Here is a 60,948-nt window from a genome sequence, read left to right on the forward strand (position 1 = left end):
ATTGTCAAAAAAACAAATAAATAAATAAGTCACAGAAAAGAAACCATGAAACAACTGAATAATTTTGACATTGGCAAGTGCCTTAACTTGGCTGGGAACATTCTCATTTTTGGTTTCCTGTGGATGGCCCAGTGTTCCCCTTTGATTCCAGCCCCATGTAAATAACTAAATCATCACAAGCATCAAGCAAACAAGCACACTATCAAACACAGTATAGACATATCATCAAATACAGTAAAACCAAGATAAAGGAGTTCAAAATTAGAACCTTTCCTTCATCACATATAGCAAGGGAGTTACGGCTGCCGGCCACTACAGAGCAAACGTTGCTAGAACTCAGAGCAGAAATGGCACAAACCCATTCTTTCTCCTCACTGTTTCCAATTCCCAACTGCCCATCTTCTCCAGAACCCCTAAAAAAACCATTGAAACCTAGATAAGAGTGAAAATTGAGAAAGAGCATGTAGGGTAGACTGTAGTTTGATGAGGTAATGGGGGAGACCATGCAATAACAACAGTTTTGGAGGCCATAATTAGTGGGATGCCACTGCACCGGCGGGCTTCTACGACAAGTTCTCAAAGAACGTGTCTTTCGATGGAGGCTGTGGCTGCGCAGCCACAAATTTTGGGTAGGTTTCAACAGTGATTTCAAGTTGAATTGAAGCGCGTATCTGACTCGGAAACCATCTTTCCATGGAATGGATGATACTTCCAGAAACAAATTCCCAATATATTTTAGAAGTTTCTATCAATTTTATTATTATAACAAATGTAATTCATACAAAAAATATTTGTGACACCTTGACCCAATTTTAAATAAAATACAGCGGAAATTTTAAACTTTTCTTTGTAGGGAGGAACGGCTAACATTTTATAACATAAAATGCATTTACAAATATTTTCCAACAAAAGCAAATACATGATCATTCAAATGATACAACAAAACACAAAATATCATTCCTATGATCATGTCAGAATAGCCTTCACATCCCTCTTCTATGCATATGACTCCAGTCCCAATCAACTTCCCGGCTGGTCCCTCTTATCTGCATCACATGAAAATAACTGGAATGAGTTATAAAACTCAGCAAGTGGAACTCTTACATAACAATAACATAATCTGTAAAACATGACTTTGAAATCATAAATACCATCAAACTCTGATACATAACATATCATTTCATTTCATATCATAATAAAACTATAGCGATGGTATTTCTCTTTGCTCTGGGGATTGATATCAATAGTATCTATAACTGTGGGTGCAAATATCCCATCGATATAAACCGATAACTGTGAGGGATATAAGCCTATAGGCGATGATCATCTAATTGCATGCAATGCTCTGACTATGTATCTATCAATCCGGAAACATTTGAACTCTCTATGGCATTTAAACATCACTTTGTAACTCTTTCTTTTCTTTTGTATTCCCTTTTCTATAGTTGAGACATAAATGCCCCCAATATATATATAAAGTCTATCAATACATAACAATGAAGTCATTGAAGGGAATAACACATTGAAATCTTTTAAACACAATACATATAACATTCATGTGAGCAAAGGAATGAGATTTCCACTTACAACCAATAGCAACTTCCAAACTAAACCTTGATACACCACCTACAACAATATTCCATAAATATCACCAATATCAACTCAATATCCAAGAATCCATAACATAAAATCCATAAATCAACTCAAATCATCAACCCAAATCATCTCTTCACCAAAACAAAACATAAACAACAATAAAAGCTTACCTTAGCTTCCTAGAGCGACAAGGAACCTCAATCTCAACTCGAAAATACAACTAAACGCTTGAATCAAAGATTAGAAAAGAAAGGAAATGGAGAAAACCCTTGCTTCCATGGGAAATCTCGAAATGGAGAGGAAAAGAAAGGAAGGAAATGAACCAACCACTCCAAAAGTACACTTAAAGTCTCGACCATGCCTCTACTGTGCATGACCGCGGGTGCGCTCCAACAAGCACCGCGGGTGCGCTCACACGGCAGAACACTAAAACAGTACCCTGAAACTACGACCGCGGGTGCGGTCCTGCAATTACCGCGGGTGCGGTCTCACACCGCAGGTGTGGTGCCAACTTCTACCGCGGGTGCGGTCTATGGGCAGAACTACCAATTCCAATCGATATGACCGCGGGTGCGGTCCTTGCAAGAGTGCGGGTGCGGTGCTGTCACGGCGAAGACAAAATCCAAGGCAACTAAAAATCAAACCGCAACAACTCAACAACAACCACACAACAACTATAAGCAACTATACCTCAAAACAATAATAATCAACAACACTATAACCCATAAACACAAATATAACATCTAACCAATTAACCCAATAAACAATAAAGACTTAAACTGTAGAACCCGTAAATCAGACTACGTAGAAGCCATGCATAATTCTAGTATTTAAATTAAAATGATTTTTATTGCATGAGTATTTAAATTCTTTTCTTTAAATTTATTTATTTTACACAGTAGTTTAATTGTTATCTTTTTAGTTAAATAAGTGAGGCCGGACTGGAGATGGAGTATTGAGATAAGTTAATAAAGATTTATTTAAGAAGTGGTAATTTAGCATGTTTACTTCATTAATTTATGTTAATTATTTTTATGCATCTTAGGCATAATTCATGCATGATAGGATTTGTTTCCTGAAATTTTAAAAGTTCGGGCATTAAGATTTTTAAGTTGCATCTCACGTTCGAACGAGGATCGGAGACCGGGGAATTTTCAGAAAAATTATTTTAATTACACGATTAATTTTTATAAATTAATTTAGAACATTTTAAGTGTATTTTTCTAAAATAGGATTTTATTAAAGTATTTTTACCTGCGAGAGTTTATTTTTAACGGTACGTAAATTTTATCGAATCGGGGGACTTTTTATTGGTTCGGCTAATATTTTCAAATTCTTTCCAACTCAAAATATTTTCCGGGAGTGCGTTTGGATTTAATGGGCCTACTTTTAAGCTTGTTGGGCTTAAAACTCTTTTAAACTTTTAATTATTTAATTAGAGCCCATTAAGTATTATTTTTCTATTTAATTAACACCTTAATCCCACTTAACCTAAACTTAAACACCCCATCAGCCGACACCCCAATCCCAGCTGCCGTCTCTCTCAAATTCAGTGCTACTCTCCTAGGAAAAAAAAACCTTCGGTGGTCGTTTGTCCTTGCTAGGGAAGCTCTCCTCCTCTCGTTTTTCTTTATCATCAACACCGCAAGGCACGTTTTTACTCTTTTTCTGCATCATTCACGTTACACTACTGATGTACATGTATTTATGCATTTAAACTCTCGATCCAAGCATGGGAGAGAGGATTAGTATATTTTCATGGGTTTATTGCATTCTTTCATTTGCTGCTCTCTTCTCACGTTTTTGTTGATGATTGTGCAACGGGGCTGCTGTGATATGTTGTTAAGAGGATGATATTGGTGACATGATGATGTTTCAAGGATTAGCAAGCGGGTTGGGGTTGTAAGTTGAAGGGCCGAAGAGTTTGTTTGCTGCGTCAAGGTTGGTTGTTGTAGGTCGAGCGAATGGGAGTCGCAGCGGTGCATGGTTCGTCCTTGGCCTTGGAGCTGACCCACATGGGTCCGTGACAGGTCCTGGAGTTAGCCGTAGTTGCTGGTGCTGTGGTGGATCGGTGGTAGTGAGTGGCCGTGGGATTTTGGTGCGCAGCGTGGGTTTTGGGTTGTGCAGTGGTTTTGTTTGAGCTTGGCCTAGTTTAGAGGGGTTATTAAGGGCCTAATGGTGAGTCTTAAGGGCTTTATAGGTGGGAGTATAAGAGAGGACCGTGGGAGTGAAGGTAGGACATGTGTTTGGTTATTAAAAATCAAGGGAGTGGCCAAGAAATTTTTTCTTAGGAAATTTAGGAGTGGACCGAGAGTTTTGGCAAAACTTTGAGTTCCAGCCGTGCGTTTTGTGTTGGAAATTCTAGTTTAGGATCTAGTTAGTGTTTTTTTTTTAAGATATGGTAAAAGTTGTAGAAGATTTGGGTAAATTTTTGAATTATTCGGATTAAAACCGGAATCCCGATCCGAGTTTTAAAACGAATTAGATAAGTTCTGATTTTGACTCGAGTGTGTGTCTAGGAACGCTTTTAAAAAAAATGTTTTGGGATATTTTAGGGATCTTGGTAAGCTTCGGGTCAATTTTAGAAGTCCAGGGTTGAAACGATAATTTTTGGGTTTTCAGGGGCAAAATGGTCATTTTCCACCCGGGGTGAAATTTTGGTCATGGCAGCGTCCTAAGCACAAATCATGATATTTTTAAATGTTCATGCATCACGTTTACGATTTTTACGCTATTATAATAATTATGGTGCATGCTTAGTTTAAAGGAATTAAGGAAGAGCACTCCGTCTCCGCCGCGCCGCGTCGTTATTTCGTTTGTTTTCTGTCAAAACAAACCAAGGCATGTTTATATCTTCTTTCACTCTTCAATCAAGCCATATAGATATTTTTAAATATCGCAAGTACATGATTTTAATGCAAGAAGATCGAGATTGTTCATATTTAATTATGTTGGTTAATTATATTACGTGCATAAAAATATAAAATATTCATTTTGAGATTTATGGGATATTGCTTGTGGTCACTTTACTATCATGATTAAATCCGGTCGCCAGTTACCGGTCCGGTCGTCAGTTACCGGTTATGAGAGCATTACTAAGTCCTGTCGCCAGTTACAGGCCCGGTCGCCAGTTACCGGTCAGTTCAGTTGTTTCACCCAGTACTGTGGCAGTGGTCTGATCAGACGTACATTACTAAGTCCTGTCGCCAGTTACAGGCCCGGTCGCCAGTTACCGGTCATTTCAGTGCAGGGGCCACTTGCGTAGACCATAATCTCAACAGAAAATTATTACATGTTATTTCAGTACAGGGCTCCAAGGAGCAAACATTTTCACTATGATTTTCAGTTCAGTTATGCATGTATTATAATTGCTCGTGACAAGTTATTTTCACTTTATGCCTCATGACATGATATTTTTATCCCATGCAAATTTTACTATATTATTTACTCGTTATTTACGATATATGCATGCTGAGTCTTTAGGCTCACTAGACTTGATTGTTGTAGGTACTGATGAGGTCGGGGCCGAGGGCGGGGACCCGTGAGCTGGCTTGGGTCGGCAGTAGTGGAACCCGAGGACCTCATTTTAAGCACTTACGATTTTTTTTTTCATGCTCAAACATTTTATCTCTTGTTGAATTATTTTAAATTGTTACTTTGCAAACATTAAATTCTTCCGCTGCTATTTTTAAACATTAAACATTATTTAACAGTTTATTTTATGAATTTGATTCTCCGTTTACTTTAAAAGAAAATTTTTAATTTTTCCGCAAATTTTCAACCACGAATTTTCGGGCCTTTACAGTTGGTATCAGAGCCTATGTTCTTGTAAAGGGTTACACTACTACTGACCACGAGAAGCTCACGAAGCCACGTCTTCGGTCTGTAAGTTTTACATTTACGCATTTTATTTAAAGCATGAATTATTTTAAACAGCATGTTTCCATGAAATATTTTACGTTCATATTTTAATTGTTCAGCGTTTATTTAAATTTAAAAATAAATTATGGAATTATGCATGTTGGTCACGTATGGGTTATGTATGGAACAATACGCCTCCTAGACGCCTTGTTTAGCGCGCGAGGGATGATGAGCGCTGTCATGAGGACGGTGAGCATCAGAGGTAGGAGGGAAATGCACCTCCACCCCCACCGGACATAAATAAGAATTTTTCTATTGTGCATTAGGAGATGTCGTAAATTATTTGACTATATTAATTTTTGGGTTAGTAGTACCGATGTTCTACTTATGGGCCATAAGTTAAACTTAAAAATTATGAATGCTTTTGAGACTTGTAGAATTTCTAAGAAATTATTAATGGTTCTTGGTTGCTAGTCGAGTAAATTTTTGAGGATTTCATATAAGCAATAGCGATCCGAAGACTACGACAATCTTTAGGATTATAAATGTACAATTTGAGGATTTTAAGTATATATGGAAATGTAAGATTAATTATGAGAATTTATTTAGGATGCATGCTCTACATAGTTGGATTTAAGGATTGAATTGCAGGAATTGAGAATTTTAAGGACCTAATTGTAATAACCAATGATTTGAGGACCTAGGTTCAAAAACAAATTCTAAGGGACTATTTTTGAATTTACCAAATTTTGGGATTTAATTTTGAGTTCGAGAATTTAAAAGTTTAATGAGGGAAAGATGGAAAATTTTATGGGGACAATGATGCAAATTTCGAAGAGTTGTAGGGCCAAAATGTAAATTTGGAGAACTGTAAGAGTCAGATTGCAATTTCAAAATTTTAAGGATTGAATGCGAATTTTGAGGAATTGGAATTTTAAGTATTTATAGGAATGTAAGACGTGTTATGGGAATTAATTTTGGGTTTAATAAACTTAAGGCTATTGAACCTTATGATGCGAGAAATCTATAAAAATGAAATTGGGAATACTGAGAACCAATGGGTAATTGTGGAATTTCGAGATTTAGGAAAAAAAAAAATTGGATGATATTCGAGGAAAGTAAGAATTAATTCTACAATTTTAAGAAACTTGAGAACTTATTTAGTAGTAAGTGAGAATTGAACGGTTTAAATGGTAGGAATTTTCAGTTATTTAGGCTCGAAGGAAATATAGAATATTTAGATATTTGGGTTATAAGGTATAATGAATAGTAACCAAGGACATTGTATCTTAGGCGTGAAAGTTTAAGCGTTAGTGAAATAATTTTGTGGCAAATGAAGAATTTAAAGTGATGACGATTTAAGGTAAATTTGATCGGTTAGTTAAGTTATAAGGATAAACATTGAGTTAGTAAATTTTTGGGAACATAAGTTTGATGTGTCACAAGTTTTAGTCACGATCTTAACAGTTAAGATTATACCTTGTGAGAATTTAAAATTTTTGAAAGTTGGGTACAATGAGGGTTAGTTTAATCGAGAGACCAACGCAAGAGGTGAGGTAGACACCTGGTCTTGAGAAGTGTTGGAAGTCATTAACAAACTTGGGACTAAACGGATATGTGTATTGGGATTATTTTATTCAAAGCTATTTGGATTAGGTAAGTTTGAATTTCAAATTTATGGGATATTTGTTCATACGGAAATTTTGGGTGAAATAAAAACAAAAGTGAATTTGTTGTGTTCAATATAAGTTATCAATGGATGAATATTAAGATTTTTATCAAGTAAAAAAAATCTAAAAGCTTGATATGGGGATTCTAGAATTTTATGGGTTATAAGTGAAGTTGATTTATTAGAGTTAGTCCAACATTAATGTGGGATGATTTAGTAAGTTTTATACGCTAGTACTAATTAAGAATTAAGGATACGTAAGAATGCGACATTTATTTCAAGGAGAAAGGTCCAAGGGTCTTAGGTCTCAACTTTAATGTAAGATAATAGTTTAAGCATGTAATTGATACTAGAAGGATTTTATTATTTTATTATTAAGGTAGAAGAGCGATATTGTATAATTGGGTTTTATGAATTAACGTTACTCGAGGTTTAAGAATGTGCAACAATTTTACATTCGGGAGGTACTCGTAAATAATTAAGTTATGTGAGTTTGGTGCTGTAAGATAAAGATTCGATTCAAGAATCTTAGCATATTATTATTATGAGGTTGAGATAAGGTTTAACAGTTACGTATATTATCGAGTATAAGAATCGATTAGTAAATTCCGATGCTAAGGTTTCTTAGGGTGAACCGCATAAATACAAATGTAAGAGATCAATGAACATTACGGGTACAGTGTAAGAAAAGTAAGACGCAATAAAATTCGGAGTGCCATTTTTTTTTTATATTGAGAATTTTGAGAAAAGTCAGAATTCGAGGCCTGATCCGGATAGAACTAAGTCACCATAAGTTGTTTTAAGTTGCGATTCACAAACGAGGACTTTGGTAGATAAATTTATTTAGGATTGAGGAGACGTAAGGACAACTTAATATTTATCTTATCAGAGTAGCGCATCGGAAGCGTGGATTATTAGGATTCTAGAATTAAGAGTATAAACTTTTTGTTTATCAAGGATAAGCGAATTTCGAGGACGAAATTTCTTTTAAGGGGGGAAGGGTTGTAGAACCCGTAAATCAGACTACGTAGAAGCCATGCATAATTCTAGTATTTAAATTAAAATGATTTTTATTGCATGAGTATTTAAATTCTTTTCTTTAAATTTATTTATTTTACACAGTAGTTTAATTGTTATCTTTTTAGTTAAATAAGTGAGGCCGGACTGGAGATGGAGTATTGAGATAAGTTAATAAAGATTTATTTAAGAAGTGGTAATTTAGCATGTTTACTTCATTAATTTATGTTAATTATTTTTATGCATCTTAGGCATAATTCATGCATGATAGGATTTGTTTCCTGAAATTTTAAAAGTTCGGGCATTAAGATTTTTAAGTTGCATCTCACGTTCGAACGAGGATCGGAGACCGGGGAATTTTCAGAAAAATTATTTTAATTACACGATTAATTTTTATAAATTAATTTAGAACATTTTAAGTGTATTTTTCTAAAATAGGATTTTATTAAAGTATTTTTACCTGCGAGAGTTTATTTTTAACGGTACGTAAATTTTATCGAATCGGGGGACTTTTTATTGGTTCGGCTAATATTTTCAAATTCTTTCCAACTCAAAATATTTTCCGGGAGTGCGTTTGGATTTAATGGGCCTACTTTTAAGCTTGTTGGGCTTAAAACTCTTTTAAACTTTTAATTATTTAATTAGAGCCCATTAAGTATTATTTTTCTATTTAATTAACACCTTAATCCCACTTAACCTAAACTTAAACACCCCATCAGCCGACACCCCAATCCCAGCTGCCGTCTCTCTCAAATTCAGTGCTACTCTCCTAGGAAAAAAAAACCTTCGGTGGTCGTTTGTCCTTGCTAGGGAAGCTCTCCTCCTCTCGTTTTTCTTTATCATCAACACCGCAAGGCACGTTTTTACTCTTTTTCTGCATCATTCACGTTACACTACTGATGTACATGTATTTATGCATTTAAACTCTCGATCCAAGCATGGGAGAGAGGATTAGTATATTTTCATGGGTTTATTGCATTCTTTCATTTGCTGCTCTCTTCTCACGTTTTTGTTGATGATTGTGCAACGGGGCTGCTGTGATATGTTGTTAAGAGGATGATATTGGTGACATGATGATGTTTCAAGGATTAGCAAGCGGGTTGGGGTTGTAAGTTGAAGGGCCGAAGAGTTTGTTTGCTGCGTCAAGGTTGGTTGTTGTAGGTCGAGCGAATGGGAGTCGCAGCGGTGCATGGTTCGTCCTTGGCCTTGGAGCTGACCCACATGGGTCCGTGACAGGTCCTGGAGTTAGCCGTAGTTGCTGGTGCTGTGGTGGATCGGTGGTAGTGAGTGGCCGTGGGATTTTGGTGCGCAGCGTGGGTTTTGGGTTGTGCAGTGGTTTTGTTTGAGCTTGGCCTAGTTTAGAGGGGTTATTAAGGGCCTAATGGTGAGTCTTAAGGGCTTTATAGGTGGGAGTATAAGAGAGGACCGTGGGAGTGAAGGTAGGACATGTGTTTGGTTATTAAAAATCAAGGGAGTGGCCAAGAAATTTTTTCTTAGGAAATTTAGGAGTGGACCGAGAGTTTTGGCAAAACTTTGAGTTCCAGCCGTGCGTTTTGTGTTGGAAATTCTAGTTTAGGATCTAGTTAGTGTTTTTTTTTTAAGATATGGTAAAAGTTGTAGAAGATTTGGGTAAATTTTTGAATTATTCGGATTAAAACCGGAATCCCGATCCGAGTTTTAAAACGAATTAGATAAGTTCTGATTTTGACTCGAGTGTGTGTCTAGGAACGCTTTTAAAAAAAATGTTTTGGGATATTTTAGGGATCTTGGTAAGCTTCGGGTCAATTTTAGAAGTCCAGGGTTGAAACGATAATTTTTGGGTTTTCAGGGGCAAAATGGTCATTTTCCACCCGGGGTGAAATTTTGGTCATGGCAGCGTCCTAAGCACAAATCATGATATTTTTAAATGTTCATGCATCACGTTTACGATTTTTACGCTATTATAATAATTATGGTGCATGCTTAGTTTAAAGGAATTAAGGAAGAGCACTCCGTCTCCGCCGCGCCGCGTCGTTATTTCGTTTGTTTTCTGTCAAAACAAACCAAGGCATGTTTATATCTTCTTTCACTCTTCAATCAAGCCATATAGATATTTTTAAATATCGCAAGTACATGATTTTAATGCAAGAAGATCGAGATTGTTCATATTTAATTATGTTGGTTAATTATATTACGTGCATAAAAATATAAAATATTCATTTTGAGATTTATGGGATATTGCTTGTGGTCACTTTACTATCATGATTAAATCCGGTCGCCAGTTACCGGTCCGGTCGTCAGTTACCGGTTATGAGAGCATTACTAAGTCCTGTCGCCAGTTACAGGCCCGGTCGCCAGTTACCGGTCAGTTCAGTTGTTTCACCCAGTACTGTGGCAGTGGTCTGATCAGACGTACATTACTAAGTCCTGTCGCCAGTTACAGGCCCGGTCGCCAGTTACCGGTCATTTCAGTGCAGGGGCCACTTGCGTAGACCATAATCTCAACAGAAAATTATTACATGTTATTTCAGTACAGGGCTCCAAGGAGCAAACATTTTCACTATGATTTTCAGTTCAGTTATGCACGTATTATAATTGCTCATGACAAGTTATTTTCACTTTATGCCTCATGACATGATATTTTTATCCCATGCAAATTTTACTATATTATTTACTCGTTATTTACGATATATGCATGCTGAGTCTTTAGGCTCACTAGACTTGATTGTTGTAGGTACTGATGAGGTCGGGGCCGAGGGCGGGGACCCGTGAGCTGGCTTGGGTCGGCAGTAGTGGAACCCGAGGACCTCATTTTAAGCACTTACGATTTTTTTTTTCATGCTCAAACATTTTATCTCTTGTTGAATTATTTTAAATTGTTACTTTGCAAACATTAAATTTTTCCGCTGCTATTTTTAAACATTAAACATTATTTAACAGTTTATTTTATGAATTTGATTCTCCGTTTACTTTAAAAGAAAATTTTTAATTTTTCCGCAAATTTTCACCCACGAATTTTCGGGCCTTTACATAAACCGTACCGTTCACCGAGCTAGGCTATTACAATATTTAATTTAAAATTTTAAACCTAATAACTTTATTTAAAAAATCTTAAATTTTTAGGGAAAAAAACATATCAAGTTAATATATTTATATTATGATTTATGCGTATGAAATATAATATAGAGATATATGTTCGTATACATAATTGAATCACGAATCTTTATTCATTGATACAAACATAAAAATTTAAAAGTATTTTTAAAAAACACAAAAAGTGAGTTATAGCTTTTATATAATAATAAACCTAATAAATTATGTTGAAAATATAATATTAAAATGTGTATGTTGAATGTTGAATGTTGAATGTTGAAAATTAGGTGTTGAATATTGAAAATTAGTGTGTGATGATGCATGTAATGATGAATTTATTTTTAGATTATGTGTAATGAAACTCTATAAATAGATCTCTCATTTGTGAAGAAAATAACAATTGAGTAGAGAGAAAAATATTATAAAGTGTGTAGTTTGGTAAATTTTGAGAGTTTAATATTTTTACTTTTTATCATAAATTTTTACTTTTTCACAACACGTTATCAGCACGAAGCTCTAAAAGTCCTACATACTTTTCCAAGCTCCAAACAGAAGAAAAAGGTAACAAAATTAATTATATTTATTTTACTATTATTTATTTATTGTGTATTTATTTAATATACAATATAATGTTATTATTAGAAATAATAAAATAAATTTTTCATAAACTTGTTATAAATCCTAGGAGGATGTTAAGACGATATCCCACACTCCCGGTAATGGATACGACAAGTATAAAAGCCTATAAGGTTTTTAAACAAAATAAATTATGTGTGACACCTCGACCCAATTTTAAATAAAATACAGCGGAAATTAAAATTTTTCTTTTGAGGGAGGAAGAAATAACATTTCATAAAATAACTTTAACAAAAGTACATACATGATCATTCAAATGATATACAAAATACAAAACATCATTCCTATGATCATGTCTAAAGCTCGCCAAAATGGCCTTCACTTCCTTCCTCTTATGCATATGACTTCAGCCCACATCAACGTCCCGGCTGGTCGCTCTTATCTGCATCACATGAAATAAACTGAAATGAGTATAAAACTCAGCAAGTAGAACTCTTACATAGCAATAACATAATCTGTAAAACATGACTTTGAAATCATAAATATCATCCTCTTGAAACATAACATTTCATAACATTTCGTATCAATAAAACTGTAGTGATGGTATTTCTCTTTGCTATGGGGATTGATATCAATAGTATCTATAACTGTGGGTGCCAATATCCCATCGATATAAATCGATAACTGTGAGGGATAAAAGCCTATGGGCGATGATCATTTAATTGCATGCAATTCTCTGACTATGTATCTATCAATCCAGAAAACATTTGAACTCTCTCTTGGCATTTAAACCAATACTTTGAGACTATATCTTTTCTCTTGTATTCCCTTTTTCTATTATTTGAGACATAACAATGCCTCCAATATATATATCAAATGAATCAATACATAATCAATAAGCAATTGAAGGAAATAACACATTAAAGCCTTTGAAACACAATACATATATCATCATGTGAGCAAAAGAATGAGATTCCACTTACAACCAATAGCAACCTCCAAACTAAACACTTGATACACCACCTACAATAATAATCCATAAATATAACCATTATCAACTCAATATCCAAGAATCTATAACATAAAACCCAATAAACCAACTATAACATTAAACCCAATTCACCACTTCTCCAAAACCATGAATTAACACATCCAAAAGCTTACCTTAGCTTCCTAGAGCAACAAAGAACCTCGATCTCAACTCGGAAATCCAACTAAAAGCTTGAATCAACGATTAGAAATCAAAGAAAATGGGAAAACCCTAAGCTTCCCTTGGAGAATCACGAAAATGGAGGAAAGAAGAAGAGAAAATGAGGTCAACCACTCCAAAAGTACACTTAAAATCTCGACCATGCCTCTACTGTACATGACCGCGGGTGCGCTCCAACCAGCACCGCGGGTGCGCTGACACGGCAGAACCCTCGAACTGTACCCTGAAACAAACGACCGCGGGTGCGGTCCTGCAATCACCGCGGGTGCGGTCTAACTCTACCGCGGGGGCGGTGCATAGGCAGAACTACCAATATCCATAACACATGACCGCGGGTGCGGTCCTTGCACGAGTGCGGGTGCGGTGCTGCCCCAGCGAAGACAAAAAACAAGGCAACTAAAATCAAACCGCAACAACACAACAACAATACACATCAACTATAAGCAACTATACCTCAAAACAATAATAACCAACTATACTATAACCCAAAGCATAACTATAAACATCTAACCAAATAACCCAATAAACAATAAAGACTTAAACCGTACCGTTCACCGGGCTAGGCTATTACAATCTCCCCTCCTTAAGGGAATTTCGTCCTCGAAATTGACATCACTGCACGAACAACTCAGGATACTTCTCTCTCATCTCATCCTCTGGTTCCCACGTAGCCTCTTCGATCAAATGATTCCTCCAAAGGACTTTAACGATGCCGATCTCTTTATTTCTCGACACTTTAACTCTGCGGTCCAAAATCTGAACCGGAATCTCTTGATACGTCAAATTCGGCGTCAAGTCCAATGGCTCGTGGCGAAGAACATGGGAAGGATTCATAACATACTTCCTGAGCATCGAAACATGAAACACATTGTGAACTCTGTCAAGATCTGGCGGTAGGGCTAATCTGTAAGCTCGATCACCGACTCTATCCAAGATCTCAAACGGGCCTATAAATCTCGGACTCAACTTGCCCTTCTTGCCAAACCGCATCACACCCTTGAGAGGTGCAATCTTCAGAAACACGTGGTCGCCAACCTCAAACTGCAAAGGCCTACGACGAACATCTGCATAGCTCTTCTGTCTCGACTGTGCCGTCTTCATTCTCTCTCGAATAACTGCAACAACATCAACTGTCTGCTGGACCAACTCTGGACCCAACATCTTCCTCTCACCAACCTCATCCCAAAACAAGGGAGATCTACACTTTCTGCCATAAAGTGCCTCATACGGTGCCATGCCAATCGTCGCCTAGTAACTGTTATTGTACGTGAACTCAACAAGAGGCAATTTAGAATCCCAACTACCAGAATAATCAATAGTACAAGCTCTGAGCATATCCTCTAGAATCTGAATGACTCTCTCTGACTGACCGTCGCTCTGAGGGTGATATGCTGTACTGAAAGCTAACCGTGATCCCATAGCCCTGTGCAAACTCTTCCAAAACTCTGAAGTAAATCTAGGATCACGATCAGACACGATCGACACTGGAACACCATGAAGTCTAACAATATCTGCTATGTACTCCTCAGCATACTGATTCATGGAGTACGTCGTCTTGACTGGGAGAAAATGAGCTGACTTGGTCAATCGATCAACAATGACCCAAATAGAATTAAAACCTTTCTGCACTCTGGGAAGACCAGTCACGAAATCCATCGTAATATGCTCCCACTTCCACTGAGGAATCGGCAATGACAACAATGTCCCAGCAGGTCTCTGATGCTCAATCTTAACCTGCTGACAAGTAAGGCACTGAGAAATGAACAAAGCAATATCTTTCTTCATACTTGGCCACCAATAGAGTCGACGAAGATCTTGATACATCTTGGTGCTGCCTGGATGTATCGAATATGGTGCGGTATGAGCCTCTGTCAAAACATCCCGTCGAATATCATCGCCAACAGGAACACAAATACGGCCTCTGAAAGTCACCAAACCATTTCCATTCAAACCAAACTCTGAATTCCCTCTCTCTTCTGCTCTAGCTCTCAACTCTGTCAACTGCAAATCAGTAGCCTGCTCTCTACGGATCCTGTCCGTCAATGTAGACCGAATGACCAACGCTGAAAGGCGAGCAATGGTCCCCGGAAGTACCAAATCAATCTCCTCTCTCTGCAAGTCCAACAATGGCTTCTGAATCAAAGAACTCAAAGAAGAACTCGACTTACGGCTCAAAGCATCTGCTACAACATTTGCCTTCCCTGGGTGATAACTGATCGTCACATCATAGTCTTTGACAAGCTCTAACCACCTCCTCTGTCGCATATTGAGCTCTTTCTGGGAAAACAGATAATTCAAACTCTTGTGGTCTGTGAAAATCTCACACTTTTCGCCATATAAGTAATGTCTCCAAATGTTCAGGGCGAAAACCACAGCTGCTAGCTCTAAATCATGCGTCGGATAATTCTTCTCATAGTCTTTCAACTGGCGAGAAGCATAAGCAATAATCTTACCTCACTGCATAAGAACTGCACCGAGACCCTTCTTCGACGCATCAGTGTAGACAACAAAATCCTCAGAACCACTGGGCAATGCTAGAACAGGAGCTGTCGTCAACTTATCTTTCAGCTCTTGAAATCCACTCTGGCAATCAAGAGACCACTCGAACTTCACAGTCTTCCTCGTCAGATTGGACAATGGCAGGGCAATCTTGGAAAAATCTGAAATGAAACAACGATAATAACCCGCCAAACCAAGGAAACTGCGTACCTCTGAAACAGTAGTAGGAATAGGCCACCTCTGAATCGCCTCAATCTTCACTGGATCAACTGCTATGCCATCCTTCGAAACAACATGGCCTAGAAAAGAAATCTGCTCCAACCAGAACTCACACTTCTTCAACTTGGCATACAGCCTCTTCTCTCTCAACAACTGCAGAACAACTCTGAGATGCTCTGAATGAAGCTCTCTGGTCTTGGAATAGATCAGAATGTCATCGATGAAGACAATGACGAAACTATCCAAATATGGCTTGAACACACGGTTCATCAGATCCATAAAGATCGAAGGAGCATTGGTCAGACCAAAAGACATCACCAGAAACTCATAATGACCATACCTGGTCCTGAACGCAGTCTTAGGGATATCAGACTCCCTAACCTTCAACTGATAGTAGCCTGACCGAAGATCAAGCTTCGAAAATACAGTAGCATCATGAAGCTGATCAAACAAATCATCTATCTGTGGCAACGGATACTTATTCTCGACAGTCACTTTGTTGAGCTCTCTGTAATCGATACACAGCCGCAAAGATCCATCTTTCTTCCTGACAAACAGAACTGGAGCTCCCCAAGGCGAAGAACTCGGCCGAATGAAACCTTTATCTAACAGATCTTGCAACTGCGTCTTTAGCTCTTTCATTTCTGTAGGAGCCAATCTGTACGGAGCCTTAGAAATAGGAACCGTACCTGAAATTAGATCAATCGAAAACTCAACATCTCTGTCCGGCGGCAAACCCGGAACATCATCCTCAAACACAAATCCCTCACAACAACAATATCATCAATATTCAACTTAATCAATCTATCCACATCCACAATAGAAGCCAAAAACACATCACAACCTCTACACAAAATCTTCTCAGCCTCAAGACACGAAATAAAAGGAAGGACCAGCGAAGTACCTGTGCTGGCGAGCATACCTCTCTTGCCATCATCTGCAAAGGTCACTGTCTTAGCAATGCAATCAATAACAGCACGATAGGTCGATAGCCAATCCATGCCAAGAATAACATCAAAAGCAACCATCGGGATAACAATCAAATCAGCAAAAACAACTAGCTCCTCAATACGAACAGGGCATGCATACACAATCTAAGTCGGGCACAAAACATCCCCCGAAGGCAAAACAACACTAAGCTGGAGGGAAAGAACAGAAGCAACTATACCCAAAGATCTCAAAAACAAATCAGACATAAAAGAATGAGTAGCACCTGTATCTATCAATGTCATAGCTACCCTGTCTGCTATTAATATAGTGCTAGAGATCAATGAAGAATCATGATTAATACCTTCCTTTGTCATCGTGAAAATGCGCCCCTGAACTTTTTCTTTACTGGATCCCTTTGGACAGTCTTTGGCAATATGGCCTGCAGTGCCACAACGATAACAAGAACTAGTGCCAAATCTGCACTCACCTCGATGAAGTCTGCCACACTTGGGACACAAAGGCCTCTCGGGATCAGATGGAACTGCTGGTGGCTTAGGACTCGAATCTATCTTGCCTTTCCCCTTGAATTGCTCTTTGCCTCTTTGATTCGATCCCTGACCCCTCTGAGTAAAGGAATGATGCCTCGCCTGTCTCTCCTTGGCGATATCTTTCTCATCCTGCTCCGCCAATAGTGCTTTAGACACAATCTCTTTGAAAGACACGGCTTTGGACATGTTGATATCTCGTCTGATCTCTGCTCTAAGGCCTCTAATGAAATGAGGGCCTTTATCTTTGTCATTGGCAGCAATATACGGAGCAAACAAACAACCCTCTTCAAACTTGAGAATATACTCGTCAACATTCATGCCACCCTGTCGAAGCTCCAGAAACTCAGTCACTTTCCTAGCTCGAAGTGCATCGGGGAAGTACTTATCATAGAACAGATCAGTGAACTCTGACCACTTCAATGCAGGAACATCAACACCAACTTTAGTCGCATTCCACCAGATGCGTGCAGCTTTAACCAACATGAATACGGCACAACTGATCCTGTCTCTGTCTTCGTAGCGAAGATGATCAAATATAGCCTCAAGAGCCTTGACCCACTCGACTGCTACCAACGGATCTGTACGGCCTGAAAATTCTGGCGGATCCATTCTCTTGAAAGAAGTAAAGACACTGTCAGTACCAACAGCCTGAGCCACCTGTCCTCTACCCTATCCTCTGCCTTGACCTGCTCCTTGCATACGAAGCAATTGTTGGATCTGTTCACTATGAACTTTGGCCTGCTCTTTAAGCAACTTGCCGAACTCATCGACAACTCTCGAGGAAGAACTATCCTCACCCTCTACTGCTTTCCTCTTAGGTCCCATACTCTACAATGTGCTCACAAAAGACATATCAATATATAACAATGAATAGATGCAAAAGAAAACATACCCGGACCGTTGAAAGTAGACGAAGTCATATGCATTGGTCCGAAGAACCGGTGCTCTGATACCACTAAATGTGACACCTCGACCCAATTTTAAATAAAATACAGCGGAAATTAAAATTTTTCTTTTGAGGGAGGAAGAAATAACATTTCATAAAATAACTTTAACAAAAGTACATACATGATCATTCAAATGATATACAAAATACAAAACATCATTCCTATGATCATGTCTAAAGCTCGCCAAAATGGCCTTCACTTCCTTCCTCTTATGCATATGACTTCAGCCCACATCAACGTCCCGGCTGGTCGCTCTTATCTGCATCACATGAAATAAACTGAAATGAGTATAAAACTCAGCAAGTGGAACTCTTACATAGCAATAACATAATCTGTAAAACATGACTTTGAAATCATAAATACCATCCTCTTGAAACATAACATTTCATAACATTTCGTATCAATAAAACTGTAGTGATGGTATTTCTCTTTGCTATGGGGATTGATATCAATAGTATCTATAACTGTGGGTGCCAATATCTTATCGATATAAATCGATAACTGTGAGGGATAAAAGCCTATGGGCGATGATCATCTAATTGCATGCAATTCTCTGACTATGTATCTATCAATCCAGAAAATATTTGAACTCTCTCTTGGCATTTAAACCAATACTTTGAAACTCTATCTTTTCTCTTGTATTCCCTTTTTCTATGATTTGAGACATAACAATGCCTCCAATATATATATCAAATGAATCAATACATAATCAATAAGCAATTGAAGGGAATAACACATTAAAGCCTTTGAAACACAATACATATATCATCATGTGAGCAAAATAATGAGATTCCACTTACAACCAATAGCAACCTCCAAACTAAACACTTGATACACCACCTACAATAATAATCCATAAATATAACCATTATCAACTCAATATCCAAGAATCTATAACATAAAACCCAATAAACCAACTATAACATTAAACTCAATTCACCACTTCTCCAAAACCATGAATTAACACATCCAAAAGCTTACCTTAGCTTCCTAGAGCAACAAAGAACCTCGATCTCAACTCAGAAATCCAACTAAAAGCTTGAATCAACGATTAGAAATCAAAGAAAATGGGAAAACCCTAAGCTTCCCTTGGAGAATCACGAAAATGGAGGAAAGAAGAAGAGAAAATGAGGTCAACCACTCCAAAAGTACACTTAAAATCTCGACCATGCCTCTACTGTACATGACCGCGGGTGCGCTCCAACCAGCACCGCGGGTGCGCTGACACGGAAGAACCCTCGAACTGTACCCTGAAACAAACGACCGCGGGTGCGGTCTAACTCTACCGCGGGGGCGGTGCATAGGCAGAACTACTAATATCCATAACACATGACCGCGGGTGCGGTCCTTGCACGAGTGCGGGTGCGGTGCTGCCCCTGCGAAGACAAAAACCAAGGCAACTAAAATCAAACCGCAACAACACAACAACAATACACATCAACTATAAGCAACTATACCTCAAAACAATAATAACCAACTATACTATAACCCAAAGCATAACTATAAACATCTAACCAAATAACCCAATAAACAATAAAGACTTAAACCGTACCGTTCACCGGGCTAGGCTATTACATTATGTCACTCATTATAATATTATGATATGATATACATAATTATTTAAACATGTTTAATATTATATATACCATATTATTACCATAAAATTATACAAATACATACCTTTATTTTTTTGTACACCAACGGTCATAAATGTTAAAAAACGGCTAGTTTTTGCCCTATAAATATGATCTCATAAACACATTCAATCACTCCAACTTTCTCTTCTTCTCTAAAAATTATTCATCCTCAAAATTTTCGAAGAAAAAAAGAAGATGGCTTTCGCAAGGTTATTTTTAATTATTTTAGTTATCATACTCATGAGTCTTGTATTTATCGGAGAATATCCTCCTCGTGTGTTTTCTTTATTTTTACGAATACTTGTACTTGTTGTTTATCCATTACTTTGTATTACAATATTCATTAACTAATAAAATGCATCGTGATTTTTAGTACCACCATGGCAAACTTGACAAAGCTCGAATTCATCGCTCTTGACATTACTGGGAAAAACTATATGCCATGGACTCTAGATGTAGAAATGCATCTTGAGTCATTGGGTCTTAGCGAGACCATTAAAGAAAATGGCATATGCACGTCACAAGAAAAGGCAAGTGCCATGATATTTTTGATTCGACATCACGACGATAGATTGAAATTTGAATATCTGACTGAAAAAAATCCCATGGCTTTGTGGAAGGGATTAAAAGAAAGATTCGAACATATAAGAGAAGTTATACTTCCGACCGCCCGGGATGAATGGAATACATTGAGATTCCAAGACTTTAAAAAAGTCAGTGATTACAATTCCGCGATGTATAGAATAATCTCGCAATTAAAATTTTGTGGACATGAGGTCACAGAATCTGAGATGCTTGAAAAAACATTTTCCACGTTTCATGCATCAAATATTACTCTACAGCAACAATATAGAGTACGTGGATTCGCGAGATATTCTGAACTCATCGCCTGTCTTCTTGTGGCGGAAAAGAACAACGAGCTTCTAGTGAGAAATCATCAGTCCCGACCCACTGGATCAACAGCATTTCCAGAAGTAAATGTTGTAAGTAAAAATGAATTTAAACCTGGAAACCAAAATCAATTTCAAAGACAAGGTTTTGGTCGAGGTCGAGGTCGTGGACGTGGACGTGGACGTGGAATTGGTCGTGGTCGTGGACGCGGCCGTGGTTTTGAAAATAATAGAGATAGTTATTTTTATAATTCATCTCAAAAGAGCGTCCCAAACCATCCACTGAAAAGGCATCATGAGAATACAAGTGTTAATGAGAATCTCTCAAAAAGATATGAAAGTTCTTGTTACAGATGTGATACTCCAGGACATTGGTCCAAAGTTTGTCGAGCCCTTGAGCACCTTTGTAAACTTTATAAAGAATCATTAAAGGGGAAAGAAAAGGAGACCAACTTCACTGAACGCAGTGACCGTTTGAGTGATTCAACTCATTTTGATGCTAGTGATTTTATGAATGATTTTTCTGGAAATGATCAATATGCTTGTGGGATAGAAATGAACAATATTGATGCTGCAGATTTTCTCAACGATATCTCTGAAAATGAACAATATAATGTTAGAATATAAATGTACAATAATTTATTTTCATGTATTCATAGAATAATGTTTTATTGTATAATTATGATATGTGTTATATTTAAATATATATTGCCAGTAATTTATTTCATTGCATATTTTTTTTTGAAGTTCAAATATGGAAAATGCTATGAGCAAAGCTGAAGTTTGCATACCCGATAGTGGTACAACGCACACTATCCTCCGAGATAAAAGATATTTCTTGGAACTAAAACCAACAAAAACAACGGTGAATACAATATCAAGTCCTGTAGACTTGATTAAAGGATGTGGTAAAGCACAATTTTTGTTACCTAATGGTACAAAATTTTTGATCAATGATGCTTTATATTCACCACAATCGAAAAGAAATTTGTTGAGTTTTAATGATATATATTCCCATGGGTATGATACCCAAACAATGAATGAAGGGAATGAGAAATATATGTGTCTTATCACATATAAATCAGGAAAGAAATATGTGATGGAAAAACTACCAATGCTCCCTACTGGATTGCATTATACATATATAAGTCCAATTGAATCAAATATGGTAGTTGATAATTCTTCAATACTGATCAAATGGCATGATCGATTGGGACATCCTGGTTCAACAATGATGCGAAGAATTATAGAAAATACACATGGTCATCCGTTGAAAGACCAGAAGATCTTTCAGAATAATAAGTTTCAATGTAAAGCTTGTTCTCTCGGAAAACTTATTATAAGACCATCACCAGGCAAAATCCAAACTGAATCACCAATGTTTCTTGAACGTATTCAGGGTGATATTTGTGGACCAATCCATCCACCATGTGGACCATTCAGATACTTTATGGTATTGATTGATGCCTCCAGCAGATGGTCAAATGTATGTTTATTGTCAACTCGAAATGTTGCATTTGCAAGATTACTTGCTCAAATAATAAAATTGAGGAATCAATTTCCCGATTATACAATCAAGAAAATTAGACTTGATAATGCTGGTGAATTTACTTCCCAGACTTTAAATGATTATTGTATGTCTATGGGAATCATTGTTGAGCATCTTGTTGCTCATGTACATACACAGAATGGATTGGATGAATCATTGATTAAATGTCTGCAAATGATTGCTAGACCAATGATTATGAAAACAAAACTCCCTATTTCTATATGGAGACATGCAATTTTACATGCCGCTGCATTAATTCGCATCAGACCGAGTGCATATCATAAATACTCCCCATTACAGCTTGCATTTGGTAAAGAACCAGACATTTCTCATCTGAGAATTTTTGGATGTATGGTGTATGTGCCTATTGCACCATCGCAACGAAAGAAAATGGGACTTCAAATAAAGGTTGGAATTTATATCGGTTATAATAGTCCATCAATCATTTGATATCTTGAACCTCAGACAGGAGACATGTTCACAGCACGTTTTGCTGATTGTCATTTTAATGAGAAAATCTTCCCAATGTTAGGGAGAGAACAGAAACATACCGAAAAGGAAATTACGTGGTATGTATCATCATTGTTACATATGGATCCAAGAACAAAACAATGTGAAAAGGATGTACAGCAAATTGTGCACTTGCATAGAATAGCAAATCAAATACCAGATGCATTTTCAGACACAAAAGGGGTAACTAAATCATATATACATGCTGCAAATGCCCCTGCTCGAATAAAAATTCCAAAGAAACAAATGGAAGATACTCATGATGTCATTAAACGCCTGAAGCGTGGAAGGCCAGTCGGTTCCGAGGATAAAAATCCTCGAAAAAGAAAATTCATAGAGAAACACGATGATCACAAAATAAAGAATGATGTTTCTGAAGAAACAAATGATGATCACAAAATAGAGAATGGTGTTCCTGAAGAAACACATGATGATGAAAATGTTCTGTCAGAACCACAAACTGACGAGAATCATGCAATCTCTATCAATTACATTAATACTTGAAAAATATGGAACCGAAAAGATATAGATGAAATTGATGATATATTTTCTTATAATGTGGCAATCGACATCATAAATGATAACGAAGATCATGAACCAAAATCTTTTGGTGAATGTAAAAATCGGCAGGATTGGATAAAATGGAAAGATGTCATCCAGGTTGAATTAGATTCGCTAAATAAACGTAATATTTTTGGACCTATAGTCCTTACACCTGAAGGTGTAAAACCTGTTGGATGCAAATGGGTTTTTATTCGAAAGCGAAATGAGAAAAATGAAATCGTAAGATATAAAGCTCGACTTGTTGCACAAGGTTTTTCTCAAAGGCCTGTAATTGATTATGAAGAAACGTATTCTCCCGTGATGGATGCAATTATGTTTCGGTATTTGATTAGCTTGGCGGTATCTGAAAATTTAGAAATGCATCTTATGGATGTTGTTACAGCTTACTTATATGGATCACTTGATAGTAATATATATATATGAAAATCCCTAAAGGATTTAAGATGCCTGAAGCACAAAGTTCAAAACCCAGAGAATGTTATTCTGTGAAATTACAAAGATCATTATATGGGTTAAAGCAATCCGGCCGAATGTGGTATAATCGGCTAAGTGATCACTTGATGAAGAAGGGATATGTAAATAATTCAATATGCCCTTGTGTTTTCATTAAGAAAACAACATCCGGATGCGTAATTATTGTTGTATATGTTGACGATTTAAACATCATTGGAACGAGTAAGAAAATTCAAGAAGTTGTGTCATACTTGAAGGAAGAATTTGAAATGAAGGATCTTGGAAAAACCAAGTATTGTCTGGGTTTGCAAATTGAACAAAAAGAATGTGGAATGTTTGTTCACCAGACAAATTATACAGAAAAGATCCTTAAATGTTTTAATATGGATAAATCAAATCCTTTAAGTACTCCAATGGTTGTTAGATCATTAAACATAGAAAAGGATCCATTCCGTCCATGTGAAGATGATGAAGATATTCTTGGTCCAGAAGTACCATATCTAAGTGCCATCGGTGCCCTTATGTACCTTACAAATTGTACAAGGCCTGATATATTTTTTGTCGTGAATCTGTTGGCAAGATTTAGCACATATCCAACAAAGAGACACTGGAACAGAATTAAACATATATTCCGTTATCTACGAGGAACGACAGACTTGGGACTTTTGTATTCAAAAGATGCTAATCCAAGTATAATTGGTTATGCTGATGCTGGATACTTATCTGATCCACACAAGGCACGTTCCCAAACTGGATATGTATTTACTCGTGGAGGCACTGCAATATCTTGGCGTTCACAGAAACAAACGCTCGTAACAACTTCATCAAATCATGCCGAGATTATTGCACTACATGAAGCAAGTCGTGAATGTGCGTGGTTAAAATCAATTACCCAACATATTCAAATTTCATGCGGATTATCATTCGATGAGAAGCCTGTTATACTATATGAAGATAATGCTACATGTGTTGCTCAAATGAAAGAAGGATACATAAAAAGCGACAGAACTAAACATATTCCTCCTAAGTTCTTCGCATTCACCAAGGAGCTTGAGAAGAATAAATGTATTGATGTTCGTCACATTCAATCCAGTGAAAACTCATCAGATCTCTTCACAAAGGCACTTCCTACGTCAATATTCAGAAAGCACATATATAATATTGGGATGCGCAATCTACGAAATTTGTGAAGAATTGTTCATGTCAACATCATGGGAGTTTACGTGACTGCACTCTTTTTCCCTTACTATGATTTTTATCCCAATGGGTTTTTCCAAGTAAGGTTTTTAACGAGGCAGTATAAAAACACGTAATGAAGACAATCATTAGGAACATCATCACAAGGGGGAGTGTTGAAAATATAATATTAAAATGTGTATGTTGAATGTTGAATGTTGAAAATTAGGTAAAATTAGGTGTTGAATATTGAAAATTAGTGTGTGATGATGTATGCAATGATGAATTTATTTTTGGATTATGTGTAATGAAACTCTATAAATAGATCTCTCATTTGTGAAGAAAATAACAATTGAGTAGAGAGAAAAATATTATAAAGTGTGTAGTTTGGTAAATTTTGAGAGTTTGAGATCTTTACTTTTTACCATAAATTTTTACTTTTTCACAACAATTTTAAAAATTTCTAATGAAATTTTTTGCAATATAATGATTAATAAATAAGGTAACAGAGAAAGAAAATATGGGACTTTGATTTGGGGCAAAAACTTGTGTGAGACGGTCTCACGGGTCGTGCTCGTGAGACGGATCTCTTATTTGGGTTATCCATGAAAAAATATTATTTTTTATGCTAAGAGTATTACTTTTTATTGTGAATATGGGTGGGTTGACCCGTCTCACAGATTAAGATCCGTGAGACGGTCTCACATGAGATCCACTCTTGATTTGGTGAGATTTTTATATGAAACAGAAAAATATTTATTTTATGGATTTTCACACAAAGTTTTTCAAAAAAATATTATTTTAAACACAATAAAACAATTATCAATAAGTTGAAATATCTTATATTTTGTTATCAAAAAAAGATCTTAATTTTTTTAATTATATGCAATATTTTGAAAATATGTAGAAAATTTATTTCATTTTTTTATGCCAATATCTCTACTATTTTATTAAAGATGAGAGGCACATAAAAACTGTCGAAGCGGACACCAATTTTTTATTGACCATTTTGCCCTTTTGTTTCAGCTCAAAAATATCTCATTCAAAATCAATCCACATCTCCAGCAAACCGTTCCACACAACTACGCACCACGATTCTCTCAGATATAATTGATTTACCTTCACAAATCGTCTCTACAAGGTGGATCTCCTCCAAATCCACGATCTCCTCCAACAAATACTCGGTTGAGGCCTCGACGAACTCAACACCTCATCCATGGCACTCGATCTCCAGCCTCCTGTCTGTCGGTTCAAATTTAATTTTCCGGCCAAGAAATCATAAGGGTCCTTCCGTGATTGATGAAAGATTACTATGTTGTTTTTAGCTCTTTGATCCTCAAGTTTTCGAAGTGATCGGGATAACAAGGCACTACAGATTCTTTAATCTGTTTGCTTTGGATTTTGACTCGCATGATGAGCTAACTCCAGAATAGCCACAGATGCAAGTTTTTGTAATATTTTTCATTTTATGTTCAAGCAAAGACAAGTTTCGAAAGGTACTTCAATTTGGTATTTTGAAAATTATCTGGTCCTCTTGCAGAAGATTCGAGTTACTTTACCAAGGAAGGTTCCGAGAGAACACAAGCTTGATTGAGGTAATGTATTTTTTGGTTGAATTTTGGCTTCTCATTAATTCGAATTGCGTTTAATGTCGGGCTGAAACGGCACGTAGTTGTTAATATGACAGCGTTCTTTTGCAATTTCTGGAAACTGTCTCGATCCATCAATTAAAGCAGTAATCGTTTGCGTCAATCTAATTTATTTCTAGATTCTAGAATTGCGATTCATATGGCTGACTTATGTTCTCAGTTCTCACATGTATTAAAATATTGCAGTTGTGTGTAATTAAAATGGTCATTAACAAGATAAAACAAATCAAAACACAATGGGCAATTGACTACATATGACTCAACTATTCGGGTTTAAGTCATCTAGACGAATTGCTAGAACTTGGAGCAAGCGAAGGCAGACAACGGTTCCTACTTTGAGGAGGGAAAAGAAAATGAAGTTGATGGAGGATAAACAATGGTGGGTTATTGTCCTTATTGTGCATAATGCTGATCACAATATAGAACATGCCTTTTGAGCCTTACTCTTCTTTTTCTTTTGCTTGGGTGGCTGGAGCACGACTTTGATAGCAGAAGATAACGAGGTAAATGATTGCAGCATGTTCAAAGAATGAAGGTACGAATAAAAGAAACTAGAAACTAGCATGTTGGGAAAATATATTTTCTTAACTAAAAATATATATATTTATCAGAACATTGAAAAATTTCTTAGTTTTTGTCGTTGCAAAAAACTCTGTACATGTAAAAATTGAAATACCAAAAAATTAAGAGCCTTAGAACTGCTGAGCTATTTAAACACCTCATGCATGGTGCACATATTCCATTGTAAGTTTTACGGTTCTCTGTTCTGAATAGACCGCCAACTTTTTGTTGCCTTTTGACAGTTCAAATATTGATCCCTTTATTAGGGAGGAATTAAAACAATATGTTAGATTGGTGGCTTCCAAAATCAGCAGACACTTGAATCACTCTTTTCATTTATTTAGAAAATAACAGGAAATGATGAAACTGTGCTTATACACTTGAAGGATGGTGCTATCATGCTAAATGTTTTGGTTCCATTTTCTCATCTTTTTCCTTTCTTTCATTTAGGCAGATGAGCTGAAAGCTGCAAGAGAAGGTTTGTTCTTCATTCCAGTCTATTAAATTTTCCAGAGGTTTGGACTGTCACGTCCAAACTGAGATCATGGGTTAGGTTCGGGAGTCATGCTAGTGGTGGTTAAATGCTACCCATTTAATCCAGACTTTGTGACATTCTGTTGGGAAAACATAATGGGGTAAATGAGTGCAGCATGTTGAAAGAGTGAAGGTACGAATAAAAGAAACTAAAAACTTGAATATTGAATCTCGAGAATACATTTAACTACATTCAGTGTAAGCAGGAGAACCAATCATCTTTCTCAGCTCCTCTCCCTGCACATTTGATATATGACATTATAATCATGTTCAGAAATAGGAGGAAGAAAAGATGATTTAAGTCTTTTTTGTTCAGAATAAATCAGGAAAATAGATGGTAAAAAGAGCAGCATAGGTGAAGCCTCACCTGTATAGGTCATATGACTCGAAAATCAATTTATACCTGAAAAACACATAGTGGCTTATCTCCATATTCATTATTTATGAAATATTTAATAAATAATAATAAATACTTTTATTCAAATCTTTCAAATCTTCTGGGAGTATTTGAAGAAGATGATCGATTATACTGGTATGCTTTCTCTGCAAATAAGGCTTGAACATTTTTTCTCGGTACTCTTACATAGAGGATTTAAATTTAGTGAAAACAAAGACGAATTTAGTATGCTTTTCTTTCACATTTGTAACTTTTGGAGGAGTGTTGACTGTCTTTATTTTGCGCTAGGGATAGTCTTATTTTGATATCATGTATTTTATTGAATCTATGCAATGAGTGGCCTTCCCATTAATAAATTATTCAAAATGTGTTTTTATGTCTATTGGACAACTAAAGGTGGTCTCTTGATGATTTGTGTACATTTTGTTTACTGAGTATGGTGATGAATTTTTTTAAAATTTTATCGAATTCAGACCTAAATGATTACAACAATTAATATTTTTTTAAAAAAAATTTAGAAACAAAAGCTTATGTACTTTTTGTTTATCGAGGATGGTGATGAATTTTGTTGAACTTTAACGAATTTCAAAAAATTTAAGAACCCTATATGAATGATAGAGATGTCAATATTAATGTGTATAAAAAAAATCCAGTAACTTTGGCTAACTGATCTAAGATCAGTGATAATTCATTTCAAACAGAAACAGTGGTGCTGAGAGAGATCTATATGCCCATGGTTGCTAGATCCCCCGTTCAAATTTCACGCTCGAGGTAGTATAGCCTTCAAGTTGTTCAATCTGAAGCCCGAGTTTTGTTCCTAAGGCCACAAGGTTTGGTATCTACTCTTTGTGAATAATAATGTTATATTTGAGTTCTGACGAGGACATAGTAGGATGGTCGAATATTAACATCTTAGTTGTCTCGTGAAGATTAAAAGGGGAAGCCAAAAACCAGCCTTCAACATTAGTGGCCTATTCACCTACTATACCAACTCAAACATTCATTATATACATTGTTTTATTCATAATTGCCTTTGTATTTTTTTCTCAAAAGCTGAAGGACAATGGTTGCAAACAAAGCATTTGTATAAATCGCATACTCAATTCAATGGATTAGATATACTCGCCCTCATCTTCATCTGGTTTGTTTTTAACAATCAAATAGTTTATGTTCTATGATTTATTATGTTACTTTATATTAGTGGTCATATCAAATTCATCTGTTCGTTTTGATCTTGCAGGTGAGATAATATATTTATTACGAGCTTCAAGATCTTATGATCTAATCTCTCACATATTCTCAACAGATTCACTAAATCATTATATTAGGACTTCTTATACATTGTTTTATTATAATCTTTAGAGATAAATTTACATTTTGGGTGGTAGATTTTAAACTCAAACTTTCAAGATCTAGCAGAGTTCTTATATTTTTAAGACATTTTTTTGACTAGAAATATCGCAAGCAGTTTTGAGATGGTTCTTGGCTGAATAAATATATCAGTTTTATAATTATGTTTTCAAAAGAATTATTTTATGTTATTTTTTAACAGTTCTAAATAATTTCATTATTCATCAATCTACATTAATATGGCACTAGCCACCGAGGCACACACGTTGCGTGTGTCATTAATATATGAGAATAATATATTAAATCTTCCTGATTTTACAATACCATGAGAGTAAAAACATTTGTACTTGATCCATGAAAAGCCAGAGATTCCAAAGCTTAAATAAATATGTCAAACTCAATTTGTTACCTCACATGATATATGTGTTGATCTTAAAAAATAATATTCTTTTGAAGCAATAATATCATATCATTAGAAATAATGATAAACTTCAATGTAAAAGAAGTAAAATTTAATAGCACCATTTTGAATTGGTTACCAAATCTGGTTGTTAGAATAAGGTTATGGGAAACTTTTTTGATTCTTAGGTTAATATGAGCAGCACAATTGGGTGCCTAAGAATTGACATTTAGAAATGGAAAAGAGTTCTTCAGTCAGAAAGTATTGATATGTTGAATGTCTTGTCTTATTATTTACTTTTCTTTATGGTTGTATTCAGCAGTTTTGCTGTACCTCACTGACCTTTATCTGCGATTTACTCAATGATGTACGTGTTGAATTTCTTACTTTGTTTTTATTTGGATCATTAATGGTTACTAGAAGCAGGTATTTTGGCTAGTTATTTTAGTAATGTTACAACGATCAGCTCCTGTGCCTAAAAGATCTGATGATGCAAAAACAGATTGGCACAATGGACGGGAAATTAAATACGCATCTGCTAATATTGTATGCTTCAGAAACAGGAAATGCCATAGATGCTGCTGAGCAGGTTGGTCGTAAGGCAGAGCGCCGCGGTTGCCCTTCTGTCTCTGTCCTCTCTGTGGATGAGTTTCATCCGGTATACTTCTACTCGTTATTTCAGAACATACCAACTTTCAGTTTTTTTAAATGTTTTGTAGGCTGACTATATTGGTTACTTGGCCAGAGTGACTTCCCAAAAAAAGAGAAAGTGATTTTTGTGGTGTCAACCAGAGGACAAGGAGATGCCCCTGATTCTATTAAGGTTTTATTTATGTTTAATGATAATAAATTCTTTGTTTTTGTGCTTAGCTTTAATCCGTCATAATCAAGATTATTTGGCAGGGGTTTTGGAGGTTTTTGCTGCAAAAAAATTTGTCACATGGGTGGCTTACTGGAGTTTGTTATGCCGTTTTTGGATTGGGTGATTCAAGTTACCAAAAATATAATGTAAAGTTTTTATTTTTACTTTATTAAATCATCTTATGACCTTATTTCTAGATCAACACCTTATTACAATTCATGAACTTATTTCTAAAGGAAGGTATTCCTTCTTCCGCTGTAATAGCCTAGCCCGGTGAACGGTACGGTTTAAGTCTTTATTATTATGGATTATTTGGTTAGATGTTTATAGTTGTGCTTTGGGTTATAGTATAGTTGGTATTATTGTTTGTTGGTTTGGTTGATATGGTTGGTTATAGTATTGTTGTTGTGTTGTTGCGGTTTGATTTTAGTAGCTTGGGATTTGTCTTCGCTGTGACCAGACCACACCCGCACTCGTGCAAGGACCGCACCCGCGGTCATGTGTTATGGATTTTGGTAGTTCTGCCTTTGCACCGCACCCGCGGTAGAGTTGGACCGCACCCGCGGTGTAGCACCGCACCCACGGTGATTGCAGGACCGCACCCGCGGTCGTTTGTTTCAGGGTACAGTTTGAGGGTTCTGCCGTATCAGCGCACCCGCGGTGGTTGTTGGAGCGCACCCGCGGTCATGTACAGTAGAGGCATGGTCGAGATTTTAAGTGTACTTTTGGAGTGGTTGGATCATTTTCCTCCTTCTTCTTTCCTCCATGCTCGATTTTTCTCCCAAGGAAGCTAGGGTTTTCCCATTTTCTTTCATTTCCAACCTTTGATTCTTGGATTTGGTTGGTGATTCGAGTTAAGATCAAGGTTCTTGGTTGCTCTAGGAAGCTAAGGTAAACTTTTATTGTTGTTTATGCTTGGTTTTGGAGAAGTGATGATTTGGGTTTAATGTTAGAGTTGGTTTTATGGATTATATGTTATGGATTCTTGGATATTGAGTTGATAATGGTGTTATTTATGGATTATTGTTGTAGGGGGTGTATCAAGTGTATAGTTTGGAAGTTGCTATTGGTTGTAAGTGGAATCTCATTCTTTTGCTCACATGATGATATATGTATTGTGTTTCAAAGGCTTTAATGTGTTATTCCCTTCAAGTGCTTATTGGTTATGTATTGATTCATTTGATATATATATTGGAGGCATTGTTATGTCTCAAATCATAGAAAAAGGGAATACAAAAGAAAAGATAGAGTTTCAAAGTGATTGTTTAAATGCCATAGAGAGAGTTCAAATGTTTTCTGGATTGATAGATACATAGTCAGATAATTGCATGCAATTAGATGATCATCGCCTATAGGCTTATATCCCTCACAGTTATCGATTTATATCGATGGGATATTTGCACCCACAGTCATAGATACTATTGATATCAATCCACCATAGTAAAGAGAAATACCATCACTACAGTTTTATTGATACGAAATGTTATGAAATGTTATGTTTCAAGAGGATGGTATTTATGATTTCAAAGTGATGTTTTACAGATTATGATATTGTTATATAAGAGTTCCATTTGCTGAGTTTTATACTCATTTCAGTTATTTTCATGTTATCCAGATAAGAGCGACCAGCCGGGACGTTAATGTGGGCTGGAGTCATATGCATGAGAGGAAGGAAGTGAAGGCCATTTTGGCAAGCTTTTGACATGATCATACCAAAGTTTTTATGAGGCCACACGTGCTTCCAAAAGCAACTTCTTTTGGTTCATGAATTTGATTGGTTACAATATAATGACAAAGCACTTGATCAAACAACTCTTGTCTGTTTGTTCTTGCTGACAACATTCAAATGCTTTTTGTTGTTGGTTGGTTGAGGGGCTGATGGAAGTGTGTTTTAGCTACAGGTTGATCTGGAAACCTTTGACTTGCATTTTGTTTCATGTGCACTGAGTTTTTCCCAGCTAGTTAATTTTCTTAAGAAATGCTTGGGTACTAGAGGGATGAGTTGATTTGTTTTTTTCAGTTCATCTGTCTATTTGAAACTCATGTGCAAGGTATGTAAGTATCCATAGGTTACACATGCTCCTACTGGTAAACATGAGTATTGAGTTGTTTGAAAATATGATAGATATGAACAGTTATCATATATATTGAATTTGCACCTTAGTGATCAAGTTTGTTTGTAATTATAGACCAAGAATCTTCGATTAAGTAGAGAGGGCAGTGGGAAGGATGTGCGCCACTTTGAGTTCGATGTTGTTTCATCTGTAAGTCATGCTAAACATTCTCAAATAGGCAGTTGTCCGTTTTCTTTTATGGTTAAAACCATACATATGTTCTTTTCTATTAATGTGTTGTGTTCATGTCTGCAGTCAATAGAATATGAAGTGGGCGATGTTCTTGAGATTCTTCCAGGTCAAAGTTCTGCCGCAGTAGATGCTTTTATACAGCGTTGTAATTTGAACCCTGAGTCTTACATAACTGTATGTAGTTCTCCATTTGAATTTCTTTATCGGTGCTTTTTCTTGAAGATTTTTTCAGTGTTTTCCGTGTGCCAATATCACAAATGTAATACTATCCCCTCTTGATCGTTCCTTTAATACTTTTTTCTATGTCTTGTTTAATCATCAGTTGTCCATACATGTTACACGGACCACTGGACTCTTGCATTGGTTACCATGATAATTTTATTATTGGATTTGAATGTATGCATTGTATTCGCAATAAAAGGAAAGCCAAGAAGGGATTTGGAGCTTTGAAGTTAGACATGAGCAAAACATATGACCGCGTAGAATGGAGATACTTGGAAGCCATCATGCTGAAGTTAGGCTTCGCTGCGAGTTTTGTAAGGCTGATCTTAAAATGTATATCTATTGTCTCTTATTCATCCGTGTTAATCACAATACTTATGGTAAGCTGATCCCAAAGCGTGTTATTCGTCAAGGTGATCCTTTATCTCCATATCTATTTGTTTTATGTGCTCAAGGACTTTCGGCCATATTATCTCTTGCGGTGCGAAATAAACTGTTTCAAGGAGTTAAAATTGCCCATAATTGTCAAGAAATCTCTCACTTACTGTTTGCAGATGATAGCTTAAACTTCTTTCGTGCTAAGGAAACAGAGTGCATACAGCTTCGAAGATGTTTGAGAGTTTATGAAATAGCTTATGGACAAACAGTAAATTATGATAAATTGGCCCTCACCTTCAGTCCGAGTGTTTCTTTGGATACTATAAATGCAATCCAGACTACCTTCTCTATACCTGTGGTTCAAGGCCATGAAATTTATTTGGGCCTTCCTACGTTCTCTCTTCGTAGTAAGCGCATTCAATTCTCTAATCTTCGTGAAAGACTTATCAAGAAGATCAATGGCTGGGCATCACGGTTTTTCTTTGCTGTAGGAAAAGAAACTCTGATTAAATCAATCTTGCAAGCCATACCCTCTTATGCAATGTCCTGCTTTAAGCTACCTATTTCATTATGCCATGAACTGGAGCAGTTGTGCGCTAAATTTTGGTGGAATAAAACAACCGATGGAGAGGGAATGCATTGGGCTAGCTGGAGGAAATTATGTAGACCGAAACAATATGGAGGTATGGGGTTTCGTAATCTCTCTGAATTTAATCGTGCTTTTCTTGCTAAACAGGTATGGAAAATTATTACGGATCCTTCCTCGCTTATGGCACAAACGCTCAAATCTCGATATTTTAAAGATTGTGACATTATGGATGCTATTTTAGGATCGAATCCATCCTACATATGGCGATCGATCCTTTGGAGTCGAGATCTTATTCAAAAAGGATTAATGTGGAGAGTGGGGAATGGATCCCACATCAATGCACTTATTGATCGTTGGATTCCTAATCTCTTTTCTGGGAAAAGCTCGATGACAGGCTCAAGTGGTTGAGTAAGGTTCAAGAACTTATTTCATGTGACAGAACGTGGAATGAAGTTGAGGTACGCTCCAAATTTCCTTCGTTCGAAGCAGAATGTATTCTTGATATACCTCTGAGAAATCAGCACACTGAAGATGATAGATTCTGGAAGTGGGGAAAGAAAGGCAAGTACACAGTTAAATCAGGCTACCTGGCTCAAATTGGATGCTTCGATCCACATGAATCTCTATCGCATTCTCGTTGGAAAAGCGGTGGAAAAAGATTTGGCAGCTAAACATCCCACATAAAGTTCGAATATTTTTTTGGTGTGCGAGCAATGAATTAATTCCCGCTTAACTGAACTTGTTTAGAAGACATTTACATACATATAGATGTTTTTTTTATTGTAGCTCTTCGAATGCTTCAACAAGCCATTGTCTAATCTTTTGCCCCCTTGTAAGGCATATCTAGAAAGGTACGCTTTTTTGGCCATATCTAAAGAAATGTGGTGTGTTGTCGTTTATATCATGTGAGTTGTGCCTAATGGATCAAGTTTCACCTGCTGAATTTGAATTGTTTGCAATGCTGGCTTGGGAAATTTGGAAAGAGATTTGTATTTTAAAACATAATAGCCATAATCCCAACAAATATATTAAAGTTGAGTGTGTTATGTCGTATCTTGAGCAATTTAGAACAGGTAGATGTGCTTGAAATTTAGCTTCAGGGGAGGTGCAGAGTAGCAGGGATATGAGGTGGGTGCCTCCTCCGTTGGGGCAGTGGCGACTTGATGTCGATGCTGGGTTTAATGATACTGTTGGTAAATATAGTGTGGGTGCTGTGATTCAAAATCATTTTCGAATTATTTTTGCTGCCTCAGCCATTGACATACGAAAACCAGGATCAGTGTTGGAGGCAGAACTCTCGGCTATTCATTTTGGTTTGATGCTTGCTGTGAGAGGTAACTTTTCTGATGTTTGGGTTTTCTCGAACTCCTGTAATGCTGTTAAAGAGGTGACGTCGAAGTCTGAGGCTCGCAACCATCAAGGACTGTTAGTCTTGAACATATTGGATATTTTAACTTCTGGTAGATTTAAAAAGTTAGATCATGTTAGTAGAAATGCAAACAAGTTAGTGCACTGTTTAGCGCGTTTTGCTTTATCTCATCCTTCTCGTTCATGTTGGATGGAAGATTTTTACCCATCGTGATTGATGGATTTAGCTACTGTTGATTTAATTAATGTATAATATCTGATTTCCCCACAAAAAAAAGTGATTCGAATTCTCTCAAACTGACACGAAACTAGTCCGAACATCGCACTGATAATAATTAATAACACAAAGGAGGTAAACCCAAAAAATTTGGAAGTTGATTCAAGAGGCAAACCCAAAAAATTTCTATAAGACACATGAAAATTTAAAAGTCTCTTCGTCCAGTTAAGAGGGTCTGCCTGGATCATACCAAAAAGGGGAACAATAACTCAGAAAATCTTACTAAGATAAGTTCCCTCCACTCTGCTGCCACAAATTAATGATATCAGTAGCTTGATTGAGCAGAACAACCATCTGTTTCTGGGAAATCCAAGGCTTACTCTCCAGAAAAATTTTAAGCTCTTCCCAAGCATCTTTCCTCGGCCAAAAATAATATGGGCTCAAAGGAACAGTCCCATGACCTCCCGCAATCACTTGATCTAAAGCTATCCCTATGTTCTTTTCCATCCAAACGAATTTCAAAACCAGCCTCGGTCCCTCCATAGGCATCACCACAACTCCCACTTTCTTCTTTACTTTTATTATTGTCAAGATCATGATTATTATTATCCAAGATCAATGATTCATGAGTGGTAGAGGGAGATGAAACACGGATTTTGAAGGGTTCGAGTTTGATTTTGCTGGGTTGGGGTTGATGATAAGAAAAAGGTGGAGTCTTCAAGGTAAAAAATATTGAATCTCTGGGGAGTTTTGATTTGAGAAAAAGGTCTAAGTGGATTCTCGTTGTGGGTTGAGACTTGAGAGCACACCGGTGTGAACATCTTGTCCTCCGCTGGCAGAATTATTCGAGGGAGAAGAAAATGGCTTCGGGGACTGCGCTCGTACTCTTAATAAATAACTAGTAACCGTGGCTAATATATTAAATATTTATGATATTAAAACATAATGACGTCACAACATAAAGAAGAGAGTTTATTTTTCACGGTGGTTAGTTTGGAGAAGAAATAACATTATTTTTCACGTGAGCAGTTTCCTTATGACGGTGAATATAATATTATTTGTTAAGAAAAAATATAATATAAAAAATGAAAAGGGTAAAATAAGAAAGAAAGTTGGTGTTCTCATAGAACGGTTATTATTAGGGGCTCAACTATAATAAAATAGTAAATAGTAAATATAAAAAATTAAAAAGGATAAAACAGGAAAGAAAGTTGGTGTCTTCACAGAGCAGTTATTATTAGGGTCTCATACTTAATATAATAGTATAGATAATTTTCATTTTTTAACTTTTACAAAAATACAGTTTATTTTTTTCCTTCATAATTTATAGATAGATAATTATTGTTTCCCAAATTTGTTTCAGCGTACTACATTTTAAGACAACTGTATTTTCCTTCCAAACATCATATATACACTAGTAACCGTGGCACACACGTTGCGTGTGTCCTGAATACATGTGGCTAATATATTAAATATTCATGATATTACAACATAATGACGTCACAACATAAAGAAGAGAGTTTATTTTTCACGGTGGCTAGTTTGGAGAAGAAATAATATTATTTTTCACGTGAGCAGTTTCTTTATGACGGTGAATATAATATTATTTGTTAAGAAAAAATATAATATAAAAAATGAGAAAGGGTAAAACAGGAAAGAAAGTTGATGTCCTCATAGAGACGGTTATTATTAGAGGTTCAACTATAATAAAATAGTAAATATAAAAAATTAAAAAAGGTAAAACAGGAAATAAAGTTGGTGTCCTCATAGAGCGTTTATTATTAGATCCTCATACTTAATATAATAGTATAGATACACACACACACACGATGTTTCATATCTTTGATTGTGATAAATTGATCACGAATATATTATATTTACATCTTTTTCCTTCAACATTTCAAATACCGAAAAATAATAATGCATATATAAATGTAATTCAAAAATATCAAAGTTAGAATATCGCAAGAATCAATTTCTCATACCAATAATGTTCCTAATCTCTTTTCCAACCATTTTCTTGTATTTAAATGAGAGAATCAACTCTATTAAAAAAAATAAGAAGAGAAAATCAACTATTTTCAAGACCAGGCTTCGACATAATACTTGCCGGCCTTCTCCAGTGCTTGAATCCATCTCGAAGCAACCTCTTTCGAAACCCCACTTTCAGCAGAAACTATATCTTCAAAGGCTGATAATACATCTGAAGGCATCTTATTTGACGATCCAGCAATGTACACAGAAGCACCTTGACTAAGCAAACCCCATATCTTAGTGCTTTGCTCCTTAATTTTGTGTTGCACATACACTTTCCGTGGCTGGTCCCTTGAAAACGCAGCATAGAATCCTCCACCCTTGTCTTCGGATAGTACCCCCTCCGTTCTGTGAATGTTTCATCCAAAAATCTTGATAGAGAAAGTCATTGTCTCTGTTTCTGCATCCGAAGAAAAAAATCATCGGAGCTGTTGGGTCAGATTCATTTTGAAGTGCTCTTACTTCCACAAATCCACGAAAAGGTGCACATCCCGTTCCAGGACCAATGAGGATAAGAGGAAGGGATGGCGGTGGAGGAGGAAGCAAACCTTTCTTAAACCACACTGCTACTAGTACATCTGATGAAGATTAAATACAATTTGTGAAAGTATATAACAGGAGACTAAGATTTTCTTGGTATAATAGATAGAAGTCAGAATATGATAATGGACTCACTCTGCTGAGGATCAAGACTGGCTAGCCAAGACGAGCAAAGACCTGAACGCTTCCTCTTGTATGGGGTCTTCCACGTGACCACACTTACCGTTAAGTGCACTTGATTTGGATGAGCTGAATGACAAGAAGAGATGGAGAAGGCCCTTGTTTTTAATGGAGGAACCAACTGTACCAACCATTCGAAGGGCATTTGCACAGAAGGGAAATCCTCCAATACCTACATTACATTACAGCTCCGGTGAAAAATGAGTAAGAATGTAGAGTAGAAAAGAGTTCATAAATTCTCCTCGTCCTTCTAACATAAATATGAAGCACTTGAACCTATCAAAGAGCACGTTATCTGAAAACCTAAAAAAGATTACCTATTATATCTCTGATATGAAGCAATATTTAAAGACGATGCTCTTATTTTTCCTTTGTTCATCAATAGAAAGAAATCACAGTTTATGCGTACAAAACAAAATTATTTCCTTGATGCAAATGGTTTAGTGGTATATTTTCCGAAATATAACAGGTCAGAAATAAAAGTTGCAAACCAAGGACACTACCATTTTCCCGGGACAAGATGAAACATCAAAGGAGAATATCAGACAAACGTCTTGCATTTTCCAGGGTTGATCGCATAGTACATTTTACACGTAAAAAGACGTTGAAAAAGGTTTACATAAGAAATAAGAAAATCTAAAGGACAAACGAATGCAAAATAATACTTGTAGAAAATTAACAATATCTTGTCACCTCTAAAACAGTCCTTCGCTCCTTCTGGTTGTATTGGTATAGATCATCTCTTCCTTCTGGCGAGGCAAAATATTGAAGCCTTTCCTTCTCATGTTCAGCACTGGCAAAAAAACTCATGACCTAAAGAAGCCCATAGATTAGAAACAACAATTGAATGTGTTATGGAGAACATCAGAAACAATTGTCTAGATAATAAAGCAGATGTGCAAGATTAAGATATTGCGACACAGGATACACCAATCAATCATATCTTCAATTCAGAATAAATTGACAAAGCAAAAGATACAAATCAATTGGTACAAGCTTACCTCAAAGAAGTAACGTCTAGGAGAAGCTGAGGCCACATCCATATTCAGCTCAACAAAAGTTTTTAGTTTCACAGGGAACAGGGAGGTATTTATCCCAGCTTTATTCCCTTTATCTCGCGGCTGAATCTAAAGACAAGTATTGTAATGAAAATAAAATTGGAGAACTAGTTAAACAAACCAAATCCACTTAGATAAAGCACCAAGCAGCAATTTATCATGGTAACCAATGCAAGAGTCCAGTGGTCCGTGTAACATGTATGGACAACTGATGATTAAACAAGACATAGAAAAAAGTATTAAAGGAACGATCAAGAGGGGATAGTATTACATTTGTGATATTGGCACACGGAAAACACTGAAAAAATCTTCAAGAAAAAGCACCGATAAAGAAATTCAAATGGAGAACTACATACAGTTATGTAAGACTCAGGGTTCAAATTACAACGCTGTATGAAAGCATCTACTGCGGCAGAACTTTGACCTGGAAGAATCTCAAGAACATCGCCCACTTCATATTCTATTGACTGCAGACATGAACACAACACATTAATAGAAAAGAACATATGTATGGTTTTAACCATAAAAGAAAACGGACAACTGCCTATTTGAGAATGTTTAGCATGACTTACAGATGAAACAACATCGAACTCAAAGTGGCGCACATCCTTCCCACTGCCCTCTCTACTTAATCGAAGATTCTTGGTCTATAATTACAAACAAACTTGATCACTAAGGTGCAAATTCGATATATATGATAACTGTTCATATCTATCATATTTTCAAACAACTCAATACTCATGTTTACCAGTAGGAGCATGTGTAACCTATGGATACTTACATACCTTGCACATGAGTTTCAAATAGACAGATGAACTGAAAAAAACAAATCAACTCATCCCTCTAGTACCCAAGCATTTCTTAAGAAAATTAACTAGCTGGGAAAAACTCAGTGCACATGAAACAAAATGCAAGTCAAAGGTTTCCAGATCAACCTGTAGCTAAAACACACTTCCATCAGCCCCTCAACCAACCAACAACAAAAAGCATTTGAATGTTGTCAGCAAGAACAAACAGACAAGAGTTGTTTGATCAAGTGCTTTGTCATTATATTGTAACCAATCAAATTCATGAACCAAAAGAAGTTGCTTTTGGAAGCACGTGTGGCCTCATAAAAACTTTGGTATCTATATATACATCATTACAAATTTACAATCAGTGTTCTTGTCAGTAGGTTGTGGGTAAATTATAGTCAAAACAGGCTTCCTGTGGATCGGAAACCTTTTCTATTTCTGTCAGAAAAACACACTTTCAAATATTCTCAAGTCAAGGATTTATCCCTAGGAAGAAAGATATGCTATACTGCTGAAATTTGACGGAATAGTTTTGAAAGACTCAAAACACTTGTAGATGAAGAAAGCACAACTGAACAGGTAAACAGAATATCACGACAACTATTTTAGTGCTAAAGACAAAATATGATGATAATACCATTTTCAGGAAGCACTCAGGCCTGTTCTTCCCAGAAGGTACTGCAGGAGTCATTGAACGGGTCCTCTCAACCTGCATCTCAAGATACTTCAAACCTGTACAGAGTTTTCACTTCAATACGATCTTATAGTGGCAGAAACATAGACATATTTTTAATAAAATAAAAACTTCGGATATCATCAATGCATTATAATATCGAGGAATAATGAAACAATGAAATATGGAAGACTTGTTGGACTTTCATGTTCACCAAATATCTAAGAAACAAGTAACCTGTGGCATTTGAAACTGGTGGTACCCCTTCATTGATGTCATGATATATAATTTGTGCTCTAGGTCGATCAATTAAAGCTGCATCTGGATTGACAAAAACTGGACCATTTGGAAGTAATTTGGGATTCATTTGATATAATATATTCCACAAGGAGGACATCCAGGGATCCAAAGCCCCTTCATACCTATGAACGAAATGCCAATCATAAACCTTTTATGAGAATGAATAATTTAAAATATTCACATTAATTTGAATAAATGAAAATTAAAAAGTTGAATATCTTAAAATATGCAGGAAACAACATAAAGTGCACAAATCATCTGAGAGCCATTGTCACAGGAATAGCCAGATGAACAATTAGCATCATACTACAAGCATTTTGGCAAGTGAAAATTAGTACCAAATGACACAGCCATTAAAATACACCATCAAGACTAAAATTTCGTGTTCTACACATATATGGACTACACAAAACTAGAAGGTTATTCGAGCACACTAAACTTGACTTCATATATAAGAGGAAAATAATTAGGTAGGAGGAGTGGAATTCCTAATGTTAGATGCACACTCCATAATTGCTCTGATATCCATAAAATGTTTATAATGCAGCGAAAATGTCCTATTGCAAACTGACACGTTTCCCTGTAAATTGATTACACGCTAACACCATTTGGACGTTGAATTTTCATCTCACTGGAATCCAAACAACATGAAGTGCTTTCATTTCTCATGTTTTATTGAATTAAACGGGGAAAGACCGTAAATTCCATATTGTAAATTTCATAAGAGCTAATGGTTAATCATCTAAAATCATGTGAATAAATATTGTACCCTGAAGGATGCTGATCATCTCCCAGACCTCTTTCAATAATTGCCAATGCACCAAGATCTAACAGTCGTTTATCGAGCTTCTTCGCTACAAACTACGACCAGAAAATCCATTTATGTCATGGAATTAATAAGCAAGGAAAGATTATGGAAAAAACTTTTTGAAGATGCAATCTGTTAAAACAATTATGACGGAACATTCCATTATGAGAATTTACAACCAAACATATGATACCTATCCAATAACAATACACCCTGGTAATCTGAAAACATGAGAACCAAAAATTTCCTCTATTTATGGCAATTGAAAAAAATAAGATCAGGCCAATTATATCAAGAAGATCACTTTTTTTTTCATCATTATATTTAGAATGTTCAACAAAAAAATGCATGTTTACAGTGCGGAAGAAGGAATACCTTCCTTTAGAAATAAGTTCATGAATTGTAATAAGGTGTTGATCTAGAAATAAGGTCATAAGATGATTTAATAAAGTAAAAATAAAAACTTTACATTATATTTTTGGTAACTTGAATCACCCAATCCAAAAACGGCATAACAAACTCCATTAAGCCACCCACGTGACAAATTTTTTTGCAGCAAAAACCTCCAAAACCCCTGCCAAATAATCTTGATTATGACGGATTAAAGCTAAGCACAAAAACAAAGAATTTATTATCATTAAACATAAATAAAACCTTAATAGAATCAGGGGCATCTCCTTGTCCTGTGGTTGACACCACAAAAATCACTCTCTCTTTTTTTGGTAAGTCACTCTGGCCAAGTAACCAATATAATCAGCCTACAAAACATTTAAAAAAACTGAAAGTTGGTATGTTCTGAAATAACGAGTAGAAGTATACCGGATGAAACTCATCCATAGAGAGGACAGAGACAGAAGGGCAACCGCGGCGCTCTGCCTCACGACCAACCTGCTCAGCAGCATCTATGGCATTTCCTGTTTCTGAAGCATACAATATCAGCAGATGCGTATTTAATTTCCCGTCCATTGTGCCAATCTGTTTTTGCATCATCAGATCTTTTAGGCACAGGAGCTGATCGTTGTAACATTACTAAAATAACTAGCCAAAATACCTGCTTCTCGTAATCATTAATGATCCAAATAAAAACAAAGCAAGAAATTCAACACGTACATCATTGAGTAAATCGCAGATAAAGGTCAGTGAGGTACAGCAAAACTGCTGAATACAACCATAAAGAAAAGTAAATAATAAGACAAGACATTCAACATATCAATACTTTCTGACTGAAGAACTTTTTATCATTTCTAAATGTCAATTCTTAGGCACCCAATTGTGCTGCCCATATTAACTTAAGAATCAAAAAAGTTTCCCATAACCTTATTCTAACAACCAGATTTGGTAACCAATTCAAAATGGTGCTATTAAATTTTACTTCTTTTACATTGAAGTTTATCATTATTTCTAATGATATGATATTACTGCTTCAAAAGAATATTATTTTTTAAGATCAACACATATATCATGTGAGCTAACAAATTGAGTTTGACATATTTATTTAAGCTTTGGAATCTCTGGCTTTTTATGGATCAAGTACAAATGTTTTTACTCTCATGGTATTGTAAAATCAGGAAGATTTAATATATTATTCTCATATATTAATGACACACGCAACGCGTGTGCCTCGGTGGCTAGTGCCATATTAATGTAGATTGATGAATAATGAAATTATTTAGAACTGTTAAAAAATAACATAAAATAATTCTTTTGAAAACATAATTATAAAACTGATATATTTATTCAGCCAAGAACCATCTCAAACCTGCTTGCGATATTTCTAGGCACAGTTTGCTCCCGCTTTTTGAGTTGGCTCACAGTTTGCTGTAATTCAGTGTAAAGAATCGAACTTTATGTGGCAACGGAGTTTTAGCTAAATCCTGCTTCTGATTCTTTTTGGGCACTTTCATTTTTGGTAAATGGGCATTTTGCAATTTAATTTTGGATTGCTATGTATTTGTTGGAATTCCCCTTTCAAAAGTCGTTGTAAACTTGTTCCTTGTTGAATAATGACTTTTTATTCTGATTATCTAGGTTTTTTTGTGGCTATAGGCTTTGGTTGTTTAGTTAGAGAAGCATTGCAGTTTATGATGGTTTTGAATCCATCAAATAAGAAGTTCATGTATTGTATTAACTTTTTATTCGCGATGTGGAATAAGAGTCTTTGACTATGTTCATGTATTGTATCAAACTGATTGACTATGTTCTCAATGGACGAGGTAACAAGACTCACCTGCTGCTGTTGAAATACCATGTCTTTATGACACTTGGAGCACATATTCATGGTAGCTGCACTTCCGATGAAACCACATTTGTTAATGCAAAGAATTGGGCCTTCGGGAACTTGACAACCGGTTTCTTTGGAAGACTCCATTCCTGTAAGTCCTGATATTTTGACATACATGCACTCGATGTGTATAAGGCTATTCAAGAAATGCATCAAAATTGAAGGGCACTAGCATTTCCCGAAGAAAATTCCCACCCAGGAAATGAAACCCAATTGCAAGAATCTATAACATCCAAATCCATATTTAATACCTAAATCAAGTGACCTTGGATACAAAGACATTCAGCCTGCTCAACAAAGAGTTTTACCAAACAAAAGCTTTTTAATATATTCTTTTTTTTAAAAGAAAAAAAAAGAAGCAGAACCAATTCAGATACACAATAATACACTTTTTGAAGGAGTAACTGCATAGTCGTGTTGCATAATTGTTGAGGCAACATGCATTGAACACATCTCCCATCCACAAGCAATTCAATAAAGTAGCCACTGTAATTGAACAGTCCAGAAACAATAAAAGAAAAAAAGGTTTACAGGAGCAAAAATCAGTTTATGCAAAAAAGTAAAGTTATGGACCAACTGAGCCGATAGAAGTAAATCAGGCTTCAAGTGCTTAAGAAAGTTAAATAAAGTGAAATAGCAAGGTCCAAGTACAAAACTAGACCTTAATCCATTGGTATTTCAACAACAGCAGGTGACTGCCACCGAACCAACCGATCCCGTAACTTACATACAAAATCCCAAAAATCCTAGATTTCCACCATTCTCAAAATCCTTTAGTTCGAAACCAAAAGAGATTCCATAGGTGAAAAATATTTCAATCAGAAAGATCGTAACACTTCCATAAGCAGCATAATCAATAGGATAAAATAAAAGTTAAGTACATACAACAAATAACAATCAATTCACGCCAAATAAGAAAGAAAGCAAAAGCCAGCAGACACACACGCAAAGAAAATTTTCATCTCTAAAATTGAACAAATGACGAAGCTTATCCCGATCTCGACTTCGCAAAATCAACCCAACAATTTTATACTATATCCCGACCCACGAGAAAAAGGAATACGAGCGAAAGATTCAATCTTTTTACGAAATTAACAAAACCCATGAGCAGTTCACAAAACCGAGTGAATTTTTTGCAAAAGAAAAAAAAACAGATTAAAAAGCCCAAAAGCGCGGATAATACCTCGACTGAGAGATAATTGGAGCAGTTTGAGGGCTCAAAAAAGAAAAAGTAGGAATAGAGAAAGAACACCGCAGAGGAGAGTAATTTCTTACTGAATAACCACTACAAAAAAACCGACGCTTAAAATAGCGACGGTTTACGGTAGATCCGTTTTTTAGTAGTGGTTTTTGGAAAAAACCGCCGTTTAAAATAACGACGGTATGATTAGTAGCGACGGTATCAAATTAATCTTATTTTGTAAATAAGTTTTAATTAAACACTTGGGACAAATTATTACCAACAATTCATGAGATGTAATTCAATTTTTTAATGTTTTTTGAAAATTAAGGTATCGAACAAAGAGATGACAGAAATCGATAATGACACATGTATTAAATTTAAACAAATAAATTAATACGTAAAAATTAAAATCATGTATTAAATTTTCAGTCAAATAAATCATTTAAAACCTGATGTTGCGCAAAGATATGGCTTTGTTGGAAAATCGAACCGAGTAACAAATCTACAAAATAAATACGAAATAGTTAGTACAAAATAAAAAACTGAAATTTAGAAATTTATAGAGTTTTGAAAATCGCTTAAGAAAATATGTTCAAGAACCTCGGTATATATAGAATCATAGCGACGGTTTAAAATAAAACCGTCGCCAGTAGCGACGGATATAGGTTAAACCGTCGCCGATATGCATCGGCGACGGTTTAGTCATTACGGTCGCCGATTCAAATCGGCAACGGTTACACAAAACCGTCGCAATATTGAGACGGTTTATATTTAATGGTCGCCGTTTGAATAGAGACGGTTTATTAAATTTTGTCGCAATATGTTACGACGGTTTAATAAACCGTGGCTAGTAAGGCGACGATTTTTACTAAACCGTGGCGATAATGGCGACAGTTTTATTAATGCGTCGCTAAGAAAGCGACGGTATGTTGTAAACCGTCGCTTAAGAAAACCGTCGCCGATGCATTTCTTAAGAAAACCGTCGCTACAAAAGCGACGGTATGTTGTAAAGCGACGGTTTTATTAAGAAAACCGTCGCTACAAAAGCGACGGTATGTTGTAAAGCGACGGTTTTATTAATGCGTCGCTACGAAATTTAATGACTAAACCGTCGCCGATGCGTATCGACGACGGTTTACCGTAGATCCGTCGCTACTAGCGACGGGTTTAACTTAAACCGTCACTATGATTCTATATAGACCGAGGTTCTTGAACACTAGCCACCGAGGCACACGCGTTGCGTGTGTCATGAATATATTGAACTAAGAATTCCAAAGCTTAAATAAATTTGCCAAACTAAATTTGTTATCTCACATGATATAGGTTTTGATCATAAAAATAATATTATTTTGAAGCCGCAATATCATCTCATGTGAAATAATGTTAAACTTCAACGTAAAATAAGTAAAAAAATATTCAAATGATTTTTCAAAAAATATCATCGAACTAAAATTTATTGAATATAAAAACCTCAAATTTGTCTCCTAAATTCAACTAATAATTTGAAAAAAAAACAATTAAAGCTATATTTATCTTTAAACATTTTCTGCATAAGTTAAACCCTCTATGATCTAGGGTAATAATAAAATATTCATTTTATTGAATCATACCAAGTACAACATAAATATACAAAAAAAAAACAATCTATTAAAGTGTGCTATAAAAAATTGACATGACATAAAATACATGGAAAGTAAAGTAAAAATTGACAAACTCCTTGTATTTGCCAAAAAACCCAAAATATTGGAAGTTCCCTAAATTTTTAGGTTATTGAGTTTGATATTTTCGACAAATAATTTTGAGATCGGAACTCTGCTAGATCTTGAAACATTTTAGTTTATTCTACCAACTAAAATATAAATTTGTCTGTAAAGATTATAATAAAACAATTTTTAAGAAGCCTTAAGATAATGATTTAGTGACTATGTTGACAATATGTGAGAGATTAGATCGTAAGACCGTGAAGTTCGTAATAAATACATTATCACATGCAATATCAAAACAAACAAACGAATTTGTCGCATTGTCATGAACAATAGACTTGGAGCTTTTTTTAACTTGTTAGTTGTAATAGTACTTGAGAATGATAACTATTTACGATGTTTTGTACAATACATCAAATTAAATAAATGATTGTGTTGCCAATAACGTATTGTTTAACAATACATTATCGATAAAAGTCATAATATTGTAAAAGATACTTACAATTTTCACCGATGTTATGAGTTGATTGTTGAATCATTGTAGTTGGTCAACAAAATTACTATTATCAATATTAGAATCATATAGAATTGATGATCTCTCTTTATCTTCTCTCCTTCGATAATTTGCACGAAGGCGAGCCAATTCCATGCTTCTTGCATCCTCATTCATTGATCGTTGTCTGGTACGCGGGGCCAATATCCAATTTATTTGTTGACCTGTTGAACAATATATGCATATTGTAAGCGTATCGTGCATTTTTCATATGAAAAAAATATCACTCATAGACCATTTAAATATTTTATGAACTACGTATTATACAATACTGGTTTGAAGTAGAAATTGAGGAAGTCGAATCCATTCTTCTAATTTGGTAATTCGATCGACGTCGAGCAAGGTAAGTTAGTCGTCGTTGTTGGGTCATAGAATGTATTCTTTCACGTTCGTTATGCATTAGCATTTGTCCCCTTTCAATTATGTACATCTGGAGTTAGAATTTGTCATGTCCTGCATAGAAGTACAGACCAATAGTTAATGTGCTTATTAAAATAGGAAAATAATAGTGGAACACATTTAAGGAAAATTTAAATGATTATTTTTGCATGTACGTACATGTCATTGTCGTCAACTATTTGAGGCTATTTCTTTTACTTATATATCATAATTTGGTCTAAATATGAAAGATATAAAAAATTATATACATTAATGATATTGTATTATGTTGATTGATCATGAATGTATTTGATTTTAAAATATAAATAATTTTCTATAATTTTTGTAAATTTCCACAATACAGTATTAAAAATGTTTACTTGAAAATTGGAATTTAAAAAATTGCATACCTGTGTAGACCTTTGTTATTGATTTGTGACGCTATTTTTGTTTGGTGTACGTTCTCTCCCCAACTCGTGGGTTCCATTTTTCAATGTTCAGATATCTGCAAGAAAAATGTATTCTCATTCCATCAAATTTGAGCTAAAGCATCACCTAAAATACTAAATTTAAAACCCGCTGGCTAAAATATTTAAAGAATTTTGAAAATCATGACATAAAATATGATAAATTTATTGCAAGTTGTGAAGAAGTAGTAGTAAAGAAACAGTTTGAGAAGCAGGAGATTAATGTCTAATTTTTTTTAAAAAAAGATGTAAAATATATATTCAAGGCAGAATCATGAATAATGATCCAAAATTTGCGTAGTTTTGTTTTTACTCTTGTTTAATTAATTGAAATGTTAAGAAATAAAATTGCATTTCATTTTCATGCAAGAAAATCTAAAATGTAAGCATATCCATAATCAATCAGCTATAAATAAGAATTAATCGGTGGTTTATGAACATTGATGACTACTTTGTACACACAATACCTTCAGCATTTTTGCCTACTGAGTCACTGGAGAATGATAGTGAATGAGAACTTGAACTATTATTCTCCTTTAAATGCTTTGACCACATATTCATGAGAAATGGTCAGTAAGAAGTTTTGATAAGACCAAATTAAAAGATATCAAATTAGGCAAAACAATCGAAACGTTAATTTTTTGAATTAAATGATTGGAAACAATAATAAACACCAAACTAAAAATAAAAAACATAGAACATAAAGCAAATATATTCTATTGGTTGTTGTGTTTCTAGCAAGAAAATATAGAAAACTTTTCCAAGTCTATAAATAAAAATGTGAAAACCCCAAGAAATCCATATGTTTACCTTTTTAATTGAGAATAAAATTACAGATCTTAGCTTCCGTGTAAGATCTTAATCTGGATTGTTTCCTTTCCACCAATATTCACCACCGGCATAAACTTCATTTCATCATTTCTCCTGCTTTTAAACACCGACAAAGCGCTAAACAATCAAACTAAACTTATGGTTTCACTAAAATGCCAAAAAAAAAAAAAAAACTACATACAAATCCAAGAAAACCCCATTATTCTAGCAATTATCAATATATGGTAATAGTTCTGCTTGATTAAACCTCATGAAGACCCTCAAATAACAATTACTATTCCTCGAGCAACACAACCAGTTATCTTGAAGAGTTCAACACAGCCAAAGAAAAAAATAGAATAATTTTTATACACTAAATATGACGAAAAATATATGAAAATTGTAGTTTGAAATTTTATTTCTTGAAGAAATTACAGGATAAAGAAATATGTAATGTAAACACCTACTCTAAAAGTCCATTATCACCGCATAAAATATTTCAAACTACATTTTGAGATGTTTTTTATTTTACAAATAAATTAAATTCGTAAGCAAACCAAATAATTCAAAGTAAATTGTATCGTAGTGCTCTAGGAGATGTTAGAGAGCATTGTCATTAAGTGTGGCTTCGAAAAGGCTGCACCCATATGGAGCACTGAAAATTAGAGAGCAGTGCATAACAACGATTATTTTTGCAAATATCGCATTCGTACATCGAACATAATTATTCATGTCACCATCAAATCTTTTTAATATCCAAAAAGAATTTCCCTTTCACAAAATGCTACTGGTTCATAATTTCAAGAGCCACCTTTGTGTTCACCAAATCTTACCTTTCCCATTATTGTCTCCCTCCAAAACCCTCTATATGTAGCCAAGTGATACTGCACCCCATTCCTTCATAGTCATAAACGTTATCTCAGCTGGTTAGTAAATTATGGTTTTCAAACACGTAAACAACGACACAAACATCACTGTGAAATCATTTTTCAACTTTGATCACTGCCAAAGTCTAAATTAGAAATGACTTAAAACTATAGAGCATCATGTTCACATATTATGTCAAACGGTTGGTGTGCAAATTGAGTTATGTCCAAACCTTAGGGAAAACGACACAAACATCATTCAACAAACTGAAACAAAAAACAATATGTACTCTTTGTCAAATTTGAAAAGAATTAATTCTGTAAAAAGAATTTTGTCAGTCAAGATCATAACCAAACACAGAATTATAAAAAGGAATGAAGTTACTTATATCATAATAATACCTGTAAAGCATAAAGGATCATGAGATCCATTTCACAGTAAGAAATAATATCCATGGGTTAAGAAACTTTCGTTACTCATTGTTCAACATCAACCATTGAATAATGGTAAATTCTTTCTCTTCTTAGTCGTGTACATCAATTAATGCAGAACTATGTACATACATATTCTGTGATGTGAAATCATGCGCCAGGAAATTTAAATATGTGTGCACGTCAAAGCCAAGATATGAAAATTGGAGAAACGTAAAAATAATGTTCTCACCGTGACTGAAGAATTGCATTCTCTTGACAGAAGTTTGGAAAGAGAAAGTGTGATAGAAGTTTGGGAGAGGAGATTTAACCTAGATCTGAAAATTGGAGAAATGGGTGGTTTTAGTCTCTGAAGATCTCTGAAGATAATCTGATTTGGTTGCTGATTTGGTTGGAACATGAAATCTTGGAGAGGTGTTAATTGAGGGTAAATTAGGTAATTTAAAAAACAGACCAAGACACTATTCAGTTATTCTAACATGCTTAACTTTAATAAATAGTAAAAGATATTTTCTTAAGCGATTTTCAAAACTCTATAAATTTCTAAATTTCAGTTTTTTATTTTGTACTAACTATTTCGTATTTATTTTGTAGATTTGTTACCCGGTTCGATTTTCCAACAAAGCCATATCTTTGCGCAACATCAGGTTTTAAATGATTTATTTGACTGAAAATTTAATACATGATTTTAATTTTTACGTATTAATTTATTTGTTTAAATTTAATACATGTGTCATTATCGATTTCTGTCATCTCTTTGTTCGATACCTTAATTTTCAAAAAACATTAAAAAATTGAATTACATCTCATGAATTGTTGGTAATAATTTGTCCCAAGTGTTTAATTAAAACTTATTTACAAAATAAGATTAATTTGATACCGTCGCTATTAATCATACCGTCGCTATTTTAAACGGCGGTTTTTTCCAAAAACCACTACAAAAAAACGGATCTACCGTAAACCGTCGCTATTTTAAGCGTCGGTTTTTTTGTAGTGGTTATTCAGTAAGAAATTACTCTCCTCTACGGTGTTCTTTCTCTATTCCTACTTTTTCTTTTTTGAGCCCTCAAACTGCTCCAATTATCTCTCAGTCGAGGTATTATCCGCGCTTTTGGGCTTTTTAATCTGTTTTTTTTTTTCTTTTGCAAAAAATTCACTCGGTTTTGTGAACTGCTCATGGGTTTTGTTAATTTCGTAAAAAGATTGAATCTTTCGCTCGTATTCCTTTTTCTCGTGGGTCGGGATATAGTATAAAATTGTTGGGTTGATTTTGCGAAGTCGAGATCGGGATAAGCTTCGTCATTTGTTCAATTTTAGAGATGAAAATTTTCTTTGCGTGTGTCTGCTGGCTTTTGCTTTCTTTCTTATTTGGCGTGAATTGATTGTTATTTGTTGTATGTACTTAACTTTTATTTTATCCTATTGATTATGCTGCTTATGGAAGTTTTACGATCTTTCTGACTGAAATATTTTTCACCTATGGAATCTCTTTTGGTTTCGAACTAAAGGATTTTGAGAATGGTGGAAATCTAGGATTTTTGGGATTTTGTATGTAAGTTACGGGATCGGTTGGTTCGGTGGCAGTCACCTGCTGTTGTTGAAATACCAATGGATTAAGGTCTAGTTTTGTACTTGGACCTTGCTATTTCACTTTATTTAACTTTCTTAAGCACTTGAAGCCTGATTTACTTCTATCGGCTCAGTTGGTCCATAACTTTACTTTTTTGCATAAATGATTTTTGCTCCTGTAAACCTTTTTTTCTTTTATTGTTTCTGGACTGTTCAATTACAGTGGCTACTTTATTGAATTGCTTGTGGATGGGAGATGTGATCAATTCATGTTGCCTCAACAATTATGCAACACGACTATGCAGTTACTCCTTCAAAAAGTGTCTTATTGTGTATCTGAATTGGTTCTGCTTCTTTTTTTTTCTTTTAAAAAAAAGAATATATTAAAAAGCTTTTGTTTGGTAAAACTCTTTGTTGAGCAGGCTGAATGTCTTTGTATCCAAGGTCACTTGATTTAGGTATTAAATATGGATTTGGATGTTATAGATTCTTGCAATTGGGTTTCATTTCCTGGGTGGGAATTTTCTTCGGGAAATGCTAGTGCCCTTCAATTTTGATGCATTTCTTGAATAGCCTTATACACATCGAGTGCATGTATGTCAAAATATCAGGACTTACAGGAATGGAGTCTTCCAAAGAAACCGGTTGTCAAGTTCCCGAAGGCCCAATTCTTTGCATTAACAAATGTGGTTTCATCGGAAGTGCAGCTACCATGAATATGTGCTCCAAGTGTCATAAAGACATGGTATTTCAACAGCAGCAGGTGAGTCTTGTTACCTCGTCCATTGAGAACATAGTCAATCAGTTTGATACAATACATGAACATAGTCAAAGACTCTTATTCCACATCGCGAATAAAAAGTTAATACAATACATGAACTTCTTATTTGATGGATTCAAAACCATCATAAACTGCAATGCTTCTCTAACTAAACAACCAAAGCCTATAGCCACAAAAAAACCTAGATAATCAGAATAAAAAGTCATTATTCAACAAGGAACAAGTTTACAACGACTTTTGAAAGGGGAATTCCAACAAATACATAGCAATCCAAAATTAAATTGCAAAATGCCCATTTACCAAAAATGAAAGTGCCCAAAAAGAATCAGAAGCAGGATTTAGCTAAAACTCCGTTGCCACATAAAGTTCGATTCTTTACACTGAATTACAGCAAACTGTGAGCCAACTCAAAAAGCGGGAGCAAACTGTGCCTAGAAATATCGCAAGCAGTTTTGAGATGGTTCTTGGCTGAATAAATATATCAGTTTTATAATTATGTTTTCAAAAGAATTATTTTATGTTATTTTTTAACAGTTCTAAATAATTTCATTATTCATCAATCTACATTAATATGGCACTAGCCACCGAGGCACACGCGTTGCGTGTGTCATTAATATATGAGAATAATATATTAAATCTTCCTGATTTTACAATACCATGAGAGTAAAAACATATGTACTTGATCCATGAAAAGCCAGAGATTCCAAAGCTTAAATAAATATGTCAAACTCAATTTGTTAGCTCACATGATATATGTGTTGATCTTAAAAAATAATATTCTTTTGAAGCAGTAATATCATATCATTAGAAATAATGATAAACTTCAATGTAAAAGAAGTAAAATTTAATAGCACCATTTTGAATTGGTTACCAAATCTGGTTGTTAGAATAAGGTTATGGGAAACTTTTTTGATTCTTAGGTTAATATGGGCAGCACAATTGGGTGCCTAAGATTTGACATTTAGAAATGATAAAAAGTTTTTCAGTCAGAATGTATTGATATGTTGAATGTCTTGTCTTATTATTTACTTTTCTTTATGGTTGTATTCAGCAGTTTTGCTGTACCTCACTGACCTTTATCTGCGATTTACTCAATGATGTACGTGTTGAATTTCTTACTTTGTTTTTATTTGGATCATTAATGATTACGAGAAGCAGGTATTTTGGCTAGTTATTTTAGTAATGTTACAACGATCAGCTCCTGTGCCTAAAAGATCTGATGATGCAAAAACAGATTGGCACAATGGACGGGAAATTAAATACGCATCTGCTGATATTGTATGCTTCAGAAACACGAAATGCCATAGATGCTGCTGAGCAGGTTGGTCGTGAGGTAGAGCGCCGCGGTTGCCCTTCTGTCTCTGTCCTCTCTGTGGATGAGTTTCATCCGGTATACTTCTACTCGTTATTTCAGAACATACCAACTTTCAGTTTTTTTAAATGTTTTGTAGGCTGATTATATTGGTTACTTGGCCAGAGTGACTTACCAAAAAAAGAGAAAGTGATTTTTGTGGTGTCAACCATAGGACAAGGAGATGCCCCTGATTCTATTAAGGTTTTATTTATGTTTAATGATAATAAATTCTTTGTTTTTGTGCTTAGCTTTAATCCGTCATAATCAAGATTATTTGGCAGGGGTTTTGGAGGTTTTTGCTGCAAAAAAATTTGTCACATGGGTGGCTTAATGGAGTTTGTTATGCCGTTTTTGGATTGGGTGATTCAAGTTACCAAAAATATAATGTAAAGTTTTTATTTTTACTTTATTAAATCATCTTATGACCTTATTTCTAGATCAACACCTTATTACAATTCATGAACTTATTTCTAAAGGAAGGTATTCCTTCTTCCGCACTGTAAACATGCATTTTTTTGTTGAACATTCTAAATATAATGATGAAAAAAAAGTGATCTTCTTGATATAATTGGCCTGATCTTATTTTTTTCAATTGCCATAAATAGAGGAAATTTTTGGTTCTCATGTTTTCAGATTACCAGGGTGTATTGTTATTGGATAGGTATCATATGTTTGGTTGTAAATTCTCATAATGGAATGTTCCGTCATAATTGTTTTAACAGATTGCATCTTCAAAAAGTTTTTTCCATAATCTTTCCTTGCTTATTAATTCCATGACATAAATGGATTTTCTGGTCGTAGTTTGTAGCGAAGAAGCTCGATAAACGACTGTTAGATCTTGGTGCATTGGCAATTATTGAAAGAGGTCTGGGAGATGATCAGCATCCTTCAGGGTACAATATTTATTCACATGATTTTAGATGATTAACCATTAGCTCTTATGAAATTTACAATATGGAATTTACGGTCTTTCCCCGTTTAATTCAATAAAACATGAGAAATGAAAGCACTTCATGTTGTTTGGATTCCAGTGAGATGCAAATTCAACGTCCAAATGGTGTTAGCGTGTAATCAATTTACAGGGAAACGTGTCAGTTTGCAATAGGACATTTTCGCTGCATTATAAACATTTTATGGATATCAGAGCAATTATGGAGTGTGCATCTAACATTAGGAATTCCACTCCTCCTACCTAATTATTTTCCTCTTATATATGAAGTCAAGTTTAGTGTGCTCGAATAACCTTCTAGTTTTGTGTAGTCCATATATGTGTAGAACACGAAATTTTAGTCTTGATGGTGTATTTTAATGGCTGTGTCATTTGGTACTAATTTTCACTTGCCAAAATGCTTGTAGTATGATGCTAATTGTTCATCTGGCTATTCCTGTGACAATGACTCTCAGATGATTTGTGCACTTTATGTTGTTTCCTGCATATTTTAAGATATTCAACTTTTTAATTTTCATTTATTCAAATTAATGTGAATATTTTAAATTATTCATTCTCATAAAAGGTTTATGATTGGCATTTCGTTCATAGGTATGAAGGGGCTTTGGATCCCTGGATGTCCTCCTTGTGGAATATATTATATCAAATGAATCCCAAATTACTTCCAAATGGTCCAGTTTTTGTCAATCCAGATGCAGCTTTAATTGATCGACCTAGAGCACAAATTATATATCATGAGATCAATGAAGGGGTACCACCAGTTTCAAATGCCACAGGTTACTTGTTTCTTAGATATTTGGTGAACATGAAAGTCCAACAAGTCTTCCATATTTCATTGTTTCATTATTCCTCGATATTATAATGCATTGATGATATCCGAAGTTTTTATTTTATTAAAAATATGTCTATGTTTCTGCCACTATAAGATCGTATTGAAGTGAAAACTCTGTACAGGTTTGAAGTATCTTGAGATGCAGGTTGAGAGGACCCGTTCAATGACTCCTGCAGTACCTTCTGGGAAGAACAGGCCTGAGTGCTTCCTGAAAATGGTATTATCATCATATTTTGTCTTTAGCAATAAAATAGTTGTCGTGATATTCTGTTTACCTGTTCAGTTGTGCTTTCTTCATCTACAAGTGTTTTGAGTCTTTCAAAACTATTCCGTCAAATTTCAGCAGTATAGCATATCTTTCTTCCTAGGGATAAATCCTTGACTTGAGAATATTTGAAAGTGTGTTTTTCTGACAGAAATAGAAAAGGTTTCCGATCCACAGGAAGCCTGTTTTGACTATAATTTACCCACAACCTACTGACAAGAACACTGATTGTAAATTTGTAATGATGTATATATAGATACCAAAGTTTTTATGAGGCCACACGTGCTTCCAAAAGCAACTTATTTTGGTTCATGAATTTGATTGGTTACAATATAATGACAAAGCACTTGATCAAACAACTCTTGTCTGTTTGTTCTTGCTGACAACATTCAAATGCTTTTTGTTGTTGGTTGGTTGAGGGGCTGATGGAAGTGTGTTTTAGCTACAGGTTGATCTGGAAACCTTTGACTTGCATTTTGTTTCATGTGCACTGAGTGTTTCCCAGCTAGTTAATTTTCTTAAGAAATGCTTGGGTACTAGAGGGATGAGTTGATTTGTTTTTTTCAGTTCATCTGTCTATTTGAAACTCATGTGCAAGGTATATAAGTATCCATAGGTTACACATGCTCCTACTGGTAAACATGAGTATTGAGTTGTTTGAAAATATGATAGATATGAACAGTTATCATATATATCGAATTTGAACCTTAGTGATCAAGTTTGTTTGTAATTATAGACCAAGAATCTTCGATTAAGTAGAGAGGGCAGTGGGAAGGATGTGCGCCACTTTGAGTTCGATGCTGTTTCATCTGTAAGTCATGCTAAACATTCTCAAATAGGCAGTTGTCCGTTTTCTTTTATGGTTAAAACCATACATATGTTCTTTTCTATTAATGTGTTATGTTCATGTCTGCAGTCAATAGAATATGAAGTGGGCGATGTTCTTGAGATTCTTCCAGGTCAAAGTTCTGCCGCAGTAGATGCTTTCATACAGCGTTGTAATTTGAACCCTGAGTCTTACATAACTGTATGTAGTTCTCCATTTGAATTTCTTTATCGGTGCTTTTTCTTGAAGATTTTTTCAGTGTTTTCCGTGTGCCAATATCACAAATGTAATACTATCCCCTCTTGATCGTTCCTTTAATACTTTTTTCTATGTCTTGTTTAATCATCAGTTGTCCATACATGTTACACGGACCACTGGACTCTTGCATTGGTTACCATGATAAATTGCTGCTTGGTGCTTTATCTAAGTGGATTTGGTTTGTTTAACTAGTTCTCCAATTTTATTTTCATTACAATACTTGTCTTTAGATTCAGCCGCGAGATAAAGGGAATAAAGCTGGGATAAATACCTCCCTGTTCCCTGTGAAACTAAAAACTTTTGTTGAGCTGAATATGGATGTGGCCTCAGCTTCTCCTAGACGTTACTTCTTTGAGGTAAGCTTGTACCAATTGATTTGTATCTTTTGCTTTGTCAATTTATTCTGAATTGAAGATATGATTGATTGGTGTATCCTGTGTCGCAATATCTTAATCTTGCACATCTGCTTTATTATCTAGACAATTGTTTCTGATGTTCTCCATAACACATTCAATTGTTGTTTCTAATCTATGGGCTTCTTTAGGTCATGATTTTTTTTGCCAGTGCTGAACATGAGAAGGAAAGGCTTCAATATTTTGCCTCGCCAGAAGGAAGAGATGATCTATACCAATACAACCAGAAGGAGCGAAGGACTGTTTTAGAGGTGACAAGATATTGTTAATTTTCTACAAGTATTATTTTGCATTCATTTGTCCTTTAGATTTTCTTATTTCTTATGTAAACCTTTTTCAACGTCTTTTTACGTGTAAAATGTACTATGCGATCAACCCTGGAAAATGCAAGACGTTTGTCTGATATTCTCCTTTGATGTTTCATCTTGTCCCGGGAAAATGGTAGTGTCCTTGGTTTGCAACTTTTATTTCTGACCTGTTATATTTCGGAAAATATACCACTAAACCATTTGCATCAAGGAAATAATTTTGTTTTGTACGCATAAACTGTGATTTCTTTCTATTGATGAACAAAGGAAAAATAAGAGCATCGTCTTTAAATATTGCTTCATATCAGAGATATAATAGGTAATCTTTTTTAGGTTTTCAGATAACGTGCTCTTTGATAGGTTCAAGTGCTTCATATTTATGTTAGAAGGACGAGGAGAATTTATGAACTCTTTTCTACTCTGCATTCTTACTCATTTTTACCGGAGCTGTAATGTAATGTAGGTATTGGAGGATTTCCCTTCTGTGCAAATGCCCTTCGAATGGTTGGTACAGTTGGTTCCTCCATTAAAAACAAGGGCCTTCTCCATCTCTTCTTGTCATTCAGCTCATCCAAATCAAGTGCACTTAACGGTAAGTGTGGTCACGTGGAAGACCCCATACAAGAGGAAGCGTTCAGGTCTTTGCTCGTCTTGGCTAGCCAGTCTTGATCCTCAGCAGAGTGAGTCCATTATCATATTCTGACTTCTATCTATTATACCAAGAAAATCTTAGTCTCCTGTTATATACTTTCACAAATTGTATTTAATCTTCATCAGATGTACTAGTAGCAGTGTGGTTTAAGAAAGGTTCGCTTCCTCCTCCACCGCCATCCCTTCCTCTTATCCTCATTGGTCCTGGAACGGGATGTGCACCTTTTCGTGGATTTGTGGAAGTAAGAGCACTTCAAAATGAATCTGACCCAACAGCTCCGATGATTTTTTTCTTCGGATGCAGACAGAGACAATGACTTTCTCTATCAAGATTTTTGGATGAAACATTCACAGAACGGAGGGGTACTATCCGAAGACAAGGGTGGAGGATTCTATGCTGCGTTTTCAAGGGACCAGCCACGGAAAGTGTATGTGCAACACAAAATTAAGGAGCAAAGCACTAAGATATGGGGTTTGCTTAGTCAAGGTGCTTCTGTGTACATTGCTGGATCGTCAAATAAGATGCCTTCAGATGTATTATCAGCCTTTTAAGATATAGTTTCTGCTGAAAGTGGGGTTTCGAAAGAGGTTGCTTCGAGATGGATTCGAGCACTGGAGAAGGCCGGCAAGTATTATGTCGAAGCCTGGTCTTGAAAATAGTTGATTTTCTCTTCTTATTTTTTTTAATAGAGTTGATTCTCTCATTTAAATACAAGAAAATGGTTGGAAAAGAGATTAGGAACATTATTGGTCTGAGAAATTGATTCTTGCGATATTCTAACTTTGATATTTTTGAATTACATTTATATATGCATTATTATTTTTCGGTATTTGAAATGTTGAAGGAAAAAGATGTAAATATAATATATTCGTGATCAATTTATCACAATCAAAGATATGAAACATCGTGTGTGTGTGTGTATCTATACTATTATATTAAGTATGAGGACCTAATAATAACCGCTCTATGAAGACACCAACTTTATTTCCTGTTTTACCTTTTTTAATTTTTTATATTTACTATTTACTATTTTATTATAGTTGAACCCCTAATAATAACCGTCTCTATGAGGACATCAACTTTCTTTCCTATTTTACCCTTTCTCATTTTTTATATTATATTTTTTCTTAACAAATAATATTATATTCACCGTCATAAAGAAACTGCTCGCGTGAAAAATAATATTATTTCTTCTCCAAACTAGCCACCGTGAAAAATAAACTCTCTTCTTTATGTTGTGACGTCATTATGTTGTAATATCATGAATATTTAATATATTAGCCACATGTATTCAGGACACACGCAACGTGTGTGCCACGGTTACTAGTGTATATATGATGTTTGGAAGGAAAATACAGTTGTCTTAAAATGTAGTATGATGAAACAAATTTGGGATACAATAATTATCTTTCTATAAATTATGAAGGAAAAAAATAAACTGTATTTTTGTAAAAGTTAAAAAATGAAAATTATCTATACTATTATATTAAGTATGAGACCCTAATAATAACTGCTCTGTGAAGACACCAACTTTCTTTCCTGTTTTACCCTTTTTAATTTTTTATATTTATTATTTACTATTTTATTATAGTTGAGCCCCTAATAATAACCGCTCTATGAGAACACCAACTTTCTTTCTTATTTTACCCTTTTCATTTTTTATATTATATTTTTTCTTAACAAATAATATTATATTCACCGTCATAAGGAAACTGCTCACGTGAAAAATAATGTTATTTCTTCTCCAAACTAACCACCGTGAAAAATAAACTATCTTCTTTATGTTGTGACGTCATTATGTTGTAATATCATAAATATTTAATATATTAGCCACGATTACTAGTTATTTATTAAGAGTACGAGCGCAGTTGAACAAGCGCAGTCCCCGAAGCCATTTTCTTCTCCCTCGGATAATTCTGCCAGCG

General features: G+C 35.2%; 1 protein-coding gene, 3 long non-coding RNA genes and 3 pseudogenes across 7 annotated transcripts; 3 read left to right on the forward strand and 4 right to left on the reverse strand.

Moving 5' to 3' along the window:
* The window catches only part of LOC140816504 (ultraviolet-B receptor UVR8-like), a 4,072-nt pseudogene extending 3,363 nt beyond the window's left edge, over positions 1 to 709 (reverse strand).
* Positions 710 to 12,058: 11,349 nt separating this feature from the next.
* Positions 12,059 to 14,352, reverse strand: LOC140817191 (uncharacterized). The gene is made up of 3 exons (XR_012114730.1): positions 12,956 to 14,352; positions 12,775 to 12,814; positions 12,059 to 12,233 (listed from the first exon to the last, which is right to left on the reverse strand). It is a non-coding gene; the product is annotated as an uncharacterized lncRNA (long non-coding RNA).
* A 20,942-nt stretch (positions 14,353 to 35,294) lies between these two features.
* On the forward strand, positions 35,295 to 35,753 carry LOC140816025 (uncharacterized). Its single transcript, XM_073175091.1, has one exon. It carries the CDS (start codon positions 35,295 to 35,297, stop codon positions 35,751 to 35,753), a length of 459 nt encoding a protein of 152 aa, XP_073031192.1.
* Positions 35,754 to 37,710: 1,957 nt separating this feature from the next.
* On the reverse strand, positions 37,711 to 46,181 carry LOC140816401 (NADPH-dependent diflavin oxidoreductase 1-like; annotated as a pseudogene).
* On the forward strand, positions 40,147 to 40,515 carry LOC140816403 (uncharacterized). The gene is made up of 2 exons (XR_012114591.1): positions 40,147 to 40,318; positions 40,447 to 40,515. It is a non-coding gene; the product is annotated as an uncharacterized lncRNA (long non-coding RNA).
* Positions 46,182 to 47,736: 1,555 nt separating the features above from the next.
* LOC140816900 (uncharacterized) lies at positions 47,737 to 51,195 on the reverse strand. 4 transcript variants are annotated; one of them, XR_012114681.1, is made up of 6 exons: positions 51,049 to 51,195; positions 50,352 to 50,415; positions 49,519 to 50,155; positions 48,652 to 48,746; positions 48,131 to 48,316; positions 47,737 to 48,027 (listed from the first exon to the last, which is right to left on the reverse strand). It is a non-coding gene; the product is annotated as an uncharacterized lncRNA (long non-coding RNA). The 4 variants fall into 4 exon arrangements; XR_012114683.1 differs by having other exon boundaries at positions 49,519 to 49,632; positions 51,049 to 51,188; XR_012114680.1 differs by lacking the exon at positions 51,049 to 51,195 and having other exon boundaries at positions 50,352 to 51,042.
* A 728-nt stretch (positions 51,196 to 51,923) lies between these two features.
* Positions 51,924 to 59,828, forward strand: LOC140816729 (NADPH-dependent diflavin oxidoreductase 1-like; annotated as a pseudogene).
* Positions 59,829 to 60,948: the final 1,120 nt, after the last annotated feature.

Source organism: Primulina eburnea, chromosome 16, assembly GCF_022965805.1.
Source record: "Primulina eburnea isolate SZY01 chromosome 16, ASM2296580v1, whole genome shotgun sequence".
NCBI lineage: Eukaryota > Viridiplantae > Streptophyta > Magnoliopsida > Lamiales > Gesneriaceae > Primulina > Primulina eburnea.

What these genes read in the sequence shown, in the direction of transcription:
- LOC140816025 (XM_073175091.1), top strand. Translation starts at nt 35,295, where the DNA reads ATGAGGTGGGTGCCTCCTCCGTTGGGGCAGTGGCGACTTGATGTCGAT.